We start from the raw sequence: 72,089 nt of genomic DNA, 5'->3' as shown, positions 1-72,089 counted from the left end.
TAATGTGTAACGCAAAATGAGAAATGATGTAGATGTTCTGATCACTTGTAGGTATTATGCAAATAAAAGTGAATGGGGCTGTTCAGGCTCCAAAAAAAAAAATGTAAAGGTACCATCAAAGTGGTTCACATAAAGGCTGGACCTAAATTGTAATTTTATTTAGTGAACAGAAAATGAAGAGTTCAGATGCATTCATGTTCATGTGACATGTAGGAATATCCATTTTATGAATGAATGAGTCAGATCTTTTCTTTTGTCCAGTAAACAAAACCCCTCTTGAGTGAATCATTCAAGAAACCAAACTGATCTGGTTCTTGAGTTTAATTTATTGACTCAGTGATTCAGTCACAACAGTTAACATCCCACTGGAGGGGAAGAATATCAGTGAATAATGTTATGAATATTGGATTGTTTTGTCAAAAAGATATCAAATTAGTTCAGAAGATTAGGTAGCATGAGTCATACGTTTTTTGATAATTTGATGGTGTTTTTGCTTGAAAACTCCTGTCCCACATGGAAAGAACCTATATGTGGATATATGCACATATATGAAACCTATATGCGTATATATGCCACATATAGGCAAAATTGAGGTGCATATATGTGCATATGCAGGAAATATAGGTCTCCTGTATTGCTTATTCATATCCACATATAAGCCCTATACATACAAGATATGTCTTCTATATAGCTAATGGCAGGATCTGGTCATTTTGTAGCTCATATCTCATTTTTGACTGTCATACATGATGCCTAGCTCATATTTTCTATTATCAAGGCAAAAACTAAGAATTAACGAAAAAAAATTATGCAAGAACTTATGTATGTGCGAACACGTGAAATTGGTATCACATGTAATTGGCATGTTATGGAATTTAACTATGGCAATATATTAACATGATATACAGAGCCGGACAGTAACGGTGTACATTTACTTGAGTACAGTACTTAAGTACAATTTTGAGGGATCTGTACTTTACTCTAGTATCATTTTTGGGGAGTACTCATGACTTTACTCAAGTACATTTGAGAAGCAAATATTGTACTCTTTACTCCGCTACATTTCTATCCATAACCGTAAGTACCCGTTACTTCTTCGTCCCCCGTCCACACGGAGACGGACCCCCTATCTTTTTCAGGGGCGCCTCCAAGGGGTGGCCACGGCCACCATTGTATAAACTCTGGCCACCCCTGTGGCCACCCCTAGGATGATTTGCAGTGGGTACTATTAATTTAAATGCAGAATGTAAATTCACAATAGTTTAAGAAGTGAAAAAAGGTTTGCAAGGTTTGAAAAAAGATTGCAGATTGGTGCCACCAGAGTAGCTGCCCTTCAACCCTCCCCCTCCCCCGTCCAATCAAAACACAGAGTGTGCATGTACATGTGATGTTCTAGACTAGTGCTCATAATCATTTATAGTGCGTTCTTTCACTGGAAATTTAGAATTATCAAATTTGTCAATATATGGGACAGAACATTTATAGATCTATATAATTTCATATAGTTACTATCACACAAAGAGTGACGTTTTTCTCCAAAAGTCAGCATAATTACAAATGTGATATTGATTTTATACAACAGTTCAATAAAAACAAGAAGTTAATATTAAGAGACTTACCTTTTAGACAACATATTCCCTCACTCAAAAATCAGTCCAAACACAGGCACTGTTTTGAGCAACATGATTGATCAACCGTTTAAATGATTCGATTCTACTGCAATCTATTGTAACAGTGACTCGCTGCAACCTACTGGTGGTTTTAATTTCACATTTAAGGTACCTTATCATTTTTTAAATAATTTCAAACATCAGTTTTCAATGTTTTACATTTAAAATATCAAAGCACGATTTATTCATCTGTAACTGCAGGTTAAAGTATTCCATGTCCCACAGAGCTGTATTAAACAGTGTGTAAAAACATCTAAATGGCACTTCAGATGCAGCTTCTGTTTTCTCTGCATTGCAAATATAAATTTTGTTGATACTGATTGCATTTGATTGGTAACAGCCCAAATGCAAGTATTTGACCTAAAAGATGGTGCAAAAAAAAAGCTTAAAAAAAAAGGTTAAAAAAATACCAGAAATCACAGATATTGTTTTATTTCAATATTACAAAACCCTTATTATTGTTCTTTTCTTTTTTTTTTCATGTGCCACCCCAAGATTTACTGTGGTCTCATCTGGCCACCCCTATTGAAATTTTCTGGGGGCGCCACTGATCTTTTTTACCCTCGTCTCAAGAAATATCCGCGTCCACACGAAACCGATGTAGTATACATGCCAGACCAGCATGTGGTGCTGTAATTCTGCCACAGAGATACACTGAAAATGGCGAAGAAGACATGGATTTGCTGATAAACCTTGCGCGTGGTACACAAACGAACATGGAACAATACATTTATTATTAAGTTAATGTTAGCGTTCAGTGTTTGTTCATGTTTTTGTTGCTGTTACGTGATGTAGTGGTGTTTGACTAGGGGCGAGACGTGGGCTGATGACGCCATATTTTCAGAAAATGTACGTATTCGCCGTCCAGACGAAACGCAAAGGCGGCGTTTTCAAATATATCCACTCTGTGACCCGGTTTTAAAACATCGGTTTCACTCTTCCTAAACGCCAGATCCGTGTGGACGAAAACGCCTATCCGCAAAAAAATTTGTGCGCCGAAAAAAAAAAGGAAAAAATAAAAATCTGGGACACCCTATCAAACGTCATTGGATAGTGCAGGGAGGAATAGGAAGAGGAGGAGGATGATGAGGCGCGTCACGACAGACCTTCAAAGAATATTAAAGATATTTTTTTTTTTCTGTTCAGTTGTTTGTCTTATTTTTGTTGTACTATTTGATTGTTCTTGTAAATACATAATGTACATTTCTATATTTTGGACTTTTATTTATGTTGCTTAGCAGGTTTTTTGTCTTATTTTTGTTCTTGTACTATATTTTTTGTTTTGTACTATTTTATTGATCTTGAGTAAATAAATAATGTACATTTCTACATTTTGGACTTTTATTTATGTTGCCTAGCAGCTATGGATTTTAAATTTACTATTATAGGTGAACATATAGGTGCATATATACGTGCATATATGTACCTATATAGGTATATGTATGCACATATATATGTGTAAATACTGTATATGTGTAAATATATGTGTACATATATGTGTGCATATATGTACATATAATATAGGAAAACCGCGAATTTTATATATGTCACATATATTAAAAACCTATATCACAACCACTATACTATACAAAATTCACTATACAGTTGTGGCCAAAAGTTTTGAGAATTACATACATATTGGAATTTGGAAAAGTTGCTGCTTAAGTTTTTATAATAGCAATTTGCATATACTCCAGAATGTTATGAAGAGTGATCAGATGAATTGCATAGTCCTTCTTTGCCATTGAAAATTAACTTAATCCCAAAAAACCCTTTCCACTGCATTTCATTGCTGTCATTAAAGGACCTGCTGAGATCATTTCAGTAATCGTCTTGTTAACTCAGGTGAGAATGTTGACGAGCACAAGGCTGGAGATCATTATGTCAGGCTGATTGGGTTAGAATGGCAGACTTGACATGTTAAAAGGAGGGTGATGCTTGAAATCATTGTTCTTCCATTGTTAACCATGGTGACCTGCAAAGAAACGCGTGCAGCCATCATTGCGTTGCATAAAAATGGCTTCACAGGCAAGGATATTGTGGCTACTAAGATTGCACCTAAATCAACAATTTATAGGATCATCAAGAACTTCAAGGAAAGAGGTTCAATTCTTGTAAAGAAGGCTTCAGGGCATCCAAGAAAGTCCAGCAAGCGCCAGGATCGTCTCCTAAAGAGGATTCAGCTGCGGGATCGGAGTGCCACCAGTGCAGAGCTTGCTCAGGAATGGCAGCAGGCAGGTGTGAGCGCATCTGCACGCACAGTGAGGCCAAGACTTTTGGAAGATGGCCTGGTGTCAAGAAGGACAGCAAAGAAGCCACTTCTCTCCAAAAAAAAACATCAGGGAAAGATTGATCTTCTGCAGAAAGTATAGTGAATGGACTGCTGAGGACTGGGGCAAAGTCATATTTTCCGATGAAGCCCCTTTCCGATTGTTTGGGGCATCTGGAAAAAGGCTTGTCCGGAGAAGAAAAGGTGAACGCTACCATCAGTCCTGTGTCATGCCAACAGTAAAGCATTGACACCATTCATGTGTGGGGTTGCTTCTCATCCAAGGGAGTGGGCTCACTCACAATTCTGCCCAAAAACACAGCCATGAATAAAGAATGGTACCAAAACACCCTCCAACAGCAACTTCTTCCAACAATCCAACAACAGTTTGGTGAAGAACAATGCATTTTCCAGCACGATGGAGCACCGTGCCATAAGGCAAAAGTGATAACTAAGTGGCTCGGGGACCAGAATGTTGAAATTTTGGGTCCATGGCCTTGAAACTCCCCAGATCTTAATCCCATTGAGAACTTGTGGTCAATCCTCAAGAGGCGGGTGGACAAACAAAAACCCACTAATTCTGACAAACTCCAAGAAGTGATTATGAAAGAATGGGTTGCTATCAGTCAGGATTTGGCCCAGAAGTTGATTGAGTGCATGTCGAATTGCAAGGGTCCTGAAAAAGAAGGGCCAACACCACTGCAAATACTGACTCTTTGCATAAATGTCATGTAATTGTCGACAAAAGCCTTTGAAACGTATGAAGTGCTTGTAATTATATTTCAGTACATCACAGAAACAACTGAAACAAAGATCTAAAAGCAGTTTAGCAGCAATCTTTTTGAAAACTAATATTTATGTAATTCTCAAAACTTTTGGCCACGACTGTACGTGCAGAGGGACAGTACTCTACTCACAATCTTCTCTTTTTATGTTCCATGGAAGACAGAAAGTCACAGTAGTTTGGAACGACATGAGAGAAGCTTCATTTGAATGTGGTTCATTGCACTATTACACATGAACACACTTGTTTTCAAAGTTTCACCAAAAGATTTGCTATGGTACAATAAACTGAGCCTGTCCTCCAACAAAAAACGACCATATAGGTCGTTTGTGCAAGCACCTTATTACGACCTATATTTACGTTTTAAAGTTAAGCGCTCTCTAGCGGGCGTAAAAATAATGACAGTATCGCGCTGCGTCTGTCGTCATGAAATGACGTATAACGTCATTACCAATCAAAACGCACGTTTATTTAAATAATCGTTCCCTGGGATCGAACCCATAATAGCATGATTACCTATCAATGTATAGCGCAATAATCTACCAACTGAGCTACACGAAACGCAAATCAGAGTGCAAATAAAAGAGTACAAAACATTAATATGAAAACGACCTTTTGCCAATAGGGGCGCAATTGTAGTATACGCTCTGATGGGTTGTATTTCAGGGATTCGGACAAACGACCTATACGGGCGTATTGGTTGGAGGACAGGTTGGGAAGGATGGATATGTGGAAGTATGCGTCTTTGAGATCTATTGTGACAAACCAGTCCTCGGATCTGATTTGAGCTACAACCTGGTTGACAGTGAGCATTTTGAACTTCAGTGACATAACTGAGCGGTTCAGGAGACGTAAGTCTAAGATCGGACGCAACCCCCCATCCTTCTTTGGAACTATGAAATACCGGCTGTAAAACCCGGATTCCCTGTCTAGAGGAGGGACCACCTCGATGGCCTCCTTCCTTAATAGGGTATTCACTTCTTGTTCCATAACCAGAGCCTGCTGAGGGCCGACCACAGTCGGTGTAACCCCGTTGAACTTCGGTGGTGGATGACCGAACTGAATGCAATAGCCTCTTTCTATTGTACGCAGGACCCATTGAGATACATTTGGCAGTAGCTTCCACGCTGCTAAATAATCTACTAAGGGAATCAGTCTCTCGAGACTGACCTCTGGTGTAAGAGGCCCCCGAAGGGGCGGCAAGCATCCCAGCTCCGCTACGCTCACGGGCCGAAGTAACTGGGGGTGGCGCTCGCTGGAGGCCGCTGCGCCCTGAAACTCTGGCAGGGTTGGCAGACCGACCTCCTGAGGGTACTGAGGTGAGACGGGCACCGTATAATGAGGTGAACCGCGCTCTACCCCAGCAGGGGCTACCCTCTGTATCCTGGCGTCAGGATCTTTTCGTCGAGGACTTCCGGGCTTCGATGACAGATCTTAAATCGGTTTTTGCCCTAGAAGCCCCCGACTCAGAGCGTCGTTGCCCTCGGTCCCGACGTGGGGGAGCACGAGTGGCGACGCTCTGTTTTTGCGCTTCCCGGTGTGAGGAGCCGGTATGTGGCGTGGTCATCTCCCGCCCAGATGCACCACGAGAGCGACGAGGGAGGAAAATGCCTCTCCGCGGCCACTAAGGCTGCCATAGACCGCCCAATTGCGCGAGCGGTCTCCTTAGTGGCGCGGAGGGAGAGATCAGCGGTCTTTCTGAGTTCTTCAATATCTTCAGACTTAATCCCCTCCCCCTCATCGACATCTCTCAGCAAGTCAGCCTGATAAGCTTGCAGGACTGCCATAGTATGAAGGCACGCCCCAGCCTGACCTGCTGCCACATAACCTTTGCCCACTAGCGATGATGTAACTCTAAGCGGCTTAGTGGGCAATGTCGGAGCCTTTAGAGACGAGGCCGCATTGGCAATCGTTCGCAATGCGGACAGTCGGCCCCCTCGAGAGCCGACTCAGCGTGCTTCAATCCCAGGCAAGCCACGCACAGCCTGTGTGTATCCCCGCTCGTAATGTAGCGAGGGCAGGGAGGAACACACAATCTATAATGTGGCTTGGAATCGCCCTTCAAATGTTTGGTCTTTTGCTTTTGCTTAGGCATATTGAGCTGTTTTAGCGATCTTTTTAAAGCTAAGGGACAGACAACAATAAATAGGACCAACAGGACAGACTTTTGACATGCACACACAGAGCGCTTGCTGACAGATTCGAAGCTGAAGCCAGCTGCACGGCACGTGCTTTTATAGCTTCCTGGTCGCTACGTCACCCCGCCCGTGACGTCACGCCTTTCCGATGGACTGATTGCACACGATATTCAGAGTCGGTCTCGTCAGGGACGTTCCCCAAAAGCGTTTCGACGCAGCTCGAGTTCCTGAAAAGGAGCTACACATTACACATACACTGGGAATTATGTGTCTATCCAAATATTATTTAAATCATAAAAAAAATGGACAGTGGATCTTTTTGTAGTAAATCAATATGTTGGTGAATTATATACTAAAGTATCTTTTCTGGGCACAAAATGCATTCTGCATGTAGTTTTAGAATACTGGTGTGTGGTGGTGGCCTAGAACAAAGCAGGACAGCTGTGGAAAAAATGGTTGATTTATTCTTCCATCAAAACAAAAACTAACATTTTAATCAAATCCACAGGAGCAGATATAACAAAAGTCCAGTCCAACATAATCCCTACAAACTCAACTAAAATAAAGGAAAAATAACTGAACTTAAACAGGACTACAAAATAAATATACCCATGTAGCCTCAGGTTGTTGTGGACTTCAGGAAGAAGAAAGGAAGCATGCATGACCCCATCCACATTAACGGGATGGTTGTTGAACGTGTCTCCAGCTTCAAGTTTCTGGGAACCCACATCTCGGAGGACCTGTCCTGGACCACAAACACCTCCAGCCTGGTCAAGAAGGCTCACCAGGTGCCTCTTTTTCCTTAGGACACTAAAGAAGAACCAGTTGTCTTCAGCCATCCTGGTGAACTTTTACCGGTGTGCGATCGAGAATCTCCTGACAAGTTGTATCACAGTCTGGTATGGGAACTTCTCAGTTGCTGACTGCAAGGCACTGCAGAGGGTGGTGAAAACTGCCCAACGCAAATTCAAGCTCGCAGCATTCTTAAGGACTCCTCTCACCCTGATCATAGACTGTTAGACTAACCTCCTGCTCTCCTGGAGGTGCTTCTGAATATCCCAAACACACACACACCCACCCACACACACACACACACACACACACACACACACACACACACACACTTCTCACCCCTCCTCAACACTACATCTGGTTTACAAACAAACAAAACAGTTCACTTGTTATTACTTGCACTACTGTCTGTTTATCCAGAATACTGAATAATGCGTTTGCACACTGGAATATTTTTCTATGCACTTTTTTACTGTCCATTGCACTAGTGCAAATGATGTTCATAGTTTTGCTTATAGTGTACATACACTTATTACATAATCCATCTGTATAGTATGTATAGTATAGGATAGGTGCTCGTTCACGGCATTCTTAAAACAGACCACGGTATCAATCACAGAATCAATGATGCCAAAATTGATAAAACCCGTGCTGCATACTTCTCGCCAACTGAGCAACAGTTTCTAATTAGATTAGATTCAACTTTATTGTCATTGCACATGTAAGGTACAAGGCAACGTTATGCAGTTGGCATCTAACCAGAAGTGCTCAAATCATGAATATTGATAATAAAGTCTTGTTGCAAAAGTTTTCAATAAATAATAGCAGTTCAATGTAATTGATGTCTTAACTTAAAAGTTGCCTTCAATCAAAATTTCATTGAGACCTTTTGATACATGCTTCTTTATTCATAAACTCTGCCAAATAAAAACAAACAAACAGAACCCTGTATGAGACAAATGTACATCATTTTAATAATTGGATGGGGATTAATGAGAGTTATGGTTTAGGAAGCAAGAGATGTAAAAGCATCACAAAGTGAATGTTTTTGATTGTTGACTGTGGCTACAGTAGTAAAGGAATTCAGATATATTGTCACAGTTTAGTCCAATGATAACGAAAAAGGTTAAAATAAGGGTTTGAATAACAAAAAGGTACTTATTAAAACTAATCCTGGTACTAATGATGAGAAGTGAAGCAAAACAACATGTAACAATACAACGCATAAACAATACTGGAAAAGGAATTGAAGGAACTGAAAGGCTTAAATACCCAGAAAATAATGAACTCAAAGATGAACAGGTGTGAACTAATTAATCAGTAACCATGGTAACTAAGGACTGGTGAGAAAAGGAACCAAAGACAACACAGGTAACTGAGGAAAATCATTTAAAAAAGTTCATGAAAACAAAACTACCAAAACATGACTGTGACTCAAAGCGAGTGCTTGTGGGTAATATAAATTAGTTTAATCAGTTTTCTATTCTGAACCAAGGAGAGATTACTAATTGATACTGATGGCGTTCAGTCTTTGCCTTTGTCTTTCATTGATAAAAAATGTTCACACTTTACATGTGGTGATTAAAAATACAGTTGGTGTACAACCACTAAAATCGCTTATGTATGTATTTGTTCTATTAATATGGTTAGATCCAAATTTGTGCAGGCTGCTTATGGGGGAAGTTTCTGTCGTGTGGAGGTGAACTGGGTACACAGTCTGTCACTGGTAGATTCAGTAAAACTAGGAGAAGATGAGAGACCACTACCTGCAACACACACACAAAAAAAGAAAGATAGTGTGTGAGAGACATATTTTATGTTAGTTCATCCAAAAAATAAACTTCCGTCATTATTTACTCACTGTCATGTTCATATATGACTGAAATTCTTATGTGTAAAACAAAAGGAGAAATTATGTACAGTAGATGTTCTGATCACTTGTAGGTATTATGCAAATGATAGTGAATGGGCCTGTCAGGCTCGAAAAAAATTATTAAGAAAAAAAATGTAAAGGTACCATCAAAGTTGTTCACATGAAGGCCGGACCAAAATTCTAATTTTATTTAGTGAACAGAAAATTAAGAGTGCAGATGCATTCATGTTCGTGTGACATGTAGGAATATCCATTTTATGAATGAATGAGTCAGATCTTTTCATTTGTCCAGTAAACAAAACCCCTCTTGAGTGAATCATTCAAGAAACCAAACTGATCTGGTTCTTGAGTTTAATTTATTGACTCAGTGATTCAGTCACAACAGTTAACATCCCACTGGAGGGGAAGATTATCAGTGAATAATGTCATGAATATTGGATTGTTTTGTCAAAAAGATCATACGTTTTTTTGATAATTTGATGGTGTTTTTGCTTGAAAACTCCTGTCCCCAATTCACTATACGTGCAGAGGGACAGTACTCTACTCACAATCTTCTCTTTTTATGTTCCATGGAAGACAGAAAGTCACAGTAGTTTGGAACGACATGAGAGAAGCTTCATTTGAATGTGGTTCATTGCACTATTACACATGAACACACTTGTTTTCAAAGTTTCACCAAAAGATTTGCTATGGTACAATAAACTGTAATTCTGAGTTACTAACAACACCAATGACTTTAATCAATACATAAATTAATTATGAACTCTGGAGCAAATGTAGTTGTTCTTATATTCTACATGTTCTTTTGAAGAAAGAGGGTTGACACTTAGGCCTAGCTGACACAGTACTTTTCTAAGACTTCCATTAGAAAATTCTTTTCTGATACTATAGTTGACAGAAACTGTTGGAAGGGCAGGACTGGTCAATAATGTTATTAAAGGGATAGTTCACCAAAAAATAAAAATTACCCCAGGACTTACTTAACCTCAAGGCATCCTAGGTGTATATGACTTTCTTCAGACAAATACAATCAGAGTTATTTTTAAAAATGTCCTGGCTCTTCCAAGCTTTATAATGGCAGTGAATGGGTGTTATTTTTCAATAGTCCAAAAGAAGTCCAATATAGTGCATCCATCCATCATAAATAGTGTCCCCCAGACTCTGGGGGGTTAACAAAAACCTCCTGATGCGAAACAGTAATCTCTAGCTTCTTCTAACTGTCATACATGCGTACACAAGAGTCACGTTTGTTTAGCAAAGGAAATATAGAAATCCGACATTTTTCTTTACAAATACGGTTTTGTTGTGCTCTCTCCACTGCACTTCTGCGTTCGTCACTTCTCACTTACGCCTACGTCATCCGCCAGAACTGTGTTCTGTTTTGAACACACGTACGACAATTAGCAGAAGCTAGAGATTGCAGTATATATGGATATTTTCTTTTAGCTTTAGGAGGCCTCTATTTTACCCCCCAGAGACATGTGCACGGGCCACTTTTTTATGATGGATGGATGCACTTTATTGGACTTGAAACACCCATTCACTGCCATTATAAAGCTTGGAAGAGCCAGGAAATTTTTGTTATATAGAACTCTGATTGGATTTGTCGCAAAGAGAAAAGTCATATACACCTAGGATGCATCTGGTGAGGAAATCATGGGGTTATTTTCATTTTGAATGAACTATCCCTTCAAAATGTAAGTCTTTATTCAGCACAACATTAGCTGTGTTCACACTTAGTTTCTTTTACTCACCTCTCATGAGGTTGTACATGTTCAGGTAGTTTGTTCCGGAGTCTAAAATAGCATACCAGCTTTGAGAGACCGACCGGCCCTGAGGAGGGATTCAATAACAAGAGAACGACTGAATGTTTCCAAGACTGCTCTGGTAAGATTTAATTATTGTCAGGACATTCACAAATACTGCAATCACAGCATGAAAATACAGTGTGCCCACTTTTGTGAGAAAGCTAATGTGACACTCACCTGAACATCACAGGAATCTGGGTCTGGACTGCTGAGGTTAAAGGTGATGTCATCCACAAACCTCATCACCGGAGTGGTGTGTGTAGCAGTGATGTCCTCTGCATTTACAGACACCAGCTAAAGATATGAACCGGAATACATTTTAATTATTACACTAGGCATTCAGGTATACCAACATCATGGACGAGAAAAATGGCCAGATCTTGAAATGTTATCCCAGAGCTGCATTGCTGTTCTCATCCAAAGACATACAACTGTTAATATTAGCTAACAAAATTTCCCCTTGACATCAGTGTCATTCACACTAGGTTAACACAAGGTGTAATTTTTTATTTATTTTTTTGCAACTAACTACTCAACCCTCTCTTTCCTCTTAAGCCCCATTGTTTGTGTTTGTCCATCATTTAGTGTATTTTCAACTAGCTAGCTACCAACCTCTCATGCTGTTTTTAATTATTATGTAAATATATATATATATATATATATACATTTTTATGAAATCACACGTTCGGGTGTTCAGCATGGTAATAATTCCTAACTATGGTCTCACCATCTGACCACTATACTCTTTTTGTAAGTGGTAATTTCACTGGATTCCTATTATTTTTATATATATTCATCATATGAAATAATATAAATGCCTAGTCTTTTCTTAAGTCTATTCATGTACACACTCACAGAATAAAGGCATCTTTGACTCTTCCCAGGACATGTTTCTGTTGACCACTCTTTAATCTGATTGACCAAGAGGGAGGAGACGTCAAAGCAAGGAATATCTATTTTCCTTATACACAAAAAAACAAAAAATAGGTTAAAGTCGAAAATAATATATTTAATAAGCATATTTATATAAATGCAATATAATAAAAGATACAACATTAGAATTTACATTTAACATTTAATCATTTAGCAGACGCTTTTATCCAAAGCGACTTTAAATATGTTATAGAATAAATATTTATAGAAATCAAGAATAAGCGTGACGCATGCAGACATTTATCAAATTGTGTCAAATGTGACTACTACACTGTAAATAGGCCTACCACTCAATAAAGCACTGTGCATGGAGCGGACCGGCCGCCAGCGCGCACAGTATCCCGATACCGAGAACCAGTGCTGCCAGCACGGACACACACACAGTCTTTGTACGGTTAGAGCCGCATGAAGAGTCGGCGGAGCGAGAAACCGCCTCGTCGCGTAACAAACCTGCAGTGCTCATGATCGCCGCGTCCTTATCGCGGCCGTGCAGATGTTTGCAAATGTATGATCCGGATCAGCTGAGTCCCCTGCGAGCATCTACAAAATAGAACGCTACAAAATAGAGCGCCGCACTTCAAAAGAAAGGCCCGTGGCATAGTGCAGTGCACGTCTCTTGCCGTCAAGGATTATGGAGCGCAAAGGAAGGAACGAAGGGGTCTCGAGACGTCATATCAGATTGACCACTCGGACCAATCGGCTGTTAACTTGACGCTAGAATTTAGCAACGTTCCGTTTATGATAAGGAATGTCTTTTTCTGCACGGTCTCATATCTCTATTGCACAGAGTAACAGAAGCGCCTCTGTTATCCAGTCCTGGAACAGCACAGTCCAGTCCAAGAGTCACCAGAGAAAGTGAAGTTATACGAAAGTGGTTAGTACATGATAAATCAGCATGCAGTATAATGGATTTTCTGATGTGGATTAATAATTATGTTTGAAACATATATAAAAATTGAATGTAAAAGTTGTTTTTGCAATTGCTGTTACTGAGCAGGCATAATAGAGAACGTCTGTACTCCACCCTTCAGCAGAAGCGAAACTTACAACTCATTTGAAAGGCTCAAAAGAGAAACTTTTAACAGGCCAATACAATAGCCCTAATAACTAATAAAAACTTTAACACCACCACCAGTAACAGCAGCAATAATGTCATCCAATGTTTATTTAAAAGAAGAAATCCAATATTTGTATAGGCAAATCAGCCATGTAGAATTTGTGTAATTTTGGCACATTTAAACATTAAGTAAATATTAAATAAGCATACATGATTGAGTTTAAAATTGAGAAAATAGAATGAGATTATCTATTTGTTTTCCTGTTATGCTTCCTAAAGGGGAAGTATTGTTAGTTCCTGCGTGTCAGAATTTTGTGTGATGTTAAATGATTTTGATTTGGTGTGATTTTCATGTGGTGCACAAACCACTAAACTTTTTTATTTTATTTCAAGTTATACATTTGTATTAATGAACTATTGATGTGTTAATACTATTCTTCAAAAGAATATGAATTTGTGCCTTTATTACTTTTATGGTAACGGGACAGCAGTTTATAAATACCTAACATTAACCTAATATAAATGCATATAATTTCCTAAACTCACTCTCATCTTCTCAGGTTTATTATGGTGGAAGATATGAGAACTCCTTTGCTCTCAGACTCTGAAGCCCCCGCTGATGCCCTGCCTGTACATCTAACTGGTCCTACAGTGGCCATACTCGGTTCTGGAGACTTCTCTCGGTCACTGGCTGTGCGGCTGGTAGCTTCTGGTGTGCGAGTGGTGGTTGGGAGTCGCTGTGTGAATCGCATCCCATCAGGACTGTTCCCTGACGGAGTGGAGTTGAGTAACCAGGAGGGGGCTCTATCACAAGAAGTGTGCCTGGTATTTATGGCCATGTTTCCCGAGCATTACTGCTCTTTGCTGGGGCTACAGTCTGCACTGGCAGGGAAGGTGCTTGTGGATGTGAGTAACGGCGCAAAAATGAATATCCATGGGCCGTCCAATGCGGAACGACTGGCTGAGCTGTTTCCAGACAGTCTAGTGGTCAAAGGTTTTAACACGGTTTCAACCTGGGAGTTGCAGACTGGGGCTCATGATGGAAGCAGACAGGTCAGGGCTGCTGTTGTGTTATGTGTATTTGCTGAAAACAAATACAGGGTTATTTGAATTCAGTGAGTTTTCTGCTTTTCAATACTACAGGTCATGATCTGCAGTAACAGTACAGAGGGGAAGAAGAAAGTTGTGCAGCTGGCTCGGCGGATGGGGTTCCACCCAGTGGATATGGGTGGCTTGTCTGCTGCTCGAGAGATTGAGGTAACCCCATTGCGCCTATTCCCATCTTGGAGTGGCCCGGTTGTCGTCACCTTCCTCCTTTTTCTCTTCTTCTATGGCTACGGTTTCCTGCGTGGAATTTTGCTGCCATTTCTTGCACAAGGACACAATGCTTTCTACCGTCTCGCTTTTGACCTGGTGGAAGAGAGCCTGCCAGCAGTAGCCTTGGTGACCCTGGCACTCGTATACTTACCAGGATTATTTGCTGCATGGTTGCAGCTCTGGAGGGGCACCAAGTACCGGCGTTTCCCATCCTGGTTGGACAACTGGTTGCAGCGGAGGAAACAACTGGGCCTGTTGAGCTTCCTTTGTGCAGCATTGCATGGTGTCTACAGCCTTTGCCTGCCACTGCGCAGAATAACAGTGCACAGGCTTGTCAATACTGCCTACAGACAGGTATGCCAACCTAAGAATAAAGATTTTTAAATGTTAAGTGTGTCACTTAATGTGCCTCACTAAATATAGTGTCTGCTGTGTGTTTGTCAGGTTAAAGCAGGTACAGAGGAGCCCTGGGATGAGCTGGGTGTTTGGCGATCTGACTTGTACCTTACTTGTGGAGTTTTGGGTCTTGGTGTCCTCTCTTTACTGGCCATCACTTCCCTTCCAACAGTGGGCAACACTCTCAACTGGAGAGAGTTTACGTTTGTACAGGTGAGGCCATGCACACTATAACAGTGTTTCCCAATCCTGTTCCTGGAGGCACACCAGCAGCACACATTTAGGATATATCCCTTTATCTGTCCCATATTCAGGTCACGGTGTCTCTGCTGAGTTGACTCAGGTGTGTTTGATTAGGAAGTGTTCTACGTTTTGTACTGTTGGTTAACCTCCAGGAACAGGGTTGGTAAACGCTGCTGTAACATATTAAACACATATAACTACTTTAGCTGGAGCTTTGTTGAACCGGTATTAGTGATGGTCACTTTTGAAGCACTGCTTCTTAAATCTTTGAAACCTTTGCTTTCATTTGTTTAGAAACAGTGATTCAGAGCACGTAACTGCCACATTCACATGATTTCAGTAAACGAGGCTTCGTAACGTCACAACTGTTTCGAAATTTCAACGGTTTGCTGACAAACACTGAAACAATGTCTATAGTTTTTACCTGATCTCAGATTAGTTTTATAAATTTGTAGACGTTTTTAATGAAACATTTGTGTAATTAAAAGGATGAGTAGTAGTAAATGGTCTCTTATTGCTCTGTTGAGACAAGCTCTCCATAAAACAAAAACAAGCACTGCAAATTAATAATAATTAATAAATTTAACAACCATTTAAAAAAATCAGGTTGGTGATATTAATATGGCAAAGGTGTTGAGAGATGGAAATTTGTTGACTGTTTATAGAAGCTAGGAACAGAGACAGTGGGCTGGAAGGATGAAAGAAATAGGGAGGAATAAAGTGGTGAGTACAAATTATATTTAAAGAGGAGCTTAATGGTGTAAAGGTTGGTTGATTTAGGGAGTGCCAGTAAGCGTCACTATGGACGAAATCAAGGCAAACTTAAAGGGAGGAACTGTGAAGGGTGTTCGGAGGCTGAAGGTAACTCGTGAGGGAGTAAGGCTAGACAGCGAGTCTGTCATGGTTGAATTTGAAGATGAAGAGCTTCCCAAAAAAGTAACTCTAGGCTTTATGAGTTATAAAGCCCATGAGATGTTACAACAGTCAAAGATTTGGTCATAAAGCCAACACCTGAAAAGGCATCCTTACGAAAAAGTTGTATTCTTCAAGTATATTTTTAAGTATTCTTTATGTAGCATGTAAGTGTACTGTTTCAATACTCCTTGGGACTAAATTGGCCCACTTTCTAGTATATAAAAGTATACTTTTAAGTATTCTTTAAGTATAACAGTAGCAAACTTTGAGTACACAACTAGTTTACCTCTATGTCATTAGATTGTACTGCAATTATACTAAAAGTGAAATTATAGTTATACTGATGGTTTACTAATTAAATACTTTGTACACTTTGAAGTATAGTCTCAGTAAACATCTAGTTTTATACAGCAAGTATACTCATAAGTTATCTTTAAGTGAACTTTACATCATACTTTAAGTATACTACTATGTCCCTATTTCAGTTTTAATGTGTATTTATTTTTTTACATGAATATCTGAACATACAAAACATACAAAGAAAGAACAGGGTATCTGCTCGTAAACGAAAACATTTTATTCTAGCTTTATGCATTCTTTTTTAAACACTTTAATGTGTTTCATAAAAAAATAAACAAATAACAAGCTGAAAATAGACTATGAATTGGATTCAGAATGATAATCAAAACGTAGATGGAGTCGATCAACAACCCAAAGCTTGACTGTAATTATTACCTCTTCATCGGTCGACATTTTATTCCATAACGTTAGTTTTGATGCTGTTTCATGTCAGATTATCCTGTTAGATTACATGTGTTAATATCTGGTGTTTCTTTTTTTTTTTCACTTGTGTTTTTTTGGAAATTCTGTGCAGAAGATGTGTTATAGCGCCCTCTACCCTATAATAATGAAAACATCGATACTAGGAGTATAGCTCAAATATATTTAGACTTTTTGTAAGTATAAGTCAAGTACACTTAAATGTCAGTTTAAGTATATTTATGAGGAGTACATAAAGCCCATTTCTGAGAAGAACATAAAAAGTAAACTAAAAGCATACTTTCCTATTTTTAGTTTAAAAGAAGTATACTAATAGCACACTTGAATAAACTTCTTTTTCGAAGGGCAGAAGAAGAAGTGCTAGATGGGGGGAAGATCATGAGTATGAGCAGTGTGGTCACAAGGAGCAACCCAGATGTTGTAACTGTGGTGGAAATTAAGTCTAAAAAATGAGGATTCAAATTATTGTAAAAGCAGCAGTCCAACATCTAGATATCAGAGGACTGACATGGGAGGAGGTAAGAAATGATCTCAGTATCCAAACAAGTCAAGAACAGTCAGGAGCTGGAGAGTGTTAATAATGGCGAGAAGCTTGTTGGCTAATAGACAGGAAGTTAAAAAGTGTATAGATGATTTGCCTAGTAAGCCAGATGTGATTTGTGTACAGGAAACGTAATTGAAACCAAACTTGAATTTTAGAATTGTTGGTTATTCATCTGTCAGAAGTTATAAGGAGGAGGGAAATGAAGGGGGGGATGTGCTACATTTATTCAGGAAGATATTGCTTTTAGAGAGGTGAGTATAGGAAGTGAGCAAGATTATGTTGGTGAAGAGATATGGAGAGGTGAGGGAAAGTTTGTAATTATTAATTTTTATAATCCTTGTAAGAGGCTAGATTTAGATAATACAAATTGATGGAATGGATAGTGATAGGGTTTTGGTATGGGGGGTACTTTATGGGGAGGAGCTACTACAGATACAAATGGGGAGGTCATAGAAGAGTTATTAGAGGACAAACAAATGGTTAGTTTAAATTATGGGAGAGGGACTAGAATAGATGTGTGCACTGGGAACACTTCAGTATTAGATTTAACATAGGGTCTAGAAATCTAGGTGGAAGATGTGAGTGGGATTGTGTTTGAAGACACAGTGTTTTGTCAACTACTGTTGAACAAGAATAAGAGGAAAGGTGAAATGACAGGGAGATTGATATTTAGTAGTGTAAAATGGGAATTAATTACATATATTTGTGAAAAGGAGATGTGTAAAATAGATTTAGATGAAGATATTAAGAGGGTTGATGGAAATATTAGAACAATTTTAATAGAAGCTGGAAATCAGTCAATTTCTAAAAGTAAAGGAAAGATGGAGAGGAAAGCAGTTCCTTGGTGGACAGGTGATTGTGTCATGGTGTCTGGTCTCTGTTTCCCTGGGTGTCCACTAGTGGTCTCACTTCCCCATAGGCACCTCACCGCAGGCACTACAATTCCCACAATGCCTTGTCCCTTTATCACAGTAATTGCACTCCTGTTAATTGCACTCAGGTGTCTTCACTTGATAGTCATTACCCTGCCTATATAATCCGGTCTGTTTCCAATTGTTTTCATGGAGTCCTTACTTTCCATCACCAAGTTTCCTCGCGTTCCTTGTGTTCTAGTTTCTTGTTCCCTGTTTGTTTGTTTTGGACTGATGTTTGGTTATGACCCCTGCTTGTTTTAGTTCTGATTTTGGATTACCCTATTAAAACTCACACTGCACTTGGATCTCCCGTCTCCTGTGTTCCCGAACGTGACAGAAGGACTCCAACAGATCAGATCCAGTGGTGTGGGATTTGTTTTCTCCGTTCCTCAGCCAGCATGGAAGAGCGGAGGAGAAGATTCGGTAAATTAACCATCCTCTGTCAAAGGGGGAATGAGGTGGGTGGTGTAGCACAGAAGTTCTGGGCGTTGGCGGTAGGATTGGGGTACAATGATGAGGCCCTGAAGGACCTATTTAATGGCTGCCTGGATGACCCTTTGCCGGGGTGTGAGATGAAGGGGCTGGAGATCCTGGACTTTTGGGGGTTCACCAGTTACCTACAACATCGATCTCAGTGGGAGACCTCAGCCACACCCGTCTCTCCCGGTGGGATGGCCGACTCTAGACCTGGGTCTACAGACAGTAGGACCGCCAGCCCAGCACCACTGCACAATATGGCTGCCAGCCCAGTGCCACAGCACAAGGTGGTCGCCAGCCCAGCGCCACGGCGCAAGATGACCGCCAGCCCAGCGCCACGGCGCAGGAGGGCCGCCAGCCCAGTGCCACTGCGCAAGATGGCCGCCAGCCCAGCGCCACAGCACAAGGTGGTCGCAAGTCCAGTGCCACAGCACAAGGTGGCCGCCAGCCCAGTGCCTCTGCACAAGAAGACAGCCACAGTTGACCGTCCCAAGTCGGGTCAGGTTCCCGTTGACCCTCCAGAGTCGGGTCAGGTCACCGTTGACCCTCCAGAGTCGGGTCAGGTCCCCGTTGACCCTCCAGAGTCGGGTCAGGTCACCGTTGACCCTCCAGAGTCGGGTCAGGTCCCTGTTGACACTCCAGAGTCAGGTCACCGTTGACACTCATGAGTTAAGCACTACTACAGTTAGACCTCAGGAGTCAAGTCAAGTCACCGGTGATCTTCAAGGACAAAGTCAAGTCACCGGTATTCTTCATGGGCAAAATCAAGTTACCATTGATCTTCATGTGCAAAGGCAAATCACCAGTGATCTTCATTGGCAAAGTCAAGTCACCAATGATCTTCATGGACAAAGTCAAGTCACCAGTGTTCTTCATGGGCAAGGTCAAGTCACCGACTATCTTCATGGGCAAAGGCAAGTCACCATTGATCTTCATGAGCAAATGCAAGTCACCATTGATCTTCATGAGCAGAGTCAGGTCACCAATGATCTTCATGAGCAGAGTCAAGTCACCATTGATCTTCCTGAATCCAGTCTAAACTCTGATGAACTACCAGAGCCTCTACACGTCTCTGCTGAACTACCAGAGTCTCTCCACGTCTCTGCTGAACTACCAGAGCCTCTCCACGTCTCTGCTGAACTACCAGAGCCTCTCCTGGTCTCTGTTTCCCTATATAACCTGGCCCTCCGTCCCTCCCCCTGGTCATCCGCTGGTCCACCTCCCTCCTGGTCTCTGTGTTCCTTGGTCTGTTCTTGGGTTCGGGTGGAGCATCTGGTAGCTGCTCCGTGGAGGAGGGGTTAATGTCACGGTGTCTGATCTCTGTTTCCCTGGGTGTCCACTAGTTTATTGATTATGTAAATATTGTAGATAATGACCACATCCCCAATGACAGCTGGTTTCATCCCTCATCTAATATCACACCGAGAAACAGCTATGATACTTCAGTGAACATAAGTGGAAAACAAATGTTGAAACTCTGTAAAGGTTTAGGATTATACATCATTAACGGCAGAACTCGTGGAGATACATTAGGTAGATTCACTTACTGCTCCAGATTAGGAGCCAGTGTGGTTGATTATTCAATAACAGATATTGATTAGTTTTATCAATGTTTTATCAGTGCCTTCAAAGTCAGACCTCAGCTCCCGATGTCCGATCACTGCCAAACTGTGCTTTATCTGAAAGCCCCATGTCAAATAACCAAAACTGCTCCACCTGAAGCTGAAAAACTGTTTCCTCTGAAACATAAACTCAAGTGGAATCAATCCAACTCAGAACAATTCAAAGAAAATATGAACAATCCGACTATATTAAAAATGCTAGATGACTTTAGGTCCACTGATTTCACCTTAGATATTAATGGAATAAATTTAGCAACAAAAAACTTAAATAACATATTCGTAACATTGATAACTCTATCTAATATTAAACAGCAAACCAAACATAGAACCAATGGACAGAGAAAGAGAAAGGATGTATGGTTTGATGATGAATGTGCCGGTCTCAGAAAAGAACTCAGGAGACTTTCCAACAAAAAGCACAAAGATCCGTCCAGCCAGACATTACGGCTTTCTTACTCAGACTGTCTGCAAAAGTACAAAACACTGCTGTGGAAAAAAAGAGAAAAATATTTTCAAACTAAAATTGAAGAAATTGACGATTCAATAGATCAAAACACTTTCTGGAACCTATATAAAAAACTCGACAAACCCAAATTAGAGATATCACTCCAAAATGGCACAATTTGGAAATCTTACTTTGAAAATCTGTATCAAAAAATTGAGCCGGCCGACCTCAACCAACCTCAGAGTAAAATAAAGAAAACACTAGAAGACATGGAAAAAACTATTAAGAATTATCAAAATCCATTAGATGAATCAATAACAATATCTGAAATATTAGAACATATTAAAAATCTTAAATTAAAGAAAGCATGTGGACAAGATCACATTAATAATGAAATGCTTAAACTCAGCAGTCCCAGCATGATTCAAACAATAGGTAAATTATTTAATCTGGTGTTCTGGTCCGGACACTTCCCTGAGATCTGGTCTGAGGGACTCATCACCCCCATATTTAAGAGCGGCGATCGATTCGACACCAATAACTACCGCGGGATAAGTGTGGGCAGTGTGTTGGGAAAACTGTTCTGCAGTATCATACACACACGCATCGTCTCACACATCTCAGCACACAACATCTTAAATAAAGCACAGATTGGCTTTTTACCAAAACATCGCACATCCGACCACATCTACTCTCTCCACACTCTAATCAACAAGAACATCAACCACAAACAAAGGAAAATATTTGCATGTTTTGTAGACTTTAAAAAAGCATTTGATTCAATTTGGCATGATGGTCTACTGTACAAAATCCTACAAATTGGCATTGGCGGCAAAACGTTTGACATTATTAAATCTCTGTACACCAACAGCAAAAGTGCGGTGAAGATCGGTAACCGCAGAACCGCGTTCTTCCAGCAGGGCCGTGGAGTGAGGCAGGGCTGCAGTCTGAGCCCAACTCTATTCAACATCTACATCAATGACCTGGCGTCAGCGCTGGAGAGCTCTACTGCGCCCGGCCTCACTTTACAGGGGTCAGAGGTCAGATGTCTGCTGTATGCGGATGACCTGGTCCTGCTGTCCCGCACACCTGAGGGCCTTCAGCAGAGCCTGTCCCTGCTGGAACAATACTGTCACGACTGGGCCCTGACCGTCAATCTGGACAAAACCAGAGTCATGGTGTTCCAGAAGAAAGCCAGATCTCAGGGACACAAACACCAGTTCCTGTATAAAGGCCAGGTCCTGCAGCACAGCTCTAGCTACAGCTATCTGGGCATCGACATCAGCGCTTCGGGACGCTTCGGTCTGGCTGTGAAAACACTTGGTGAAAAGGCTCGGAGGGCTTTCTATGCTATAAAGTCACGATGTTGACACTTAAAATTACCCATTAAAACCTGGATAAAATTATATAATTCAATAATAAAACCAATTCTTTTATATGGATGTGAAATTTGGGGACCAGTACTAAATTTTAAAAATTGGGAGAAAACATCAGTAGAAATATTACAATTGGAAATTGACAAAAATATTCTGGCGGTTCACAGAAACACGTCCACTGCGGCCTGCAGGGCTGAGCTGGGCCTGTACCCGCTGAACATGGATCCAGAAGAGATGTGTTCAGTTCTGGCATCACCTCCATCAGTCTGACCCAGAGTCAGTGCAATATAAAGCCCTCCTCGCCAATGAAAGCTCAGCAGAACCTCATCCTCTGAACTCACTCGCTCTTCAACTCGTCCATCAGAATATACTCCCCATCAACCCCAAACCTTTTATTAACCATATCCACAAACATCTAAAAGTCACTCATGATCAAGCACTAAAAGCACATTTTGCCCTCCAGAATAAACTGCAATGTTACTCGGCCCTCAATAGAACCACTAAATTGGCCAGTTATCTATTTATTAAACATTTTAAAGAAAGACAAATCCTCTCCAAATACAGATTAAGTGACCATGATCTAGAGATAGAGAGAGGAAGACATAGACAAACATGGACAGAGAGAGAGCAGAGGATCTGTAGACACTGTGACCTACAGCACATCGAGGATGAGGAACACTTTCTGCTCTAAATACACCAGTATAAGAGAAACCTTTCTGCCCAGATTTGAAATCTTAATTCCATCATTCTCTGAACTGAGCGACACTGAGAAAATGTTCTTCTTACGAGAAGATGATAGCACAGCTGCACTAACTGTAAAAAAGAATTTGTTGAGTCAACTAAAAATATTATGTTACCCCGCTGCCTAAATTTTTTTTGTTATCTTGATAAAAAAAATCTTGTTGAAACAACTTCAAATTAGAGTGGAATTAGTCCAGGTAACAAATTTCTTTAAGTTGACTTGACTATTATTTTCTAGTCCAGTCACCTAAATCATGTTGTGTCAACAGGGATTTTTTTTTTTTACTTCGATCAATAATCATAAACAAATGTTACCCCACTGCCTTAAATGTTTAAATAAAGATGACAAAACATTTTTTTAATGTAATTTATTTAATGATAGAGACACCACTTGCATTCACATTTAAATTGAACAAGCAATTTGCTGTCAACACATCAACTGATAATTGATTAAAAAAAATTGCAAAATACAAACACACACGTCTAAAGATCTGAAACGACACTTGAAAGTGTGATGTATAATAAATAACATTGGCATAGGATTGAGAAACAAATAGTTTCATTTAAATTCATCAGATCAAAACCAAAGGAATTTTTTTTTAATTTCATAACTCAATATGAAAATCAGTAGGTTAAACTCTGCATATTAGCCCTGCAAAAGTTCACATGCACTCCCCCCACCATAATGCAAGTCATGGTCAAAATGAGAAACCAAGATATATGTATATAATATCACAATTAGTTACAAAAAATTAGTGTACTGTACTTCTGTATAATAAGATATAAATGGAATGAATGCACATGGAAGCACAAAGATCTAAACCGTCAGATTCTAAATTTCATAGCACAACATGACCAGACAGAGGTGTTAACATCAGAAGGATCTTGAAAGTTTCCAAACTCTCCACCATCATAATGCTACATACTGAAAATGTGTACAAACTGTTTAAGAAATGAGAGGTGAAACAACATTTGTTTACATGACAACATGTATATTCCAAGTCATGACATGAAAAACTTTAATGTACATTCTAAAATGTAGTGAAAGGCACAAAAGAACCTAAAGTTCCTTAAAAAAAGAGCAGTGGGCAGCCATTTATGCTGCGGCACCCGGGGAGCAGTTGGGGGTTCGGTGGCTTGCTCAAGGACACCTCAGCCATGGGGTTGAGGGTGAAGAGAGCACTGTACATTCACTCCCCCACACCTACAGTTACTGTCGCTGTAGCGAGCACATGGTGGGAGCAGCTGATCTTCACAAGTTTTTGCAGAGCCTCGATGGTGTATTTCATGAGGTCGTGGATGTTCACTGCATACAGACCCATTAGGGGTCCAAATGCCTTGGGGACATGGGAGGTGTCAATGATGGCAGGATGTCCAAATGAGACCAATGTTGGTTATTCCTTGGGAAGCACATCACATTGCTGCTCCTCAGTTACAATCAGAATGCCCTCTTCAATTTCTTTCTCAACATCCTTACTGTCACCAGATGGCTGGGAAAACAAAAAATATTACATTACTAAATAAATTTATAACAAATTAACACACATTTGTACATACACTAATAATGTTGTGTGTTTTGTTAAAAGCACAGCTATCAATAAATGCAAATTGTAATTCACATTCAAGTGGAAGATATTTTGAAAAATGTAACCAAAAATGAAAGTCAAAAGTAAATGGTGCTCCTCAACGGTTTCGTGTAGAAACATTCAAAATAACTTCCTGTATTAAACTGTTAAAAGCCTGTACAAATTTCTTTGTTATGCTGATTGTTGCGAGTGGGGCGGGGCCGAGAGCTGTGGGAACGGAGCGAGGCCGGTGGAGTGATTGGAAATGAGCTACACCTGCTCGACCCACCGGTCTCGAGTCCCACGGAAGAGATGGAAGGATATTAATTGGAGCGAGGACAGTGAAGGACGAGAGAGGACCAGGCCTGGATTTTAGTTTGTGTTTTGGATTTGTTTGTGCGCGGCAGTCATCCGTGAGGGGCTGTCGCGCTGTTTTGTCTTTATTTTATTATTAAAGTTTCATTTGATTGTCTGCCGGTTCCTGCCTCCTTCTTCCCGATGATTATGAAGTTTTTATTGTTACACTGAACACAAAGAGTTTAAAATCCCAATGGGAAAATAGGTGGAAAATACACTTTCGGAACCAACTAGGCTAAAAATGGGGGGGGGGTTATTTTCTTCACTGGTATTCTACATGATTTCTGAATGACATAAAATGTGACAAACCAATTCAACATATTCAGGTTTTTTTTTCTTAATCCAATTTTAACTTTCTAATGTGTCACATCATTTTTACAATGATCAGAAAATATATTGGTGTAAAGAGGTATACCTTTTAAATAATAGTCTGTTGCACTGCATGTTCAGGGTAAAGCATGACTGCTAAAGGGTTTTTGCTTTACTCAACCTCGATGCCATGGTGACTTTCTTTTTTCAGACAAATCCAATCGGATTATATTAAAAACTATTCTTGCTCTTCCAAGCTTTATAATGGCAATAGGTGGGTGTTTTTTTTCAACAGTCCAAAAGTACAGTATTTTTCAGACTATAAGTCGCACCTAAGTATAAGTCGCATCCGTCCAAAAATACATCATGACAAGGAAAAAAACTTATATAAGTCGCACTGGACTATAAGTCGCATTTATTTAAAACCAAGCACCAAGAGAAAACATTACCGTCTACAGCCGCGAGAGGGCGCTCTGTACATGGTAATGTTTTCTCTTAGTTCATTTCTCTCGGTTCATGTCAAATTAATTTTGATAAGTCGCACCTGACTATAAGTCGCAGGACCAGCCAAACTATGATAAAAAGTACGGCTTATAGTCCAGAAAATACGGTAGTCAATAATGTGCATCAATTCATAATAAAAAGTACCTTACACGGCTCTAAGAGGTGAATAAGGGCCTCCTGTAGTGAATCAATGTGTTTTTGTAAGAAAAATATACATATTTATAATGTTATTTAAAACATATTTAAACACTTTTCTTTCACTTTCTTGAGAGTCATTCCGGGTGGATGAAAATAGGACATAGGGGTCATGCATGCACCGGTGATTAGTGACGAACACGGAAGAGCGGAGGAGAGACAACAATACTCCGATCACGAAGTAGATTCACAAAATTAAGCTTGCACGTATGATAGTCAGTGGAAGAGAAAAAAAAAAGAGTTTATAACGTTTTAAATATGGATAATTTTCTAACAAAAAACGCATCGATTTGCTACAGGAAGCCTTTATTCACCCCCCAGAGCCATGTGAGGCACGTTTTATTGATGGATGGGTGCATTTTATTTGACTATTTTTGGACTGCTGAGAAAAAAACATACCTGTCTACTGCCATTAAATAACTTGGAAGAGCCAGGACAATTTTTAATTCAACTCAGATCAGATTCGTCTGAAAGATGATATATACATGTGTATATGAAAGATAATCATATACACATAGGATGACTTGAGAATGAGTAAAACATGGCCTAATTTTCATTTTTTGGTGAACTAACCCTTTAAGCAAAGTTGCTAATGGCCAATATGTTAGCACTGAATATTTTTCAGGATTCAAAACAGTATTCAGCAAAATAATAAAGAATGGTGATGTCCATAAACAGGGTTTCTGTTGATTTTATGGAGATAAATTTAATGCTTTATAAAGACTTTTTAAATACCAATTATAGAAAATTCAAGGAATAAAACTGAAGGGAAAATGTCAAATTATGTTTTCCAAATTTTTAAGCTGTTTTCCAATGCAAATATCTACATTTTCGTAAAGGGTTCACCCAAAAGAGAAAAAGAAAGAAAATTGTAATTTACTAAACCTTAAGTTGTTTTAAACCTGAATTAGTTTATTTCTGTTAGTCCCAGTCCCAGATCGTCTAACACAGTACACAACCCCACAATGTGTTACAACCCCAGATCACCCAGATTTCTTCTTCTTCTATTACCTGGACCACATCACTGCAGACTGATGGTGCTCAGTTTGGTCACCACAAGCGTGATCCCAACAGTCATGTCCTTGATGAGTTCCTGCACCGAGCCTGTGTGCTTACAAAAGCAAAAGGAAGCATTAAAATGTGCCTTACAATTGTAAAGCTGATAGACTCCAATAAATGTACATTTATAAAGTAAATACATTTACTTACAACTTTGTCCAAGTTCTACAATGTGAATGTCATCTCCATTATGTCTGCAAAGCATTTTGATGGATTAAACTGCAAAAGGAATTGCTTCGTTCCATCCACAGGATTACTGAATTCTGCACTGATCTTCAGTCATTCCAAAATATCATAAACATGAAAAATAAAGAAAAACACGTTAAAACACTGAAAAATAATAAACATAAATATATAAATAAATCTTTACAGAGAAAGTCAAATGTACTGACAAGTTTGTTTTAAATACCAAAGACAAACTTTACCATCCAGACGATGCTTTTAAATGACATAACACAGAATTATAACACAATAAAAAGAAATGTAACACATTTGTGTGGATCGTTATTGTATGGCTTTTTATACAAGATATATGCTATTATTACTTTTATTCTAAAATATATAGTTTTAAACGTATGCAATTTACTTATGACCGTATATTCACCATAGACTGTATAAAAACAGATAACATTATTCATGCAGCAATACACTGAGTTCTGGTGAGGCACTTGAATGAATAACGTCACTTCAGAAAACTGAAAGAAGAGTTTGTATACCTTCAGAACTTCATCTGAACCGTAGACTGTAAAAAATCATCAGAACCAAGCTTATGTCAGCGATATCAAATGTAACATTAAGTTACGCGCTCCAGAAGAACTCTGAGGAAAGTGCTCATTCGTTTCCCTTATAACATGCAGAAAAGAGACAGTTCGAGTAGTAGTCTTCTTTCCCCCCCTAATTTTTCATCGTTGTATATTATGACAGATGTCTTTACACTGTCAGGTTTAGAGCGGGTCCTTTTTTTTAATTCCCGCTGTTCTTAATCCATACAGTGATCCGTTGTGCTCTCGCGCTCTGTTTGAACGGTCTCTAACGCAGCTCTGGGCTCAATTAATACATACAAACTGTATTTTTTATCGTTCTCCACATAAGTTCAGCTCCGCTGTCGCGCATGGGAGAATATCTGTTTTAATATTTATAAGGAAAATACTGTGGAACCGCCTGTATTCTGAGGCTTCAGAGTGCCGCGAAACGAACATTTGCATACAGTACATAAAAAAATACGACTCTTTAAACCATACTTACTCTTCTGAGACAACAAATGTAATTTTACACATTAAGCCAATGAATACGAATATTTTACTTACCTAAGTTGTATTCTGTTAAAATGTCCAAACTTTGTGGAGAAGCTTACTAGTATGGCCGACGACCGTATTCTGTCTGCATCTGCAACAGCCTTCACGAGAATGAGAGATCTCGCGATAAGTGATGTTGAGAACGTGAATTGCTATTGAATTGAGTCAACACATTTTTTTTTAATTCAGAGGACAAATAATCTAGTTGAGTCAACTTTCAAACTAGTTGAGACACTGAAAACTTAAAATTTTTAGTTGAATGAACAAATTCAGTAACTGCAAGTTGTGTCAACATAAAAAAATTCATTGAAACAACTAAACTGCTAAATAATTTTTTACAGTTATAGCGGCTAAATATGTGTTAGCTATTCACAACGCCAGAGTCAGCTAATTCTCTAGAGAGACCGACTGGATTTATTCATTTATTAGGATAAATTGTGTTTATTTATCTATTTATTTATATTTACTATGCTACATATGACATGATCTGTACATATATGTTTTGTTTTTTTATTTTTATTACTTATATATAATATGTTGATGCTTTGGCAACATTGTGTTTCACAGTCATGCTAATAAAGCTCATTTGAATTTGAATTTTAGTTGTCTCACTTCCCCATAGGCACCTCACCGCAGGCACTACAATTCCCACAATGCCTTGTCCCTTCATCACAGTAATTGCACTCCTGTTAATTGCACTCAGGTGTCTTCACTTGATAGTCATTACCCTGCCTATATAATCCGGTCTGTTTCCAATTGTTTTCATGGAGTCCTTACTTTCCGTCACCATGTTTCCTCGCGTTCCTTGTGTTCTAGATTCTTGTTCCCTGTTTGTTTGTTTGTTTGTTTTGGACTGATGTTTGGTTATGTCCCCTGCTTGTTTTAGTTCTGATTTTGGATTACCCTATTAAAACTCGCACTGCACTTGGATCTTCCGTCTCCTGTGTTCCCGAATGTGACAGATTGTGCTAGAGCAGTGAAAGAGGAATAAAGCTCTCAGAGTATTAGGAAGAACTCATAGTTTTCAGCTTATGATGAGTTATTGGGCAAATTGAAAAAGAACATACGGAGGCTGGAAACCCAAACACCAAGGTTCTTCTTCCATGTTGGGAGAGTGAGAGAGCTAAGAGTAAATGTTTTGAATGGATCTCACTGGAGGTGGGAAATGGGGTTAGATCAGGAAACATACATTCTTATAGTCCCATTAACAGTAACTACTCCATGGTTATTTCTCTCAGTATTTTGTTGATTTATGTCTACTGAAAAATAATAATATATTTAAAGACACAGGAAATCTGCCAGTGTTGGTGGAGGATAGGATTCAAACATTGTATCAGAATTATGTTGCAATATATACAGATGGATCCAAAGATCCTACAGGGAGAACAGCTTATGCATTTACAATTCCATCTTTACAAGTATTTATCAATGGGAGAACATCAGATCACCTGGCAGTTTATACAGTTGAGTTTATAGCTATTGCAACAGCTCTGCTCTGAGTAGAACAAGTCAAACTAAACAAACTTATCCTGTGCTCAGATTCAAGTTCAGTGATATTATAGTTACAGTCATTTTCATCCCGGGGTAGGCAAGACATAGTTAATGAAAATTGTGCTACTCTTTTCAGACTTCAGAATTTGAATATCGTGGTTACATTTCTGTTAGTTAAAGGCAATGAAACAGCAGATTCATTAGCAAAGGAAGCAATCAAGCAAGAAAACACAAATGGACATTTTCTTTAGCAAAGCAGAAATAAAGACAATGATTAAAAGTAAAATAATCAGTAATTGGAAAGATAAATGGAACAAGGGCAGTACAAGCAGACATCTTTGTTACATCCAGAAAGAAGTGGGAAGGATGAGGATGACAGGGTGAAGTACCAAAGTGGAAAATGCAATCTCAAGGTTAAAACTGCGTCACACAAGACTAAATAAGACATTACATCTCATTGGAAAACATCCCACAGGTCTGTGTAAGTTTTGTCAGGAGGATGAATCTGTAGAACATGTACTATGTCACTGCCAAAAATATATTAAAGAGAGAGAAATATTCTCAAGGACACCACAGGAGATACTAGATGCAAAGCAAATACTTGGTCAAGCAGGAAATTATAGTTCTTTAATTGTATTCTTGAGAGAAACTAGATTAATGAATAGAATATAAAGTATACATTTTATTTTATTATTAGGGTGGTTTTCTTTATATATATATATATATATATATATATATATATATATATATATATATATATATATATATATATAATTTATTTATTTAAATAAAGTTCTGTTAGTCACTCTGGTCAGGTGGCGGTAATGCACCTTAACATTGGATGCCATCCGCCATACAACAATAAAAAGAAGAAGAAGAAGGAACTTAAGTCTGCTTGAACCCGCTGTCCTGCACAGATTTTATTCAATCCCTCTCAAACACACTTGTCTGTAATTTTCAAGTATTTCTGAAGACCTTGAGTAGCTGGTTCAGTTGTGTTAAACTCAGCAGAAAAGTGGGGCTGATTGTAAATTCTAAGAATGCAAGGAACAGATTTGCGTTGATGTGCAGACCTATCTTGCCAGGCTACCTCACAACAAGAATCTCGGAAGAAGACTAGGACACAAAACACTTATTTGTGAGAATTGAGATGTGTTGTGATCCTGTTGCTCAACTGACAGTCCCAGTACAATAAGTAAAAGGTGCATCCTCAATATTGGTAACCAGGTAATTTCATGCATGCTTGTTACTTGCTTTCTTGAGTATTTGAATTGAACTAAATCAGCTGATTGTGAACGAGAACACAAGGATGCAAGCTCACAATGCATATTGAGAAATGGTCTGGTTCTCTAGGAGCAGGGTTGAACAAACTTGTACATGCTATTGCATACAATCTTACAGGCCTAGTTTATACCTGGTACCTAAATTTCCAATGTGCTTGGTGCACTTGATCTGTCACATTACATGTTGATGTAAGTCATGTCTAGCTAGTTTTGGTGCAACAATTAATTGATAGTTGATTTTTAGGCTAGGAGGAAACATGAAATGTTGCTCTGATACTGACCAGATAGTGTGGCATGATTTCAAATGTACAACATTTTGGCAATGTCTTTGATTAGCATGCAAATTAGCATATTCAACCCAAAAGCACAATCATAGCTTTTTGACTAAAGTTTTCTCTCTTTTCTTCCTTTAGTCTGGTTTGGGCTACATTGCCCTGGCTCTGTCCATAATGCACACACTCTTCTTTGGCTGGGATTTTGCCTTCCACATTGAAGCATATCCATTCTACATGCCACCAAGCTACTTATTGGCTGTCATTCTACCCTGCATTGTTCTGGTGTGCCGTTGCTTCCTGCTTCTGCCATGCATCTTCACCAGACTGACACGAATCCGCCGGGGATGGGAGAGTAAACGCAACTGTCCAGTGTTACAGCATCACCATGTGGTGCCTAATGGAATACCATAGAACTCTAGGAAAGAATACAAGAACACACAAGTTTAAAAACGTTTTCTAATTAAGGACTTGTATAAAATGAAGTGTTAAGCAGATATACAGTTGGTCAACACATTACAGCCAATATGCACTTTGGCCAAGTGGAAAATGTTGAAAAAGTATTAAATTAAGTTAAATTCAGCCTCATCTAAAATGGGAACAATAATGATATGAGACTGTCATACTGACAAACATGTCTCTTCTTTGTAAGACTAAAAGCAAAGACAGATAAGATAAGGCACATTTTTATATTAAAGTTGAGTATTGTTGGATGTTGGTGTTATTAGGTGCAGTGTGTATCAGCTGTGATCTCTCAGAAGCACAAAGACTAGAGCTCTCTTCACACGCACACAGTACCTCAGGACGTTCAGCTCTCTGATTCTGCTCCCTAGAAATATAAAAAGCCATCATCAGTGTTTTGTTTTAATGTTTGAGACTTAAAACTGTGTGTAAATTCAAAACTTAGGTAGATACCACACAGTTTTAGCTTCAGGAAAGAGACTGAAATACTTTGTACCGAGGTATTGTAACTCTCTCTATGCACTGAAAGGACTTAACACATGCCTAATGTTATTATATATGTCAGTACCTTAGATCATTGTCCTCAGGGCCAGTCACTGTTTAAACTCAATTTCTATAACAAACTCCATCTGTAACAGGAAGGCCAACATTAAACTGAGTATCAATAATTACAATTCCATGAACTAAACAAACTTATGTATTAATACATTTTTAGTTTCACTTCGTTTCCTTGGTTTGACTGATTGGCTGTTGTTATTGTGGACGAGGAATGGGAAGGAAGTTTTGAATTGAACTTTTAAGTGTTGCAAAAACATGATTCATATCTTCAAATTTATTTAACAAAATGGCAGTCAGCTTCCAGGGTGTCAATAAAACAAAACAAGATATGTGGCACCTGATTTTTTTGTAAATGAAATAAAAAAATAATAATTGGCATTAAAAATGCACCGATATTTACCCAAGAAAATAATTACACTTGACAACATGAAAACATCTCCCCTCAAAATTTGTCACTATGCCAAAGGTATTTGAATGGTAAGAATAAATATAAAAGAGTATTGCTAGGAATGAAATTAAAATAGATGGTTCTATCCCACTTTAAGAACTTTTCACACTTGCTTGTTTCTGGTGAATATATACGGTTGCATCCTGGTCTTCATCACCATTCTGTCTTCGGATTGGCTTTGCATTTTTCATAGTCGGCCATTCTGAAGAATGCAAGTTCTGTCTCATTGGCTGTGAGAAGAGGAAAGGTGTTGAAATAAAGAACTCAGCAGGTACAGATTCAGTTGTTTTTATTCATTTTTGTGCACATGAGGAAATATAATTGCACATGAAAATAAAAGATTTAGATTAGCATTCTATAAAAATGTGCACGGAATCATTAAGCCCTAAATATTGTTATTGCATACCAACACCACATGCTCGTAACCTGCAGCCGGCACGAAGAATCAACTTTTCATCATCCTCTAAACTCATCACAAGCTCATTCGTCTGAAATCATGAAAAACATATTATTAAGGTTAGATTTACTCATTTTGTCATGTCAACAATTTATCATAGGAATTGGGTTGTTTTTTAACCAATCAAGTATAGATTTCTAAACTTTAGTGAAATAAAAGGAGCAGAGTGATCATGAAAGGATTACGGCATGTAATTTTTAAACAAATGTAATCATGTCAATATCTACATAATTTATGCCACAAGTTGTTGATCAGTAAATAAAAAAAGACCTTTGCGCCGTGTGCCTGGTGCAGGGACGTAGATTACGCGGGGGACGTGTCCTCCCCACTTTTATCATCATGGAAATTCGCCCCCCGCACTTTTTCGGGCAGGTGTGTTCGTATAGAGGTTTTCAAGAGCTGGTGTGAAAAAATATAGATTTAAACTCAAAGAGACAGGATAGTCTGCGAATGACCTGATGTTTTTTTTCGGACCCAGAAGGGGAATGAACATCACAGAGCGCTAAACTCTTCTGCTGTGTGTGTGTGTGTGTGTGTGTGTGTGTGTGTGTTTCATTCATACTCGAAGCCGGAGGGCGCTCTCGCGCAGAAAGTCATACCAGGAAACTCCTAATATGGACAACAGCGTCCAGCTGTTGCTGTATGAAAACAGTTATTTTCGGTTTTGTTTTTTCCAAGTGCAAAAAAATCGTTCACATATATATATATATATATATATATATATATATATATATATATATATATATATACATACATACAGACTAAGCATTAGTGAGTAATCTGTTGCAAAAACTTTTTATTTCACATAAATGCTGATCTATGGATCCTTCATCAAAGAATGCTGAAAAAAATTACTCATCTGTTTTAAATATTGATAATCAGCAAATCGGCATATTAAGAATTATTTCTGATTAATGTGACACTGAAGAAGGAGGAATGATTCTGAAAATTCACCTTTGATCACAGGAATACATTACATTTAAAATATATACAAATAGAAAACCGTTATTTTAAATAGTATAAATATTTCAAAATATTACTGCTTTTGCTGTATCAAAAAAATGCAGGCTTGGTGAGCAGAAGAGACTTCTTTCAAAACATTAAAAATCTTACTGTTAAAAAACTGTTGACTAGTAAGCTATATAGATTGCAGAAATGTTATATCATAATGTTTTGTGTGTGTGTGTGTGTGTGTGTGTGTGTGTGTGTGTGTGTGTGTGTGTGTGTGTGTGATTTCTGTCCCCCTCACTTATGAAAAGATGGCTACGCCCCGGGGTGTATGATTTTCATTGTGTCTGAAACAGGGTGTTAATGCAATAAATGTTCATATTATTTTTTTTAGTTAGTAAGAGTAGACTTGCCATAATCAAACTTCTTAAAGGGCAGAGGCAATCCAGCTCATGATGCACCGTCTTAAGAGAGAGAAGTGCTGATGTTTAGCTCTCATCACTGTTTAAACACATACAGTCATACAGCTAGTTAATCTGTTTACCTTGCTTAACAAATGTAATAAACTCATCCACCGTCTGATCCAAACTAACAACCACCGGTTTAAAGTTAAGATGATCAAAAGATGGACCCAGGCGCTCTGTCAGAACCGCATTTTCACACATCTCGAGCCGATCACATTACAAACCACACGGACTAAACATGCAGAGGCCAGACAGGAATATTAAAAAGTAACCTAGAACGAAGCAGAATTAAGGAAAGCAGAGCAGACGCGCCCACTTCACTGTTTTATCGTACTTCTGTAATTATAAAACGAATATCGGATCGTTTTCTTCCAACACATACTGAGCACAGACTGTATAAAAACAGGTTCTGAGAAATGCAATTCTATCTAGACAAAATCAGCCAATGCGTCGATCAGGTAACAGCAGAATCGGGCAATAAAAAGCAATAGAGCTGCGGAACAATAGATACACATGCAACACACGCGACACATTCAATGCGGAAAAAAGTGGGAACGAAAAACAAATATCTCAACGGTCCAAAGCAAACCCGTAATGGCTTGTTTTACGAGTATCGCATTATTTTCTACTACACTAAACATTCATTTATATCTCTATTTATCCTTTTCAAGAACAATTTAATTCAAATTAAATATCTATTATAATCTTCTAAGAATTAAATAAAATGTCAAATTCACGATCTTGAAAAATATGTCTCAGCTGTTTTTGCAAGAGATTCTGAATCTGGAAGCTTATTTCCAACTGGACTGACAAGTCGCATAACTATATCAGATTGGATCTATTATAGTTATGTCAACGCCCTTGCAATGTTGCCTACATTTTGGTGGAATCATGACTGACTCAGAGGCGGCTGGTGAAATATTTTCTAGGTAGGGCGCCACAGAGGCGTACAACATGCTAACACGATTAGGGGTTACAGGTTTTGCCATGGCAAGCCCCACTCACATTTTCTTCAGAAAATATACATATCTAATTCTTCTTATTTATTAATTAATTAATGTATTTATTTATTTTCATTTAACTTTTTGATACACAATGTTCCACCACTTTAAGTCAAAATGGATTTGGGGTTTGTTGTGTTTTCATATTCAAGAGATCATAAACTAGATACAGCTTTTTGTTAGATTTGCATCAAATGTTCTTCGAGTTTTATACATAATAAATGGGTTTATGAATAAATTTTGATCTGTTGAAAACAGTTATCTTGAGTAAGATGCCAAATAAAGCCAAAAAAAAGTTACATTTTTTTTTTACTTTCTCTAATGCTTTTGCTCAAGAAGGATTTTTTAGACAAATAAAAGTTATTGTCCTGTTTTCAGTAAAGAACTTTAGAAAAAAAGTCAATAAGCAAGCAAAATAGTATTGTTTTCTGTTTGAAATAAGATTAGTTAGAAATAACCTTTTTTTTTTTTTTTTGTAGTGTATTCAAATTTGACATTGAAGGGTGCATACAACATATGTGCGCACATTCAAATACGATTTTCAAGAAGAAGAAAAAAATCCTGGGGAAAATAAATGCGGAACATGTTCACATAGCACACTATTATCATGACTGCATGAAACCATTTAGGAAAATTTGGGCACAAATGTGTTAACAGACATCTTGCAGATGTGTGCTATCAGGGCTGTAATAATCTTTACCTCCATTACAATTATCGTCTATCAAAAAGTTAGTATGATAACTATGCAAAAATACCATAAAGACTGATTGTAACTATGTGTGTGTGGGTAAACATAATAAATGCATCAAGTGCTCTGAATATGGGACAGGGCCAGCATGCATTACACCGTCAGTTTACAGGCTGAGTATTTGCACTCCAAACGTAAAAGTGTAATACAAAAATTGTTTACACAAACATTTATATGTAGGCTTATTTTAGTCATAATCATTTTTTATATATATTTAAATATATATATAAGGCACGTCAGTGTAAAAAATAACTTCTGTTGAAATGAGTAGCAATAAAGGCATTTCTATATTTGCGCAATACTCTCAATCTTGCATCCCTAGCGTGAGCCTGTTACCCAAGTTGAAAGACCTGCATTTTCGTGAATTTTATTGGACTGATTGCTCGGTACATTTTCCAGCAGCCAATGGCGTGCAAGGGGCGTGGCTTCAGGCGTGACAGCTGATACTACAGCAATCGCACTAGTGTCGCGCTGCTACTGTCACCTCGGGTCTTCAAAACACATCATTGTACCAGACTGAAACATCTACAACAATGTCTGAGGTGAGTGTGTGCAAACACGACGCATTTGTTTGATATGACAGTATTTGATCATTACAAACTATGGTTGTCATTTTGCTGTGTTTAAGACGCTCATAGAAAACGACATGGTGCTGTTTGAATGAGCGAATCTGGTTTTTCTAGTTTTTCATGTCTGAAAGAGTAAACGTGGTTTACCTCGATCGAGAGTGATAAGTAGTCAACTTTACAATACATGTAACGTTAGTCACTGACATTGGTGGGCATAATGTGCATAATAATGTGCATAATAATGTGCATGCAGAGCTCAAGGAAGCGCATGTCTACGTGGGTGTGGCGGAATGTGAAGTGCTGCTACTACTAGCATTCTTAATTTATGCAAGGCAAAATGAATGCCATATTTTGGAATGACGTGAGGATGACAGGAAATATATTTTTGGGTGAAAATGAAAATATGCACCAGTGCTCTGTTCCGTCCTGCGTCTTTACGTCACACTCATGTATTGCTCAACAGCTGGAAGTTGTTGAATCGGCTAAAAGGTTTTTTAATTCAATATTCTTAGATCTTTAGAATAGATACGTTTAAGTGGAAAGTAGATTGTTTTAGTATTAGAGCATGTGGAGAGGAATAAAGGAAGAAGGTGTGAGAAGTGGGTCTGTGTTTAGTCTTTATGCACTGAAATCTGATAGCATGTTGCACTGATAAGACTGAGGTTTACTGGAGCACGTTGTGTGGTTCCTGTTACAAGCCTTGGTGTGCATGTCACCTAATCTGATCAAAAGTCTGCTCTGATCCACCTTTGTGTCTGCTCAAAATGTGTAAAGATGCAACTTCACTGGCAAGACCAAATAGGATGCTGCATAAAAGGCAGATTAAATTATGCCTGCTCAGCCCCTAGTATCAATCCATAGCCTATAGTAAGCCTCTGTCCACTCAACCCGGGGCCCGGTGCTACAGCATCAGTTGCACCCCCCTAAGTAAGGCCCTGCCTCCACCTTTTCAGATATGCAACCTCTGAGCAGCATTAACCTATATTCCTCTTCAGAAGTGCATCTGTGCCATCTTTGCTGTGTAAATTTAATGTAATACACGTATCGTTCTAGTTTTCTTTATAGTTCTTGGTGTGAACGGTTCTTTAGTCTTGAATATCACAAAATATCACCAGTGTCTAATATATCACTTTTTAAAGATGAAACAAATGTTGTAGAATCCATAGTGGCACAGCAAAATAAGTCATAGTTCAGAGGGTTGTGAACCTTGAATCAATGTTGCTGACTGATTGTTCATAGTGTTCTGTTGGTTTTATCACAGGCTGAGTTTCAGAAAGCAGCAGAGGAGGTCAAACGGCTGAAAACGAAACCAACGGACGCTGAGGTGATGGAAATCTATGGTCTATACAAACAGGCCACCTTAGGAGATGTTGACATGGGTGAGCTTTTTCCTTGTCAAAATTAAAGTAAATAAAATAATGTGGCCTAAGTTTATTTCTAAAATCAAAATTGCAGCTCTAAAAAAATTTGTATTTTATTTTTTTTACAGCCCGACCGGGCATGTTCGATTTTGCTGGCAAGACCAAATGGGATGCCTGGAATGCCAAGAAAGGTCCGTTTCTCCTCCCTACCAGCAGGGGGCAGTGAAATATCATTTTACATCTGTGTTTTTTCAGCATCTTAACATACATAACTGTAAATGATCTGAAGACTCATTGTATGTATGTGTGTCTTTCTCTCTGTCTGTTTATCCTGTCTTTCACTTTTCAGGTATGAGTAAGGATGATGCATTGAAAGCATACATCGCCAAGGTAGAGGAGCTGAAGGGGATATACGGAATCTAATATCATCATGGCCAGCCTGCCTTTACCTGTACTGTCCTCCCATAAAACACCTTTAGGCCTCCAGTGTGTCCTCTCACAAGGGTGTTACAGTTACATCGTCGCAGGCAGACTCGGTTCTGTGTGAGAGAAGAAGCACATTCCTCTCAGGCCAAGAGAAATCGTCCACCAGCAGCCGTCTAGTGAAAAGCACAAATGAATTCAAATTTATACAATGCCATAAAGTCACTTTTTCTAGAACCATGTTTGCTTTGTATTTTCATACAAACACTGACTAAGAAAAACTTTTATGTTTAACTTTTTTTTTTTTTTTTTTTTTTTAAGTAGACCCCATAAAAGATTTTGATTAAAAATAACCTGATCAAATAATTAAAAGGATTTACTGTATGAGTGCTGGATTCAATTAATTCAAGACGTAGTTGTGCATTTCTGTAGAATAGCAATAGTCTAAACTATAACTGAGCTGATTTCCTGAGTCTGACTAACTAATATCAAGAGGAAAGACTTTACTTGTCCATCACTCCTAATACATAAGGTCTGCCTTAACGGTAACGTGGCCAGTTCTTGATATTATCATTGTCCTGTCAGTCATTTGATCGCAGTTTTTATGAGTTATTTGTTCACATCACCTGACCAGATATTTACAAACACGCCAGGGCTTTAAAATATTTCACTCTAGTTCAATGGGTTTATGAGGTGGATGAGTGTGTAAACATCAATGTCAGGTTTTAATTGACCATTTCCACAGTTTTCCATGATTTCTATCCCACCTAATGTCTTCACCTCAGTCTGGAAAGGGCTCAAAGTCTTTTCGCTTTAGGGACTATATATCGCATAATTATGTTTTAGGCTAACAATCACCCAAAAGGGACTTTGGCCAGTCAGTAATTATGATAAACATCAGTTAAGTTTAGTGATCCTAAAATCTGGCTCGTGAGATCCACTTTCCTGCAGAGTTTAGCTCCAAACCTAATCAAACAAACCTACCTGTGATTTTCTAATGATCCTGAAGACATTGATTAACAAACTCGGGTGTGTTTGATTAGGGTTAGAGCTAAACTGTAGGATTGCAGATTTGATGATCAACAAATTAACGATTTCTGTGAAGAGAAACATTCTCAGCAAAGTTTAAGGCTTCATGCTTGATACCAACAACATATTATTTGTGTGTGTGTGTGTGTCTGATTTACTCTTTAATTAGATGTTCGCTTTTTTAATGAATAGTTAAAATTGCCTGTGGGACAAGGTTAAAAATTTAATGTATGCATAACGGTGACAATAAAAAGATGAATTCATGTATTCCTATGCCTATTATATTATAGAATGCATATTATAAACTTTCCAAAGTTTTGCTACCTTTATATATATATATATATATATATATATATATATATATATATATATATTAAACTAAATATATTAGTTGTAATAAAAATCCCTTTGATGAAAATGGCCAAATTTGAAGAAACCGAACACCTCCGGGACCGGAAAACTAACACGAAGCGCCCGTGATGTGCGTGTCTAAGGAGAAAGCCGGGAGGGGCAGGTTTGAAGACTGAACTTCTGCTGACCGACGCCAGTTAATGTTACACTAACATCATACTGTACTTTCGACTGGAGTTGACTTGGCTTCTTCGTCTCGCTTCTCCTGGTCTGAGCTTTACGTCTCGTTGAACTCAATATGACGGCAATAAAAATCAGGGTAATTCCTTTATGTATTTTAAATGTTTAGGCTATTTGACGTTTATGTTATTCTTTAGAGTGGAATCATTCATTTACTTGGGATGAAAAGGTAAGATAAGCTACTATAATATTCAGCGCCTAGACTAAAAATGAAGCGTTGTTTACTGGTTGTGAGAAGGGAAAAGTTAGTTTTTTGCAGAAAAAAACGTATAATATCCTATATGAGTTAAACAGATTGAAAACAATTGAATTTTCCAGCAGTCTAGCAGTGTTCAGTCTTCAGAAAGGGCATAATCTAAGTGGCCAGCAGGATCTGATGTTGATGTATGTGGATCAGATTTCTTCTGATAACTCTTGTTTCTCTCCAGGTCGGGGCTGTTCCACGTGGGAAGTCCACTCCTCTTTTTCTAGACTTATTTTGCCGCGGTCTTATTATCCTGTGTACATTTCTGTCTGTCATCCTCTCATCTATTGCTGTGTGTGATGGTCACTGGCTGCTCGCCGGCCGCCGTATGTTGGGCCTGTGGTATTTCTGCTCACTGGAGGAGCAGCAGGGCTCTGTGTTGGGGTCCCAGAGTTTTAAAGCATCCTCTAACTGCACTAGACACCTGGAGGAGGCAGGGGTGGATGGTCTGGGCGTGGGCTTGGCTGCGTGTCGTTCTGTGATTACTCTGGCTGTGGTCAGTGCCATATTCGGGCTTGAGTTGCTTGTGATGTCACAGGCCAGCGAAGGGAGGGACTCCGGTCAACGCTGGACCCTCGGGGCATGGCTGGTGCTGCTGGCGGGTTTGATGGCTGCCGGAGGGGTCGCAACTTTTGTACTCCTGTTAGGGGCATCTGCAACGCTCTTTGGGTTTACTCTGACCTTCTGGTGCCAGTTCACTGCCACCTTCCTGTTCTTCCTCAATGGAATGGCAGCACGGCACATCCAGCATATTGAACCGCTGCTGCTCAGTGGACATCCTGACAAACTGTAGAAATAAGGCCGACACAAACAATAATCTTTAATACTTGGAGAAGCTGCATAAGAAGCCACTGACGGTTCATCTCAAGCAGCTCTGCTCTGTATCTGCATTCTTTTGCATCAATACAGAGAAGTAATTTTTAAGATTTATAAATAATGAGGAACCTTCTGAAAAGGCCAAATGTACCAATGTTAATATGAAGGAATGTTCCATTATAATTTCTCACAGGTGTTTTACCTGGGTTTTGAATTACACATTGCTTTGCGTTGTGTTTTAGGTTTGGAAGAAATGTCTGTAAACTTGAAAATTAGTGCAGGCCTGGTGTGGAAATAAATGTTTTACTAGTTTGTTTGGTTGTATTTTTATCATAAATACTGCTTTCACAGCAGATTGTTTCATTCTGCCATCTTTTTATTATTATTTTATGTAATTAATATTATTGATGACTAGCAGTTGACAACTTACTCTGACAAACCATGATCTTTAGTTGGTCTTAATATTTTATTTAAGAGAGAATTCTCTCTTTGTCATCATTGAACAGACCATTTTACAGTATTTTTAATACTTAAGGGGATCAGTTAATTTAATAACAATATTTTTATTTTCTTTACAATGTTTTCCCACAACTCGCTATATATTTCACAGCACAATACACGGATAATAGGTGTCCAAGGCATCATCTCAATATTTACACATAGATGAACAAGGGGATGAATTTACCATTGCCAAAACATGAAGATTTCCCACCTCCCAAAACAATTTACGTGCTCAATTTCCTTTAAGGGTGTGTTCACACTTGGCTGAATTGGTTTGATTAAAAAGAAATCTGGTGCGATTGCTCTGTTAGTGTACACTTGAATAAGTGTAAACACTGCCATCAGAACAAGATCCACCTTTTCAGGGTTCTTGGTCCACTTCGTAACAAAGGGCTTTTCCAAATACCCACACTTGCAGTCTTGGCCACTTGAGAGTGCGTGCACACAACAGGAAGTATGTGTGCAAAGAATATCCCAGGTATTAAAAAATCCATACCACTCCAGAACATTGATTGAGGCTAAGTGAATCTCATCATGCATCTTGTTTTGGAAATAAATTGTGAGACTATTTGCTGAAATCTCGCAAGAAGTCATAGAAATTTTTCCCGTGTTAAGTTAAATATTCATAATAAATAGATAGCCTATTACATTTGGTAGTAAAACATAAAGTGGTGCACATTTATTGGCACAAAGAGAAGTATGTTTATTTTGTACAACATTTTTAACTTTTATAAATTAATCAGAAGCAGAACAATTACTAAACTGTGTAATCTATTATAGAGACTACTGAACAGACACTTAGAAGTTTATTTTAAAATACAAAGTACTGAAAATCAAAATAGAGCTCTTGTAAACACTTGCATTTTTACAACACTATAAGTATGTCCATTCAGGTAATAAAAGCTGCATCCGAAACCACATACTTCCCTACTACATAGTAGGTGAAAAACAGTATGTGACTAAAGTAGTATGTCCAATTTCACAATAGAGAAGGCAAAAAAGTATCAGATGACCTTCTACTTCCTGCGTGATTCTGAAGTGTGCATGCAATGGACTCATTACTATCCCATGAGGCCATGGGAGAGATTTATGAATGGCAGTGACGCAATGCAGGAACATTCACGTGACAATGACAACCAGGCGAATGTAGTACAAGAATGCAAAATGTAGTTGAATGTGAGAGTTTGTTATGGCCATGAAGCTTTTCTGTTGGAGTGTGTTGTTTTAGTTGGCCGGAGGGATTGGGTAAATGGGGGATGCATGTGTTATGATTTTAGCTGTTGGATTGTGGCATGAGTGATCTCCGGTGGTGTTGGGTGCTTGAGGTCAGGTGGTCTGTGTGCTGGGACGTGTCAGCAGTGAGACCTGTGTCAGCGGCAGGCCACTGTTACTCAGGGAGCTGTGATGCACCCTGGGATCACCATGGAAATGCTGCTTCAGGCGCCACCGTCTCCATCGTCTTTGGACTTCATATTGTACCTGTCAAAAGTTAAAGGTCAATAGTTGTTAAAATTTACCAGTGAAACGTTAAACAGGACCGTCCTGCTTTGTATGCCTAGAATGGGTTCCGATAATGACAAGTGTGTCTAAAATGTGCAGGAAATGTGTGATGAATTAAACTCAGTCCGTCTCTGGAAAGCATAACCTAAGGTAATTTGATTCCAATTTCAATTCTTTTTAATTCACTCACCTCTCCATTCAAAAAACAGTACAGCAGTGCCACAATAAAGCCCTGTAATATCAAACACAACATGAAACAGAACCAAAAGGCAACGAGGGTTAATTTTATAAAGCCAGAGAGAGTATTAATTACAAAACGTTTTTTAAATGTTCCTGTTCTTGAAGCACATCTAAAGTCTATAAGGTACCGGTATAACCTACTTTACCTGTGTACATACAGTACACTCAAGCTATATTTACTATAAGATGAACATCTACTCCATAACTGTTTATATCGTTGCAAAAATGTAAACTGTAGTATCGCAGAGCTCTATATATAAACTATATATATAATGAACCTAACTTTATCAGCATACATACAGTACCCTCACTTTCTCGGCTGCATGATTGTTTATAGTGCTGCAAATATGTAAACTATATTATCGCATAGCTCTATATATAAACTAGTACATATATTAAATCCAAATTCATCCACAAACACTACACTCACGTAAAGCAATATATATTATATAGCAAATCTCAACTGCCTGTTTTTATCATTTCATTGTAAAAGGTTACCATTTTACCCCACTCCTTATAAAGTTGGATATGTAAGAATATTCCAACTTTATCAGCATACAGTACATACACTACACTAATGTAAAGCGATATAAAGTATACAATACAGAAAATATCAAGTGACAGATTTTTTTGTAACAAAATGTATATACAGTATGCATAAATGTATGTGCGAACAAAAAGTTGTATACATATACACCCAGAGCGATATACTGTATAGCATATCTCAACTGCTTGATTGCTTGCATAATCACAAAATGTAAATGATCTCTTATCCATAAGCTTGAATCTGCCAAATGAGCCATAAGCTATGAAGATATAATAAACATCATGAATATCTGTAAAACTACTTTGAAACAAATGAGTGTGTATGAAGGAGAGATGTTGTGTTGTACATCATTACCTGTGTGGATGCTAATGCTAGCTCAATAACATTCCAGATTTTGAAGGTTAGCACGCTCACTCTATCAGGGAAAAAGGCAAAGAGCACATACTGCAGTCCAAACAGCGACACTAAGAGAAATGTAGATTTCGCCAGCTTCCTACACAACAAAAATGGATGAGTAAGAGTTCTACATCTGTTTTACACACTCGCTTATTTTTCAATCATATAAAACTGGACGGTGTAATTTCTGTGACCCTTGCCGTACAAATTAAAAAAAAAAAAAAAAAAAAAAAAAAAAAAGAGGAGAAAATTACTTTCCATAAAAGGCATTTTATTTTTGTCACTGTCATTATTTTTGCAGGTCAGTTTGTTATCACTCAAACGTGTTATTTTCTCTCACCTGTGATGACTGATTTCATTTCCATGCATGTCAGGAGCTTTCAGTTTAGCCACTAATGTCCGTATTATACTCAGAAAAAACAGCATGTTTACCTGAAAGACAGTTCCCTTGAGATAATTAAAATAACTATTCATTGTTCCATAAGCTGTTGGATATTTCAAAAAATATTATAAACATGGCATGACAGTATTATGAATAATTCTTTAAGAACATTGTAAACAGAGACATTTGAAAGTAAAAAAATAAGTGTTTAAATCTGAGAGAATAGGCCAGAAGCTGGCCAAATCAAACTGAACTGAAAAGTTTACTTACTGTGATAAAAATGATGACTGGAACTCGCAGTATCCACCATATCCAGCCATGATCTCTCGTCTCCCAGCATCTGACAGCACACACACAAAACATACTGTGTTCTCATGCACAGCCATGCTGGTTTAAAATAGCCTCTCTTACATAATACCAATATAATAAATAATCTTTTGTCGTTGTCCAAATGAGGTTGGTATAAACAAAGAAAGTCCCCCAAGAGAACAGACTTAAAATAGTATAATACTTTTACCCACTATTTTTGAATGTTTATGAACATACCCTTCATCCTGGTGCAGGTATTTGGCCAAACTCCAGCTGATAATAATGATCATTGGGATCCCTGTGGGAACATAATTAAGCTTTAATTGTATATCAGGAATTTGCATTCCCTTTATTTTCATTTGTATCCATGCAAATGCAGGAAAAATGCAATGATATTTCTCTGTATTTGTTTTTTTACTGTTCAAGTTTACATGAATTCTGACAAGTGAAACTGTTTTTGAACTCTGAGATGAAATCAAACAAAATAAATTTGTTTGGTAGTAGTTCAGTAGAAGTTTAGAAGAATATGAACAAAAATTTGGTAACACTTTATAGGGTCTCTTAACTAGTTGCTTATTTTTAATTAATCAATGTCGTTGTTCATCTTAAATGTTCTGAATTAAATGATTATGCCTAGTTCAAGACTTCACAATTCACTCGGAGCACAGAACAAGCAGACATGGAGATAGCTTCAAACCACAGTCTTTAATTATCAATTCACAAGGGCAACGTTGGAGACACAGCAACATATGAAAGGACGTCCAGAACTGACAAAACTAACTAAATGAACAAGACCTTAAATACACAGACAATTGAGGGAGTAATGACTAGACACACCTGGAATCAAATTAACAATCAACAAGAGAAAGAAACTGGGTCACAGGGAGCAAAAACACAGTCCATAACTCTGACATAATGCCCCCTCCCAGAAGTTAGGTCCTCGCGCCATAGTAACAACAGAATGGGGGGCACGGGTGGGTACTAAGCAGTAGGTTCCAGAGGAGGACGGATATACGGGAGGAGGATGACTGGTGGAGACCACGGAGGAGACAGGAGGGGCTTGGAGCAGGAGGAGTCCAGCTGGACCTAGTCTACAGCCATGATGTCGACACACATGGTGGAGCCGACAGAGGAAGGAGCCATGGAGGAGGAGCCCAAGGCAGAGAGCCAATGAGCCAGGGGCAGTGTTGTAGTTGAGTCACCAACTGTCGAGTCTGAGTCGAGCCTCAAGTCCCAGTGTTCGAGTTCGAGTCCGAGTCCAAGTCCAAGTCCAAGTCACCAAAGAAGATTCTGAGTCGAGTCACCATTACCAGAGTTCGAGTCCGAGTCGAGTCTCGAGTCCAGTATTGGAAAAGATTTTAAGTTTTTTTTGAGGAAACAATAGCAACCAACTGAGTTGGTAGGGATTAAAGTCCATTATATGAAGAAAACATCCTGAAATGTTTTCCTTAAAAAACATAATTTATTTTCCACTGAAGAAAAATAGCCATAAATATCCTGGATGGCATTGGGAGGATTAAATGATTAGGAAATGTTCATTTTTGTGTGAACTAATCCTTTAACACTGTATTACAGAAATACACTCGGCGAAAAAAAAAACGTGCATATTACAGGACACTGTATTTTAAAGATACTTAAAACATAAAAATCAATACAATATGCCGAGAGAGAGAGAGAGAGTGTGTGTGTGTGTGTGAGAGAGAGAGAGAGAGAGAGAGAGAGAGAGAGTGTTTGTGTGTGAGTGACCGAGTGATTTATCGTGAGTGCGTTTTTAAGAGTTCAAGTGTGTGACGGCACGCGACTGGTCAGAAAGCAATGTGTTTATTATCATATATGCATTAGTCACTAATAGTTTTTTTAAAAGCTAACGTTAGCCAATGGAAAGCATTTTACTTACTTTTCTGGGTGCATCCGTGACAGGTGTCTGTTAAAGTTTGAAGTTGTCCCAGTCTTTTCCCCGATTGTGCGATTACACACACAACATTTAGCGCTGCTCTTTCCGGCATTAGATGCAAAATTCGTGTAGGCAAAGTTCACGATCCATATTTTCCAAATGTAAACATTTAGCCCGCGAATCATGCACGAGCGTAAAGTGAGTGACGTCAGTGAGTGTCCTGTCAAGCAAAGAGAGCGAGCGGTAGCAGTGTCTGTGAGGGAAAAAATAGATCCCGGTCGGTCTTGGGCACGAAACAGGAAAAGTGTAACACCTTATATAATTTTTTTTATATAACATATTTAGTCAAAAACAACGTGATGAATGCTCAAGTCCGATTTTATATATCCTCGAGTCCGAGTCCAAGTACGAGTCATCAGTCCGCGAGTCCAAGTCGAGTCACGAGTCCAGAGAATGGAGTCTCGAGTCGGACTCGAGTCCAAAGAATAGTGACTCGAGTCGGACTTGAGTCCGAGTCCAGGACTCGTGTACTCCATCACTGGCCAGGGGGATGCCGAGGTCTTTGGCGACCAAGGTGGAGATCCAGAGATCCGAGGCAGAGCCAGAGTGAAGGTGGAGCTGGCGGGAGGAAGGAGCCCAATGAAGCCAGTGGGACTGAGCGATGAGGCGCAGCCAGAGGAGAGGAGTCCAGAGGCGATGGCGGGTCGACGCCCGACCAAGGTGGAGCCGGAGGGACGAGGGAGCCTGGAGGAGCTGGTGGATCCATTGGTGATAGATTGAATCACCTTCTCCCTCTGTGGGCCCAAATGAGCTGTTGATATTGTTCAATTCTTTTTGCTCCGAGATCTTAGATGTAGTGGCCCAATATAAATTTAGGAAACCTAAACTTAATCCAAATCCACGGCTTAATAACTATACTTGTTCTCTAAAGGCAGGAATGCAGGAAGGCTGAACGGAAATAGAGAAAGGATAAGCTACAGGTTTCACTTCAATTTATCAGGCTGCTGTGAGAACTGCAAGGAAAAAAAATTACTTCTCGAGTGTCATTGCACAGAAATATAATGCCCCTGCAGTTATGTTATAGACATCGTTATGTGTTTGAAGCCTACACCTGGTTGTTGCGATGTGGTTCCTTTACACCTTCTTAAGGAGATGGTTGGTGTTGTTGGGCCAAGTATTACTTCTATTGTCAACATTAGTCTTCATAATGGAGTTGTTCCAACAGGCCTTAAGCAGGCAGTTATTCAGCCACTTATTGAAAAGCCTAATTTAGACCCTATAGAACTGAAGAATTATTGGCCCATCTCAAAACTACAATGTCTATCAAAGGTTTTAGAGAAGGTGGTTTATTCACAGTTAATGTAATTTTTAAGTAGGTATGAGATCTTAGACAAATTTCAGTGCGGTTTAAGGGCAGGTCACAGCACTCAGTCTGCAATTTTAAGAGTGGTTAATGACCTTCGTATAATCAGAGATGCAGGCAACACAGCAGCTCTGATTTTATTTGACTTAAGTGCAGCTTTTGACTCAATAGACCACTTGATTCTTATAAAGCGGTTATCCCATTTAACTTGAATTAGTGGCATGGTTTTAGAGTGGTTCAAGTCTTTTCTGTCAAATAGATCATTCTCTGTAAGGTATGGTAACTTTGTTTCAACGGCAGCGCCTGTTATTTGTTGGGTCCCCCAGGGTTCTGTTATTGGCCCTATTTTATTTTCCTTGCATATGTTGCCCCAGGGCTTAATTTAAAAAAATACAGCATGTCTTACCATTTGTATGCAGACGATACACAGATCTATTTACCTACAGTATGAGAGTGGGAGAGAACAATGGTTCTAATTTGCTATTTGCATGTCTAGAGGAGGTTAAGAGCTGGATGACTCAAAATATGCTTCAGTTGAACCAGAGTAAAACTGAGATTATGTTTTTGGCACTGCCAAAGGATGTTTAGATATGTCCACATATTTGGGTTCATGGTCCAATTATTGCCATGACCAAATAAGGAACTTAGGTGTGGTGTTTGTCCAAGAGCTGAAATTTGACAAGCAGATTAATGCGTTATTATGCGTAAAGAGTTTTTTCCATATTAGGTCTATTGCTCGACTAAAGCCTATTCAGTCAAGGAAAGACTTAGAGAAGGTTATTAATGCCTTTGCTTTTTCCAGTCGGGACTATTGTAAAGTATTGTATGTGGATTGTATATAGGTTATAAACTTATGTTTATCTACCCAGAGAAGGTACAGATCGTTAACATATAGCTAAGGCAATATCACTCTTTCATATAGGGCAATATTACATTTCGGTATGGGGCCATACAGTGAAGATCCTAATGTAAACACTAGAATGTTCAACCATATAATCTTCTTCATTCATTGTTTAACAAACAAACAAAATTATTTATATTCACCTCAGAAAGTGCTTGAACACTTAAGGCACATTAAAAATTACCCCATTTCACGGAATTAAATAACAAAATATCAAGGCAAGTTTTGTTTGTGCTAAATGTTACTAGAGATTTTCTCAGAATGAACACCGTGTCCTTTAGTCTGCTGGTTTTGTGATGATTTTTATTGGATGTATGAAATCAGTTCTCCTTAAGTTCACAAAGGTATCCTATAGCAGAGGAACCACAGACTTAAAAATAAAGGGGGTTTTGCATTGAAGATGCCATAGAAGAACCTTTTTGGTTCCCCAAAGAACCTTTCAGTGAACAGTTCTTCAAAGAACCATGTTATTCTTAATGTAAAGAACATTTTATTAATTTAAAGAACCTTTTGTGCAATGGAAAGGTTCGCTATATCTTTAAATTAACCTTTCTTTTTATGAGTGCAGGTGCAGAGAATGACATGAATTATCAACATTATCCACTAACATTTGGAAACCACAAAGTGTCACAATACTTCCAAGAGAAAGGAACCTACCCCAGCCAAGCAGGATGTACCAGTGCAGACGTTTCTTCTGTGAACGCAGTGAAAGGTTTATGAGGCTGTGAAGATAATGTCCTTCCACCAGCAGCCAGCTGTAGTTTGCCAGGATGCAGTAATTAGACAGGAACAGTGCCACTTTGCAGCCAGGCTGAGGGGAAACCCCGGAAACACATCAGCTAAGAGAGCTTATCTGCACTTTTCTTTATGATGCAGAATATCATGTGTTAATGTGTCGTGTGGTTGTTTATGCATGTGTACCGGATGAGAGTTGCAGTGGTAATACTCCTGTGAGTAATGCAGCGCAGCATCTCTGATGAAGATGAAGATGGCTCTCAGGATGAAGGACAAAAAAAGCTGCATGTGGATAAAATTACGAGTGCAGTGCAGCTTCCTGAAGGAGGGACGGGGGTTGGGATGGAAAGAGATTTAGAGAGAGGATGAGTCATTTTAAACGAATAAAACATACAAAGCGTGTAAATAAAAATGTGTTTAATTCAGTGTGGCATGTGGGATTTTTCTAAACTAGACATTTTCTAAACGCATCCGAATGTAAACGTCTAAAGGTTAAACATCTTCATCATCCCAAAGCCAGCCTGTACAAGTAACTGTAGCGTAGAACTTGGAACACGAATGGCAGAATTCTTTGGCTGATGTCACAGAGTTCAGCAGAGCCACGGTTTAGGCTCAGACAAATTTGCTACGATGTCGGGATACTTTCCATCTTCCGTGTTCTCTGCTCAGAATGAGAGCTATTTTACAACCCGAATTCCGGAAAAGTTGGGACGTTTTTTAAATTTTAATAAAATGAAAACTAAAGGAATTTCAAATCACATGAGCCAATATTTTATTCACAATAGAACATAGATAACGTAACAAATGTTTAAACTGAGAAATTTTACACTTTTATCCACTTAATTAGCTCATTTAAAATTTAATGCCTGCTACAGGTCTCAAAAAAGTTGGCACGGGGGCAACAAATGGCTAAAAAAGCAAGCAGTTTTGAAAAGATTCAGCTGGGAGAACATCTAGTGATTAATTAAGTTAATTGATATCAGGTCTGTAACATGATTAGCTATAAAAGCTTTGTCTTAGAGAAGCAGAGTCTCTCAGAAGTAAAGATGGGCAGAGGCTCTCCAATCTGTGAAAGACTGCGTAAAAAAATTGTGGAAAACTTTAAAAACAATGTTCCTCAACGTCAAATTGCAAAGGCTTTGCAAATCTCATCATCTACAGTGCATAACATCATCAAAAGATTCAGAGAAACTGGAGAAATCTCTGTGCGTAAGGGACCTTTATTGGATGCCCGTGGTCTTCGGGCTCTCAGACGACACTGCATCACTCATCGGCATGATTGTGTCAATGACATTACTAAATGGGCCCAGGAATACTTTCAGAAACCACTGTCGGTAAACACAATCCGCCGTGCCATCAGCAGATGCCAACTAAAGCTCTATCATGCAAAAAGGAAGCCATATGTGAACATGGTCCAGAAGCGCCGTCGTGTCCTGTGGGCCAAGGCTCATTTAAAATGGACTATTTCAAAGTGGAATAGTGTTTTATGGTCAGACGAGTCCAAATTTGACATTCTTGTTGGAAATCACGGACGCCGTGTCCTCCGGGCTAAAGAGGAGGGAGACCTTCCAGCATGTTATCAGCGTTCAGTTCAAAAGCCAGCATCTCTGATGGTATGGGGGTGCATAAGTGCATACGGTATGGGCAGCTTGCATGTTTTGGAAGGCTCTGTGAATGCTGAAAGGTATATAAAGGTTTTAGAGCAACATATGCTTCCCTCCAAACAACGTCTATTTCAGGGAAGGCCTTGTTTATTTCAGCAGGACAATGCAAAACCACATACTGCAGCTATAACAACAGCATGGCTTCGTCGTAGAAGAGTCCGGGTGCTAACCTGGCCTGCCTGCAGTCCAGATCTTTCACCTATAGAGAACATTTGGCGCATCATTAAACGAAAAATACGTCAAAGACGACCATGAATTCTTCAGCAGCTGGAAATCTATATAAGGCAAGAATGGGACCAAATTCCAACAGCAAAACTCCAGCAATTCATAGCCTCAATGCCCAGACGTCTTCAAACTGTTTTGAAAAGAAAAGGAGATGCTACACCATGGTAAACATGCCCCGTCCCAACTATTTTGAGACCTGTAGCAGAAATCAAAATTCAAATGAGCTCATTTTGTGCATAAAATTGTAAACTTTCTCAGTTTAAACATTTGCTATGTTATCTATGTTCTATTGTGGATAAAATATTGGCTCATGTGATTTGAAAGTCTTTTAGTTTTCATTTTATTAAAAATTTAAAAAACGTCCCAACTTTTCCGGAATTCGGGTTGTAATTTTAACTTCTTTTTGTATGATTTACAATTGTTATCACAAACCGAACAAGCACTGGAGGACAGTTTCTCTGTGCTCGAGGATTTCTGTGAGAGCTGCACACTTACTGAGGGTTGATTGTGTGTTGCTTTTAAAAATTAATTGGAATGGTTTATGTGTGTTTAACATGAACTGTAATTTCCTATTTTTTGGGATATGAAAGTTTGTGTAAGTGTATTATTGCTATTTGTTGTTTTTGTTCTTCATTAGCGGTGTTTGCTAAATCGAGTATCCTTAGTATTGTGCATAGGTACTTCACTAACCCAAAATGCCTAACTCAACTCACACTTTTTGATCTATGAACACTATTTTTGTTTAGTAGAATAAAAAACAGGCAAAATAATCATATACAGATATATTTCTGTTTCCACCAGAGAATAAAAAAGGTAATGGCATTTATATTTTTATCTCACAATACAGAATTACAGGATATAAACTCAGAATTGACATTTTTCTCACAATTCTGAATTTCTATCCCGCAATTCTGACTTTTCTCAGAATTTCCGAATTCTGCAGGTATGCTTAAAGTATGTTAAAAGTGGAATTTATGCCATATCTAAAGATCAGAATATATTAAGCTATGTTTGCAAAAATACTTTTTGACGACAGACTTTGGCTCAGGCATTTCAGAATGACCAAAACAATATTTCAGATGCTGTGCAACGAGATGGTTAGTCCAGTTATGTGTTCCATCTCACAAAGTCACGTGGCTTTTTTGATGTGCATCATGGAATTTATTCGGTAAATGTGTTTCCATCGTTGTTTATGTGCATTTTTTCAGTTGCATATTTTTTTAATTTATGTGCTTCTTGGCATTTCAATTCAGCGTTTTTATGCAATAGCCCAAAATACACATAAAAATGCGGATGTAAACATAGCTATTGAAACCTTTTTTTCTTGTGCCTAGTAAAGTGGATTTCATAGGAAATTCTTTTTGTTTTTGATTTTTTTTTCAGACTAAATATGATCAGATTCCAATCGGATATGCACAAAAATTGTATTTGGACTGACAGTCTGAACAATGCAATGCAACCACCCTAGCAGCTACCCCAGCAATACCCTAACAACTGAAAGAACATCTTAGCAACTGCATTTTTTTTGCTGCTCAGTGTTATTATTACACTTGATATGTTCATAATGTGAACACACAGTCTGTTACCTGAACACACACAACACTGTGAGGGCAATGCTGAGTGAGACAAGAGAGACGGCGTATCCCACAGAATACAGGATCTTCACATAAAAGAAATACTCATATGAGACCAGCACCTATGAGACGACAGATCAATTCATATTATGTGACATTTACATTTTAAAGTACTTATTGTGTTTCAGTGAGTGTCTGTGTTACTGGTTCAGTGAAATGAAGACGAGAAGCTATTGTTACGCTGTCCCTTGTACATGCATTTACTGTTTTTTTCTCTTTAACTTGTAATCTGTTCTTAAGTGAAATGTCATGTTTGTTAGTTTCTTCGAAAGCATATGAATATAGAAATGAAGCATAACATGTTTTTCAATAGTACCAAGTCATTGGGAATTTGAAAGCTGTTATTGAGCCCATGGGCACAGGCGAGTTCGTATGAGGGAAAGATTTCAGACCAGCCATTCTCAGTGCAGTTTTTCATCACAGCTCCTGTGGACAACAAACATGAGACAAACAACAGACAACGAAATTACAGGCCTGTCCAACAGTTTATCCATTATCCGTTAAGTCCGTAATCATATACAGCTCCCATAATCATTCATTGTGTTGTTAATTTTCACTATAAATAAAGTCTGCTTTATCATATTTGATACATGAATTTCTAACATGATCAAAACTTGCTGAGAAAGCTGCTCACAATCTACTACATGCCTTCTGTCATCTGACTGCTATAGTTCAGACATTTCAGCAAGTAAAAGGACTTTAAGTATAATTGTAAAGGTTGGGGTTCATTTGCTGTGAAATCTTTACAGATTTTTATAAAGTAAACTTAAGAAAGACGTTTATATTGTTAATAATATTTCAAGTTGAACACTTACTGGACTGAAGCAACTAAGGTTTACTTTATTTTTTAATACATATTTTTGAGAAAAATCTTGTTTAAATGTATCAAATATGATCAATCAGGCTTTTGAGAAATGTTTATTTGTTTACCTCTCAATCATCGTTGTATTGCATTGTTATATTGTCACTATATGAGTCATAAAAGTCTGTTGTATCAAATATTACACAAAAAAAGACACATGCAATTTTGTTTGTGTTGTTTTCAATATTGTCTAAAGGTTCAATAAACTAATTCATTGTTTCAATAAACAATTAATTATTTGAAAGATTTTCCGGACTTATTATTATTTTTTTATTTTTTCAGGCTTGATGGGTTTAACAATACTGAATTCACAAATACAAAAGCTTGTATGTAAAAACTGCACGTATGTATGCACCTGACCTTTGACCCGAAGGAAATTGGGGCACGGCCGAGACACAGTCTCTCCCACTTCAGCATGAGGCCAACAGTTCAGATCATCCCATAAAGCACTGCAACCTGAAGGTGGAGAACAACAGAATTAAGAGTGAATCTGAACAGTGTGATAACTGCAAACATATTATGCTATTATATCTTTCATATCTAATTATTGCTCTACTAAAGTACTAAAATGTAAAATCCTGAAAATGTTGTGAGCAGACTTTTCTATACGTGTGAGTAGTGTTTTTTTACATTTGTGTGTGCATAGTGATTTGCCTCCGTGCACAAAACAGTGCCCATAAAGGAATGGGTTACTGACTCTGATAGAGATTAATGTGACTGGCCTGCACAAAACCCAGACCTGAACCCCACTGAACACCTTTGTGATGAACTGGAATGGTGACTGTGAGCCATGAGCACAGAGCCAAACAGCATTCAAATGAGCTGAAACAGCTAAAAATAATATTATTTATTTACAGATGCAAACATGTATGTATGATGTAGCCTAAATTTAAAAGTGTTTCTACAACAACATTTCATGTTCAGTTCAATGTGTTACAAGAAAGTTTCTTTGTAATTTGGTGTAAATACTACAAATATTTCACAGTGATGCTTGAATAAAGAAGCTACTATAAGTAGGAGAATAGTAGAAGCTGTTAAAGGTGACCATATGTCTGTTAATGTTAATGTAGGTGTCCATAAAGGTGTTCTTATACCGCTTTTCAGATTTGATAAGATTACGGAATGATCATTATGTCCTCAAATTAAGATTAAGATGGGGTGGTGTTGGCACAGTGGATAAGACACATGCCTTTGGTGTGAGAGACCCGGGTTCGAATCCACTGTGAGACACCAATGTGTCCCTGAGCAAGACACTTAACCCCTAGTTGCTCCAGAGGCGTGCGACCTCCGACATATATAGCAATTGTAAGTTGCTTTGGATAAAAGCGTCAGCTAAATGAATAAATGTAAATGTAAAAGATTCATAAATGCTCCGGTTACCGCCATAACCTCAGTTCCCTGAGATAAGGGAACGAGCATTGTGTATGGGAAACTTCTATTTACACTGGTTTTGAAGCCTGATTGTCCACATTTGTGTAGCTGCACCAACAAATGGTACTCTAGCCTGACTTAATAGGCGTGGCCGACCTCTATATAAGTCGGCTCAGAGCATCATTTAATCAGAATCATTCAACTGAAGCGACAGTCATCGATTCGCATGCAGCCTGTAGCATGGCAAGTGACAATGCTCGTTCCCTTATCTCAGGGATCCGAGGTTACATCAGTAACCGGAGTGCTGTAGATGTCTAAAAATAGAATTTTTACAAAAGGATGGCGAGACCAACCAGCGTCCACGGGTGTGCCAGGGTGAGCCTGTGCCACCCACAGTGGCAGCTGGCACACCTAAAAATACATGCAGAATTATTTTTTATAGTCTCAATAAAAAATGTTTACTAAACTTGGGCTATTGTTTTTTAGTAAGAAAATATATATATTTAAATCAACCCTTTCACGCGTAAATTACAAATATTTTAACTGACCCCTCGTTTCCATGGCGACGCATCATGATTGTCATAACTGGTAACTGGTAGCCCTTTACAGCAGCCTCCAAAGCAGACAAAAAATAGCTGCTCTGATCGTCTGAAAAGACCAAAGCGTTCAATATACACTCTAAGCGCCCTAACCAGGCAGAGTGGATTGGGACCCTGCTCACTGTCCAGAGTGGGGAGCATTATAAGGATAATTATCTGGGCTCTAAATGGAAATGAGAGAACCTAGGCTCATAACCTTGTCTTAGCTGGAGGATGAACTTACAGTCACAAGGCCCAACATCCAGACAGAAAGCACTGATTGACAGTACTGGCAGGTCACCCACTCGCTTAACCGACACTAATGCCAAAATGAGGGCAGTCTTAAGCAGCATGGGCCACAGATTTGCCGAATGGAGCGGCTCAAAGGGAGGAGTCCTTAGGGGCCCTCGGGACTATGAACAAGTCCTATTTGGCACAGTCGGAGGACTAGGAGGATTCAATCCCTGGACGCCCTTCAAGAACTTAATGACCAAGTTGTTTCTGCTGACTGACTGGCTAGCTTCAAGGGAATGATTCGCTGCGATAGGTGCCACATAAACTTTGAGCATGGAAAGGGCACACTCATTGTCCAACAACTCCTGCAAAAAAGTCTGCACTTGGGACACATCACAAGAAACAGGGCCAAGCTTTGTGCTTCCCACCAGTCACAGAAGACTGACCATTTAATCTCATAGACGGTGCTCTAGCCTCTGAAATGGTGTCTATTTGGGAGCTGCATAGGCTTCCATCGGGGCTCCAGACATGAAGGCTCCACAGCTCTGTCTGGGGGTCCAAATCATGCCCCATCCACAAGGAGACGGAGCTTTCCCCAATCCGATCTTTTTTTACCTCGTCTCAAGAAATATCCGCGTCCACACGAAACCCAAACGATGTAGAATACATGCCAGACCAGCATGTGGTGCTGTAATTCTGCCACAGCGATACACTTAAAACGGAGAAGAAGACATAGACTATGCTCATAAACCTTACGTGTGGTACACAAACGAACCTGAAACAATACATTTATTAATCTGTGTTAATGTAAGTTAATAAAAAGACAATCGTTCAGTGTTTTTTCATGTTTTTGTTGCTGTTACGTGACATAGCCGTGTCTGACTAGGGGCGAAACGTGGGCTGATGACTTCATCGTTTCAGAACATATACGGATTTGCCATCCAGACGAAAACGCAAAGGCGGGGTTTTCAAATTTATCCACTCTGGGACTCGTTTTCAAAAAACATTGGTTTCACTCTTCCAAAATGCCGGATCCGTGTGGACAAAACGCCTATCCGATAAAAATTTTGGTATTCACAGAAACGTGTCTCCGTGTGGATGGAAAAAAGAAAAATCTCGGACGGAAACCCTCAATTTGTTGTTTACCTCTCAAACGTGATTGGATTGTGCAGGCGCCACTGATTGGGACAGCTTATCAGCAATCACCTTCAGCTTTCCGCCAAAGACTTCATGACATTTGATTGAATTTAAGCAAGTATAGGTCCCATCTATCCTATTTCGTTTTATTGTAAATATACAGAGGGGAAAATTGCAGTAGCCATGGTCAGCTGACTGAAGTTATCAAGTACGCTGCTGTTTACAGATTTACCGGATTTGCGTCGTCGCGGACATCACACTCCCGAGTAGAAGGCACAAAGTCTGAAATACAGAGGATGCACGTCCAAAATCAGCGTACTTTGTATTGAGAAACGCGTGCAGAACTACGTCACCAGTCTGTTTGCCTAATCTTCCTGGTACTTTACACCGCGGTGGAAACGCAGAAAGCAACAGGTCTGGAGGGAAATAAGTTCCTAGGGGAAAAAAGTTCCTGGTACAAATGTTCCGGGTAATTTCGGTGGAAACGTGGCATATGTCGCTAGGAAACTTGCTCAGAAATATCCCCTTTTATTGTGCCAGATAGCCGCAGGGGAAGGCTTCTGGCTTCATCCTTTGCCGGGGTTCTTCAATGGTGGCGAGCTGCAGCATGAGCTTCTTCCTTCCTCTTTTGCGTCGTAGTCCAGAATCAGCGAAGACATTATCCTCATCATTGAAGGAGAATATTCTGATGACGCTGTACTACAGGACTGTTTTGATCACGTAGACTGGGACATGGGACTGGGACAGAGAGTGCACCCGCGGCTGCTGCAGAAGATGTGAGTGCACTCACCGTCTCTGTCACGGATGTAGCGATCCTTCCGACGGGTGAATATCTGTGCAAGGCTGCGGGTCCTGGTGGCATCCCAGGCCCTGTGCTCTGAGCATTTGCATTCCAACTAGCTGGTGTTTACACAGATACTTTCAACCTCTCCCTCTGTCTGTCTGTGGTTCCCTCATTCTTCAAAAAATCCACCATTGTGCCCATACCAAAGAAAAATAAAATCACATGCTTAAATGACTGGAGGCCTGTTACTATTATCTTCAGCAAGTGTTTTGAGAGACTCATCAGAGACTAAATCTGCTGTGTTCTGCCTGCCTCACTGGATCCGCTACAATTTGCATATCGTAGCAAACGTTCTACAGATGCTGCTATTGCTTTCAACCTACACACTGCTTTTTCCCACCTGGAGAACAAGAACACCTATGTGAGAATGCTGTTTGTGGACTACAGCATTTAACACCATAGTGCCTGCCACACTTGTTGCGAAGCTCCAGACTCTGGGACTAAACAGATCTCTGTGCAGCTGGATCCTGGACTTCCTGACAGTCAGAAGTCAGGTGGTAAGAATAGGTAACAATACTTCATCCCTGCTGACCCTCAACACTGGTGCTCCTCAGGGCCGTGCCCTCAGCCCACTACTGTACTCCCTGTACACACATGACTGGGCAGCCACACACAGCCCCAACGTCATCGTCAAATTAGCTGACGATACAACGGTGCTAGGCCTGATCACCGACAACGATGAGACGGCCTACAGAAAGGAGGTGAGCACCCTGACTAAATGGTGTCAGGAGAACCATCTCTCACTCAAGAGCAAGGAGCTGGTGGTGGATTTCAGGAAACAGAGCAGAGAACACACACCCATCCCCATTGAAAAGACAACTGTGGAGCGGGTAAGCAGCTTTAAGTTCCTTGGCGTTGACATCAGTTAGAGTCTCACCTGGTCTACACACACTACAGTGCTGAAGAAGGCACTTCAGTACCAGTGTAAAGAGTGGTTTTCCCATAGACAAAGTGAAAGAACATTTGAAAGGGAATTAGATCAATGACATTTTACTAGCATTAATACCCTATTATAGTTTTATTTATATTTTGAAAGGTTTTTACTTTTTTTTTTTTTTTTTTTTTTTTAGGTTTTAAATAATTTGTCAGTAATAAAGTATTTTGGTTGTGTATTGTTATCATTGGTATTATTTTTTTTATATATGTCTATATTATTTATTTACATTTTATTTTATTTTTAGTTTAGATTTTAGTAGTTCAACTAAACATGTAGACATGTTGCAACTAACTAAAATGTTAAAAAAAGGAATTTGCTTTCAGCTAAAGTTTTTATGTATCTTTATCTTTTTACGTTCTTCCTTGAACTTGTTTTTTGTTCTCTCTCTTGCTCTCTCTCTATCTCTCTGATGAATGGCACAGTCTTTCTCTTCTATTGCCCCTTTTGCTGTCTCTTGCTCTCTCAGTCTGATTAATGACAGGAAAAGTTGCTTGGAGTTGTAAATCTTTTTCGGTTTCTCCAGTGAAATATGGAGAGGAGAGGTTGTGAGGACCAAAAGAGATCTGTACAGCGTTGCAATGTTATTGTGATGTGGCTGTGTTGACAGGCCTGTATTGACTGTTTCCTGTGCATGTAAGGACAGACAATATTTTGAGAAAGGATTTATGCTTACAGAGTGAGAAACTTTAAGGCCTGTTCACGCAGACAGTTTTATTGTCGAGGGTCTGAGAGTGGTTCTTCCTGCTGATGAAGGGTATTCCATAAAGCAGATTATGTGAAAGTTAAGTTCACGGGTAAGTTAGCTCATATAACCTTAATAACTAGGTATATTGATAATATATATATATATATACCTTATATATATATATGAGGTAACTGCTGGCGTATGTACAGTAAGTCTCTCTGAATGTAACCACCACTGCCCAGTAGGTGGGATTATAAACTAAGAAAGCACACTGCAATTACACAAGAGAAGAAGAAAGAAGATGGTCATTTCTTCTTAGCTTTTGACTGTTTTCATGATGACTCTTGAATTCAATGCTGTGTTGAGAACAGAGTCTTGCTCTGTGGCCATAAGTGTGGGTGCTTGAAGAGGTCCTACTGTAAGTTTCCAACTCTGGGTTGACCTAACTAACTCAAGACAGCATCTTTGGAACTGATAGATAACCACGTGTAAGCAAGGTTTAAATTTATCAACTGAGTGTTTGAGGATTTTTGTGATGAAAAATGATAAGTTAACCTGGACATGTACCTGGAAACAAGTTAACATTTTAGGACTTTTGTGTTTCATCTTCCTGAAGCCAAGGTTTGTTTTTATGTTGTTGTTGTTTTTGGTTAAATGCCAGGAAAATGTCTGCGTTTAACACAAGCTCAAGATATTTTAACATCTTAATCTACAACATAAAATACAGCAGTAATGCCACCTTGTGATTTTTTTTAAAGCTTTTTACTTGTTTTGAAAAAGGAGGTTGCTAACAAGTGTCTAAATGGCATTACAGAGGTTTTCAGGGACATTAAACATCATCATGTAAAAATTCTGTGGTGTAGTTCATTTATAGCCTATGTGTAGCTTTTAACTTAGGGCGATTGTATTTAGGCTTCAAAATTCATAAAAGTTGTGTTCATTTATGAAGATTACCATGATGAACAAAAAGTGCAAGAATCATAAACTTTTGTTGGTCACAGAGCTTATTTTCCGCAATAATGCAATAAAAAAAAAAATCCTTTTGTCAAGGGAACCAGGGTGATGTGAACTTCAGTGTTTAACTACAAAAATACGTCATCACTGCAGAGCTCTACAGCATTGCTGCTTATTTGCATAAAGATAAATTCTTCTCAACTTTGACACATTGCTGGACATGCCAACATTACATCATTACACTGTAAATCACCAACTGTCATTGAATCTGGTCGCTTTTTCGTTCCAAGGAACTGAATGTGTAAACAGGGCATTAGAGTTTATGAGACTGTCACTTGAACACACATAGACCCTCTCAACTAAAAACAACAGACGTGCACTCACATTACATTGTATCCTGAGTGGGCAATAGTTGTGCAGGAGTTAGACCAGCAAGTGTGTGTGTCCTCACTGCGCTGGAGGGCATTATATATCTACAGTATAATCTGATAAGGGCGTGATTTATGGAATATGGATTATGGAGGCCATTCTCTAAACTTCCCTCCTGATATCGCATTACACCTCTTAGGAACACACAAAAACACTTATCATTTTGTATGTCCACATAAACGACAAGTATAAAAGGGCATTAGGTGTCTTGATGTGTATGAAGGAGGCTTGTGGAAAACACTCTAGGATATCAAAAATAGCTGCCCTCTATATGAACTCAATCATCTCATTAGGTGTGTGTGTGTGTGTGTGTGTGTGTGTGTGTGTGTGTGTATGAGAGAGAGAATGACTGTAGTGGCTCGCCTGTGCGTGTGGACCCAGTCTCTGTCAAGTTCTCTTGATAGATGAGGTTGTAGCAGTTTTCCTCCTCTCTGAGTAGCATGAAGTTTAGGTCACATTCTGGAGGAATGGCACACACCTTCACACGCACATATGTATATATTGGTATCGAACAAAAATCTGTACAGCAGACAAACAACTCAAAATAAAACAAGACTTCGACTGAAGTTATGACTTCACTGCCAGGCAAACATTTAGGATAAATAAGTCTCTTATGTTTACCAAGGCTGCATTTATTTAATCAAAAACACTGTAAAAATAGGAATATTTCCGAAGGATCATGTGACACTAAAGACTGGAGTGATGTTGAAAATTCAGCCTTGCATCACAGAAATAAATTAAACTTTTAAATATATTCAAACAGAAAACATTGTAATAATTACAATTATATTTCACAATATTATTGGTTTTACATGTTTGATTGAATAAATGCCTTTGTAAACAGGTAAGACTTCCAAAAACATTTTTTTTACTTTTGACCAGTAGTGTATATATAAAGTACAATGCAATACAGTAATGTATATATATTATAGCCTATGATAAATATTATCATGTTTTTATACTGAAAATAATAGTTTCATAGTTTGACCATATGTTTGTAATAGCAATAGTTAGTAAAATTACACTAACATACATTTATATCGAGGTAGATTTTAATTTGAGACCTGACGATTCTGATAAGTTTTTAATTGAAGTGCTGTCAAACGTTTCTCAACAAATATATCTTGGCCAGAGCAATATAGTTTAATAGCATATGTATATTAGTATGTTTGTTCTTTCATTAATTAATAAACAAATCACAACTTTACAACCTACGTGAAACATGCCTCTCTGTGTTAACTATATATCAGTGAACATTGAATAACCTTTGCATCATAAAACTGTTTCTGCAGTGCGTCGCCTGTATAACAAATTCAACTTTCTGCTCTAAACTCACGTGAGAAGAGGCGCGAAGTAAAGCCGCGAGAGCAACCAGGTGTATAACGGCAGATATCTTCATTTACAAAACGTCTGGCAGCAATATTCTCGGTCTTGTGATGGAAAAATCTCCTGGCGCTCGGTCCCTCCGAGGGAAAGTTTCATCTCCTCTCGCGCATTCCTCGACGCTCGAGCGCAGTGAACGAATGTGCGCGCAACGCGTCCGGTCAGCCCACGTGCGACTGCTGATCCTCCAAAGATCTACCTGACTGTTCCTGCCCTCGGATGCTTGGCTCTCTCAGCACAACCTCTGATTTACTCATAACCATCTGCTGCTCTCTTTTACTGCGCACAGATAAAATATGACTATGAAATGTGGGCTCACTGTGAACCTTCGTGCACTTGATACAGATAAAACAAGATATAATGCACTTTCCCATGAGTGATTGTATAACAGTAATAGCTGGATTCTAATACATCACTATATAGCCTAGGTGGTTGCTAAGGTGTTCTTATGAATTTTCCCACTTTGTCATTGGCTGTTGTAATGTTTCTAAGTTGTTGCTAGGATCCATTCATAAATTGAATTCTGCGATCTTTTGTACCTACAGTCGTGGCCAAAAGTTTTGAGAATTACATAAATATTGGAAATTGGAAAAGTTTTTATAATAGCAATTTGCATATACTCCAGAGTGTTATGAAGAGTGATCAGATGAATTGCATAGTCCTTCTTTGCCATGAAAATAAACTTAATCCCAAAAAACCCTTTCCACTGCATTTCATTGCTGTCAATAAAGGACCTGCTGAGATCATTTCAGTAATCGTCTTGTTAACTCAGGTGAGAATGTTGACGAGCACAAGGCTGGAGATCATTATGTCAGGCTGATTGGGTTAGAATGGCAGACTTGACATGTTAAAAGGAGGGTGATGCTTGAAATCATTGTTCTTCCATTGTTAACCATGGTGACCTGAAAAGAAACGTGTGCAGCCATCGTTGCGTTGCATAAAAATGGCTTCACAGGCAAGGATATTGTGGCTACTAAGATTGCACTTAAATCAACAATTTATAGGATCATCAAGAACTTCAAGTAAAGAGGTTCAATTCTTGTAAAGAAGGCTTCAGGGCGTCCAAGAAAGTCCAGCAAGCGCCAGGATCGTCTCCTAAAGAGGATTCAGCTGCGGGATCGGAGTGCCACCAGTGCAGAGCTTGCTCAGGAATGGCAGCAGGCAGGTGTGAGCGCATCTGCACGCACAGTGAGGCCAAGACTTTTGGAAGATGGCCTGGTGTCAAGAAGGGCATCAAAGAAGCCACTTCTCTCCAAAAAAAAACATCAGGGACAGATTGATCTTCTGCAGAAAGTATAGTGAATGGACTGCTGAGGACTGGGGCAAAGTCATATTCTCCGATGAAGCCCCTTTCCGATTGTTTGGGGCATCTGGAAAAAGGCTTGTCCGGAGAAGAAAAGGTGAGTGCTACCATCAGTCCTGTGTCATGCCAACAGTAAAGCATCCTGACACCATTCATGTGTGGGGTTGCTTCTCATCCAAGGGAGTGGGCTCACTCACAATTCTGCCCAAAAACACAGCCATGAATAAAGAATGGTTCCAAAACACCCTCCAACAGCAACTTCTTCCAACAATCCAACAACAGTTTGGTGAAGAACAATGCATTTCCAGCACGATGGAGCACCGTGCCATAAGGCAAAAGTGATGTGGCTCGGGGACCAGAATGTTGAATGTTGAATGTCATGTAATTGTCGATAAAAGCCTTTGAAACGTATGAAGTGCTTGTAATTATATTTCAGTACATCACAGATACAAATGAAACAAAGATCTAAAAGCAGTAAACTAATATTTATATAATTCTCAAAACTTTTAGCCACGACTGTACATTATATCTATTGTTGCCAAGCCTGTGGTTTTCCCAAATAATCGAGCTGTTGTACAGTTGCTGAGAGCAGTTTTTTTCCACCGGTTAAAGAGAAAGCTACTTCAATGGAGGGGGTTATGAAATTCTCCCACTGCCACTGACAAATGGGAAAACTGTGGAAAACCCAAGATTGGGCTAGATTTATTTAGCAGATGGACTGGTTTTGTCTCACAGACCTGGCAACCCTCACTGTACCCCACTCACTTTCATTGCATGGTTAAAAAAACGGAGATATTTTTTAAAGTTTATCCTTTAACCCAACTTCCACTCATCTTTCTGTTAACATGCTTGGATAAAGCACTCTGTGAACAGCTTCTTTGGCAATGAATGTTTGTGACTTACCCTCCTTGTGAAGGGTGTCAATGATTGTCTTGTGGACAACTGTCAGAATAGCAGTCTTCCCCATGATTGTACCAAACTGAGAGACCATGTTGAAGGCTCAGGAAACCTTTGCCGGTATTTTTAGTTGATTAGCTGATTGGCATGTCACCATACTCTAATTTGTTGAGAATTTGTTAAATGTGAGCCATCATCACAATTAAAAGAACCAAAGACTTAAATTACTTCAGTCTGTGAGCACTGAATTTATTTAATACACGAGTTTCACAACTTGAGTTGAATTACTGAAATAAATGAACTTTTTCCATGACATTTTAATTTATTGAGATGCACCTGTATTTTTATCAAGCTGTTATATGAAAGAAATCACATTCGCAATTGTGCTTCCATTCTGAATATCAGTAGATAAATGACAAAATAAGGTTTTTATCATGGTTTTCTTTGATTTTGACTCATGTCAGCATTTCTTTTCCTGTGCTACAGGATGTGCTGAGTTTCTTTGAAAACACTCAGTGTCCACACCAAGTGCTGTTCGATGCAATAACTAATGTGGTAAGGGCTTAAGCAACTATAATTAATGATTAAACATTTCTACTTCTCTTTCTCTTGTGTTCAAGAAGCGATTAGTTACTTATATCCCCAATTTAAGCAGATTTAAATAAACCCTTATTGCTCTTTACAGACTTTAATAAAAAGACCTGCTTTCCAATATCCAGAAACAGCAAACAGTGGATCGCGCTGACAGCTCTGAGCTGTATTGCTGTACGGGTTGATTTTCCATTTGCCATATTTGGAGCATTTTATGATATAAAGATGTTTATGTAAGCTCTCAATAAGTACTGCTTTAACTCTAAAATGTAGGACAACAGGATGTTCTTAAATAAGAAAAAAAGCATGTTAGTGGAGAGACATATACCTGCATGTCAAACTTTTTTTCAGTCTCATATATGTTTTTCAGGTCCCACACAAATACACACACACACACACACACTCACAGGCCTGCAGTATGCGGAAGTCTGGAGATTAATGTCTGCTGGTGCTTATGTAAACTGAGGTGCTGTCTCTCGTTGATCAATGAGGTGCTTTTTTTATTGACTTGATAACAAGATTATTCTCACCAGACAAAAGTGTGTCTGTGTGAACTTGTTTTCACCAGGAAAACTAAAGAGATCTGCTGTACTGCTCCCTATGGTAATGTTGATATCTACACAGATGTGTTCAAGTACAATTGGACTGCATTTGTGAAATGATGTGGGGTCACCATCCCATTGCCATCTCTGCCCTGTGATCTCTTCAAAATACCAAAATGTTTAAGTATTTATTTTGTAATGACAAGCATGTATAATAAACTAAAATAAACTTAAATGCCATTCTATTCAAACTTGCATGTCATTTATTCCAATATATTATTTATTACTTGTAATAATGATGTTGCTATTTAGTATATTTAAAAGATATTAACTTTAAATGTAATATTGACACACAAGTGTACTTCTGTAAAGTAAGACAAACCATTATTAAAACATAAAGTAAAAGTAAATCTTTTGATTTGACATCATTACAGAGTGCATTTATTAAAACTTAAGTGTGTTAAAATATTTAGTCATGAAGGTGGACTCTTCAAGTACACATTATTTCATAAATATTATCTGCATATACAGTTTTTGAAAATATATAATTTTTTAAAGATTTAATATACACAGCTAGTGCACTTTCAATGCAATTAAGCAAACTTATTTTTTCACAAAAAAATTACACAGTTAGGACTAAAATATTGCAATACTTTGTTGATGTCAAGTGTTAATGGAACATGTTCAGATTGGAGATAATTTAACTAAAAATGAAAATTGTCATCATTTACTCACACTTATGTCATTGCAAACTTTCTGTCTTTTGCGTTTTTTTTTTTCATGAAGTGAAAGTCATTGGGGCCCAGTTCTGTTTTTCATTGTATGGAGAAAAAAAAAAACAGTTGTAGCATTTCTCCAAATATCTTCTTTCCTGTTTTGCAAGAGAAAGGGGTTTGGAATGACATGAGGTTGAATAAATGATGAGAGAATTTTAATTTTGGGGTCCTTTTGTGATTTGTAAAGCTTCTAGGACCTGTGTGAAATTGTGGAGAACTGGCTTCACGCACCAAAATAACATACAAGTCAAAAAGTTCATTAACATTTGAGCATAGACTCTACTTTATTTGGTGTTTTGTTTTCTTATACAAAAACCTTCAGAATTATGAGAGAATTTTTCAAATGCCTATATGAGACATATTCCCTATTCACACAAAGCTGACAAACCCAAACATCATGATGTTGTCACACTGGGGAATTAATTTTATGGTGCGGTAATTTCCACAGACAAGATGAGCTCTCATTGTAAACATTGTTGAAGCCACGATCGTAACTGCCATGCCTTCATCATACTTAACAAATTATCTATATAAAGCCAAGCAGACATCAACCGTTGCAAACGTTGAAACGTTGCAAAGCAACTTCAGGCATAATTCACCAGCAAACTGAAGAAAATTACAACCAGTGTCTAGTAAAGAAACATTCTGTCAATGCATCTCTCTCTCTCTCTCTCTCTCTCTCTCTCTCTCTCACACACACACACACACTTCTCTTTGCAATGATTCACAGCATGTCTAAAAGCTTTGTAGGTTTTAGACAGTCTGCAACAACTCAACCTTGTGTGCTGCATCGTAACTACTGTACACAGTAAAGAAAAACTCAGCATATTTCATACACACACACATGTTTGATCAGTTACCACACATCAAATTTTAGATGCCATATTAAGAGGCTAAATTGTTTATGTCACTTGTACTTTTTACTTGTTTGTTTACCACTATTTTCTTAACTAATTCAGGTAGTAAGAGATAATCCACCCAAAAATGACATTTCTGTCATCATTTACTCATGCTCATGTCATTCCCAACCTGTGCAAGCTTCTTTTTCTGTTGAACACAAAAGGAGATATTTTGAAGAATGTTGGTAACCAAACAGTTGATGGCGGCCATTCACTACACTTTTTTCCCCATAATATTCAATTCAATTCAATTTTATTTGAATAGCGCTTTTTACGATACAAATCATTGCAAAGCAACTTTACAGAAAATTAACGTTTCTATAATATTTAGTTGTAGCTTATCAGTGGTGAATCAGTTTATGTACATGTGGCAGAAATGTATGGAAAAATCAATTAAAGATGTAATCAAACAGACAACAAAGATTGTTAACAGCAATTATTATGATGCAATCAAACTTATAGCAAAAAGTAGTAGTTCTGCATGTTGTTTAAAAAGTTTTCAACTCCACCCACATTTTCCTTAAAAAGACAATCAATCAATCAATCAATCAATGGAAGTTTTTTGGAGAAGTTAAAAGCAGACATGTGAAGGGTATTAAGTCTTTTGTTAATTTTATTTAAAATTCGAATTATTTAATAATAATTTTTTAACATTTTTATTAAGCTGTAAAACTGTTTAAATAATATTTTACAGCTTGTAGGGGTTTTAGAATTTATAGTGCTAACTCTATTGTAACATTTTGTTCTATGTTTCTGTTTACACTTTATTTACAGAAGTGTTAATAACTGACACTGTAAATTCACTGCAATTCTAGAGCAGGGCTTCATAACCAGATATCAAAGCAGTGCTAACCCCATTTCAACAAAATGTGTTTTTTTTTTCAACTGTTATGATTCAATCCTGCCCAGTCCTGTTCATTTGGAAACTCGTGGGGACTGTAAAGTTGTTATTTAGAATGAAGTTTAAGCTGTTGTTTTATTAGATGTTTTGTATAAGTCACAATTAGGGATATTTTTTTATTAAAAATGTAATGACTGAATGTCCTGCCTGAACATGCACTACAATTTAATAATTAGTTCTCAATTCCCATTTCCCATTTTTGGGCAATTAACTTCATTTCATTTTAGCACATCAGTTTGTTGGGAGTAACATTTAAACGTGAATCTCAGAGTGAATTCTTGGAAATAGTGTTGTAAAACCCTAAATGTTATAATGTTTATGGTCTCTTATGTTGTGTATCCGTACGCACATAATATCTCAACAGATCAGTAGAATGATGCTAGTATATCACTCTGTGTCAAAATACAGTAAGTTTACTGTCTGTACGGTGTCCTTAATGTCTGACCAATTACACAATGAATCACCCTTAATCTCCACGGAGGGCACTGCGCTATTTCTGATTTATTTATACACCGAACAGCTGCCTCTCTCTAGTGGCTGTAAGCAGATACTACTGCACGATATTTATGGCTTTATGATCACTCGCTTTCGCAGTGGTTTTGTTTGCCGATCAGTTCCATGTGCATCCTCTCCGTTAATATGTATCTGGACAGTGGACAACTCAAAAACAGGCCATTATTTGAGGTCTAGTTCATGCTTGTATTCTTCTCTCTGTGTTGGCATCACTGTTGCCTGAGCACCGCGCGACATTCGCTCGGATCAAAGCAAGCCGCACGTGCGCGGGTCCCAGAGCAGCGCTCAGCGCCAATCACAGGCAAACGCGCTCTGATGATGATGTACTTTGTAATCTATTATATGGTGTATAATACACGATGACAACCGAATGACAGCAGGTCTGATCTTCTGATAAACATCCAGCTTTCACGTGCTTGTTGACAGTGAGAGAAAGGCAGTCGTGCTGTGCCCCTCGTAGCTTTCTGATCAGTAGGCTACGGATTCGTGACTGTCATAAGCAGGTGAGCAGCTTTGATTTTCTACATTATTCTTTCCGTCATACCTTGTCTTGTAAATGTATGTAACTTGTGTAATATACAGGATGTCATTTTAATAATGCAATGGGCTTAGCTGTATGGAATCTTTATGAACAGATGCATCTTTAGATGAGAGTCGGTTACTCATACGATATTTTATAAAGTTCACAAGTTAATGCTGCATTTGCCTCATGCTTATTTGGCTTATTGTTGCCATTTAGCTACTCGCGCGTGCATTGCGATCAGTTCGGGCGGTAACCCAGCTAACAGGGAACGTTCCCACAACATTCACTAACGCTCTTTAAAAGTTGTGTAAATGTTAGTACAAAACGTTATTAAAATAATGTTTTTGGAACGTTCTTATAACATTGTTAATGTTCTTGTAAGGTTGATAGAAAACGTTCTTAGAACAACGTTCTCGGAACGTCTTTAGGACGTTGTCTGTACTTGATGAATGTTCTTCTAAGGTCGCTAGAAAACGTTCTTAGAACAAAGTTCTCGGAACGTCTATAGGACGTTATCTGTACTTGATGGATGTTAGAGAGGGTAAAGGGCTGCTTGTCTCCAAAAATTTGATTGATGAGGGTCATAAAAGCCATCTGTTCTGGACACCTGTTTGTACACCCCCCTCCCCTCCCTGTACAGCCCAGTGACCTAAATATGAACTTATGAACCCAAGAAGGAATTTCGGTGGGAATTGTGTTGGGATCTATGTGCTTTTTAAACTCTGAAAAGGGGTGAAATCATGAAAATGGTATAAGGGAAGTTTTTATTAAGGTTTTAAGTACACAGTGCATTTCAAGAAAAATGTTATAAACACAGACAGCAATGGAAACAATGTAAAAACGTTGTTAAAGTTGTTACAAATGAAATAAAAATAAAACTAGGTTGCTGGTTATTTATCTAAAACAACTAAACAAGTCAAAAAACTATCAGATACGTTTCGTTAAGCAACACGTGAAAAAGATGTGAGAGCTTGTAGCATTACAATTTAAAAATGGTGTTTTGTTTCCAGTTAGAAAACTAGGTAACAGAGTTTTAGCATTTGTACCTTACCTCATACAAAAAAAAGAAGCGAATGTAAAGCAGTGATACAAACCAGAAAACTTGATGTTTGTCACGATGTTAGAAAATCAGACAAGCTACTTGTCAAATCTATGCTGTACTTTACCACTAACTACAATTTAAAAAAATCGAGACTGTTACTGACAGAGAGTTAAACAAAAGAAAAAAAGATCTCACACAGAAGCGCAAGACATGGAAGCCCAGTGTAGTACTTCACCTTTGCATCATCATCTTTAAAGGAATCCTCATCCATTCTCTTTTGGGCGAGCTCTTCCTTCAGTCTCCTGTTCTCCTCCAACAAACGGTTAATTTCACCACACCTGCAGCTACAAAGATGGCATTCCTGCTGTTATGCAAAGTTGTTATTTGAGCCTGTAGACCATTTGGGAGGCATCATCTGCTGTTGCAGCTTCATCCATCTGGCCAGCTACAGTACATGTAGTGGTGCAGGTGCAGCATCATCCCTGGGACAGCTTGCAGTCTCCTTGTACTCCGGTTAAACCGCCCAGAGTGCATTGCTTTAACTTCTTTGTGCCCGAGATGCAACGATGGCACCCAGTCAGGATCACACTCCAGCATTTCATAGGCTGGTTAGCCTAAAAATAAAAGATACAATTATTTTATTGGTTATGTAGTTATTCGGCAGGAAAGCTGAAAAAAAAAAATCGCACTCCGTTTGAAATTATTTTTCCATGCCGGTCGTGAGTGCGAGTATGGCAATTAATTACACAACAAGCTTTCACCATTGTAACGTATTGTTTAGCTGTACAAAGCAAACAAAACCGTCTATTAAAGTGAAAAGTGACAATGAAAGTGACGTGACATTCAGCCAAGTA

At 38.6% G+C, this 72,089-nt stretch overlaps 4 protein-coding genes and 1 pseudogene across 5 annotated transcripts; 3 read left to right on the top strand and 2 right to left on the bottom strand.

Moving 5' to 3' along the window:
- Positions 1–13,012: 13,012 nt before the first annotated feature.
- steap3 (STEAP family member 3, metalloreductase) lies at positions 13,013–33,166 on the top strand. Of its 2 annotated transcripts, none has more exons than XM_059561488.1 (5): positions 13,013–13,141; positions 13,885–14,377; positions 14,468–14,995; positions 15,086–15,250; positions 31,566–33,166. In XM_059561488.1, exons 2-5 carry the CDS (start codon positions 13,892–13,894, stop codon positions 31,836–31,838), a joined length of 1,452 nt encoding a protein of 483 aa, XP_059417471.1. In that variant the 5' UTR covers positions 13,013–13,141; positions 13,885–13,891; the 3' UTR covers positions 31,839–33,166. The 2 variants fall into 2 exon arrangements, with proteins under 2 accessions (XP_059417471.1, XP_059417472.1); XM_059561489.1 differs by lacking the exon at positions 31,566–33,166 and adding an exon at positions 17,325–17,415.
- Positions 33,046–34,962, bottom strand: LOC132152681 (UPF0538 protein C2orf76 homolog; annotated as a pseudogene).
- A 1,937-nt stretch (positions 34,963–36,899) lies between these two features.
- LOC132152369 (acyl-CoA-binding protein-like) lies at positions 36,900–39,100 on the top strand. Its single transcript, XM_059561133.1, has 4 exons — positions 36,900–37,052; positions 38,341–38,458; positions 38,569–38,631; positions 38,790–39,100. The coding sequence occupies exons 1-4, from the start codon at positions 37,044–37,046 to the stop codon at positions 38,861–38,863; spliced, it is 264 nt and encodes an 87-aa protein (XP_059417116.1). The 5' UTR covers positions 36,900–37,043; the 3' UTR covers positions 38,864–39,100.
- Positions 39,101–40,361: 1,261 nt separating this feature from the next.
- LOC132152679 (voltage-dependent calcium channel gamma-like subunit) lies at positions 40,362–41,855 on the top strand. The gene is made up of 2 exons (XM_059561487.1): positions 40,362–40,562; positions 40,912–41,855. Exons 1-2 carry the CDS (start codon positions 40,542–40,544, stop codon positions 41,518–41,520), a joined length of 630 nt encoding a protein of 209 aa, XP_059417470.1. The 5' UTR covers positions 40,362–40,541; the 3' UTR covers positions 41,521–41,855.
- Positions 41,856–43,201: 1,346 nt separating this feature from the next.
- Positions 43,202–63,434, bottom strand: sctr (secretin receptor). The gene is made up of 13 exons (XM_059561486.1): positions 63,202–63,434; positions 62,229–62,343; positions 55,057–55,152; positions 54,151–54,260; positions 53,787–53,896; positions 50,498–50,630; positions 50,234–50,387; positions 45,656–45,716; positions 45,380–45,449; positions 45,068–45,159; positions 44,686–44,824; positions 43,735–43,776; positions 43,202–43,523 (listed from the first exon to the last, which is right to left on the bottom strand). Exons 1-13 carry the CDS (start codon positions 63,262–63,264, stop codon positions 43,371–43,373), a joined length of 1,338 nt encoding a protein of 445 aa, XP_059417469.1. The 5' UTR covers positions 63,265–63,434; the 3' UTR covers positions 43,202–43,370.
- Between the last annotated feature and the right edge of the window lie 8,655 nt (positions 63,435–72,089).

This window comes from Carassius carassius, chromosome 11 (genome assembly GCF_963082965.1).
Source record: "Carassius carassius chromosome 11, fCarCar2.1, whole genome shotgun sequence".
Taxonomy (NCBI): Eukaryota; Metazoa; Chordata; class Actinopteri; order Cypriniformes; family Cyprinidae; genus Carassius; species Carassius carassius.
Note: the sequence above shows the minus strand (reverse complement) of the source record. Positions and strands in the feature narration are given on the sequence as shown.

Coding starts and splice junctions, on each gene's coding strand:
- sctr (XM_059561486.1), bottom strand. CDS start 63,264: ATGAAGATATCTGCCGTTATACACCTGGTTGCTCTCGCGGCTTTACTT. Junction 54,261..55,056: donor CAATTTCCTTCGGGTCAAAG/GTCAGGTGCATA, acceptor TGTTGTCCACAG/GAGCTGTGATGAAAAACTGC. Junction 44,825..45,067: donor AATGAAATCAGTCATCACAG/GTGAGAGAAAAT, acceptor TTTGTTGTGTAG/GAAGCTGGCGAAATCTACAT.
- steap3 (XM_059561488.1), top strand. CDS start 13,892: ATGGTGGAAGATATGAGAACTCCTTTGCTCTCAGACTCTGAAGCCCCC. Junction 14,378..14,467: donor CTCATGATGGAAGCAGACAG/GTCAGGGCTGCT, acceptor TCAATACTACAG/GTCATGATCTGCAGTAACAG. Junction 14,996..15,085: donor TCAATACTGCCTACAGACAG/GTATGCCAACCT, acceptor TGTGTTTGTCAG/GTTAAAGCAGGTACAGAGGA.
- LOC132152369 (XM_059561133.1), top strand. Junction 38,459..38,568: donor CTTAGGAGATGTTGACATGG/GTGAGCTTTTTC, acceptor TTTTTTTTACAG/CCCGACCGGGCATGTTCGAT. Junction 38,632..38,789: donor TGCCTGGAATGCCAAGAAAG/GTCCGTTTCTCC, acceptor TTCACTTTTCAG/GTATGAGTAAGGATGATGCA.
- LOC132152679 (XM_059561487.1), top strand. CDS start 40,542: ATGACGGCAATAAAAATCAGG. Junction 40,563..40,911: donor TGACGGCAATAAAAATCAGG/GTAATTCCTTTA, acceptor GTTTCTCTCCAG/GTCGGGGCTGTTCCACGTGG.